This window comes from Leucoraja erinacea, unplaced genomic scaffold (genome assembly GCF_028641065.1).
Source record: "Leucoraja erinacea ecotype New England unplaced genomic scaffold, Leri_hhj_1 Leri_563S, whole genome shotgun sequence".
Taxonomy (NCBI): Eukaryota; Metazoa; Chordata; class Chondrichthyes; order Rajiformes; family Rajidae; genus Leucoraja; species Leucoraja erinaceus.
This window is the reverse complement of record NW_026576469.1, coordinates 23329-94921: the sequence shown is the minus strand read 5'-3', so window position 1 is coordinate 94921 and position 71593 is coordinate 23329. Positions and strand designations below refer to the sequence as shown.

Sequence of the window (71593 nt, the reverse complement as noted above, 5' to 3'; positions counted from 1 at the left end):
TATCAGCAATACTGACGCCATATCTAGATTACCTTTGGAATCGGAGGTTACCCCAAACAGAGAGAACGTGTTTTATTTCTCTCATGTAGATGAGTTACCTATCACTTCAGGGGACATTGGGAAGGCTACTCGCACTGACAGACTTTTGTCAAGAGTGCAGGAGTATGTTACAAATGGATGGTCAAACAAATCGCCGGATTCAGAGGCAGAACTGAAACCATTTTTTTGTACGTAGGAATGAACTCTCAGTAGACAAAGGGTGTGTCACGTGGGAAGCGAGAGTTGTAATCCCTGAAAGATACAGAGTGAAATTGCTAGGAGATCCTCCTGATCAGCATTTGGGAATGTGTCTAACAAAGAGTCTAGCTAGAAAAACTATCTATGATGGCCTGGTGCAGAGTTAGATGGACAACAATTGTTCATTGTGATTAATAGTCACTCCAAGTGGGTTGAGATGTTTCCAATGAACAAAACGACATCCAGCAAAACAATAGACATTTTGCGAGGACTGTTTGCGTCCGATGGATTTCCAGAGGAAATTGTGTCTGATAACGGACCTCAATTCTGTTCACAAGAGTTTGCACAATTCATGAAAGGGAATGGTGTAAAACACACTAGAGTCGCTCCATACCATTCCGCTTCAAATGGAGCAGCAGAACGCACAGTGCAAATTTTGAAGTGTACATTAGTCAAACAACTGCTGGATCCAAGTCCAAAGAAAAGCCAGTTGGCTCTGTTTCACAGACTGGCTAACTTGAGATGATGAACTAAGGAGAGGTTCTGCAGAGGAAGCATTGCTTGTAGTTGAATTGAGTCACCGAGTTGAATGTAGGTGCTTGTTTGCTAACATGGTAATAAAATGGCACATCCATTTCGCCCATCACTTTTAGCAACCTTGGAAAAATAAGATGTCATTAGTCTTTGGACGCACTAATGACATCTTATTCTTCCAAGGTTGTTAAAAGAAACACGTTAGTTACTTTAGACTTTAGAGATACAGCGTGGAAACGGGCCCTTCGTCCTACTGAGTCTGCGCCGACCAGCAATCATCCCGTACACTAGCGCAATCCTACACACGAGGGACAAATTACAATTTTAACCAATCCAAATAGCCTATAAACCCTTACGTCTTTGGGATGTGGGAGGAAACCAGAATACCCGGAGGAAACCTACGCAGTAACAGGGAGAAGTTGCAAACTCCACACAAACAGCACCTACAGTCAGGATTGAACCTGGGTCTCTGGCGCTGTAAGGCAGCAATTCTGCCCCCACTGTTACTTGATAGAATCTGACGAACCATGTGGAATTACAGAATTCTGCTTGTACTAGCATTGAATGATTTATCCACTTAATGCCCTTTCCTCTGACATGCGCCTTTGAATTGTTTTAAAAAATATATATTTTCATTGAGTCATTTTTACCACCTTTTTCAGGGAATATAACCTAGGTCATAATTTGCAGAGTGAAAAATAATTTCTCCTCCTCTTCCCCTGGCATTTTTGCTAGTTTCTATACCCTTGCTTCCTCCAATTCAAGAAATGGTCTTTCCTGTTCTGCTCCATTAAACCACTTGTAGAGGAATCCACTGACTGCAGAAAGCAGCTGCTTCAAAGTCCTTGGAGAAAATTCCTTGAAAGCCGTGTGTTATCAGCCCTCGGTATCTATAACATTTCATTGAGAAGGTGGGGTTACTGTGTTACCGTTTATAATGCTGTTTTCTTTCCAAACATCGACCTCTTCCTGTCAGACCAGCGCCCAGGAAGTACAGCATCAGTCTGGCGTCATTCGAGGAATGCGAGGAGGATTTGGAGATAGACCCCAGTGAAGAGGTGGTGGTGGTACGGAAGGTGTGTATTGCCCATCAATTCTTCCTTTTCTAGTTGTAATCTAATTTCTAGACATTTTACACTCTATCTTGCACCCACCCCCACCCCAGTGAACTGGGCAACTCTGGAAAACCTGCTTCTATGTACTTACTAACTAATAAATAGGATACATAGTACATCGGTTTGGAGTGGGTGATTCAGGCATCAACACAGAAAACCTGGCCTGGTTTCTTTGTCCAGCCTCGATGTCTGCACGTGGTGTCCCTCCCCTCACCCAGCAACTCCTCCTCTCCTGCGAGACATGAGGTGTTTGAGTTACTCTCATGTCGCACTCACGCGAATCGGTTTTCAAATGCATATCTCCAATCTCTCTGTTTCAGTATGAAAGAGCGCATTGAATACAAGCCAAGGTGTAAGCCAAATCTCGAAATGAATGCAATAAATTTAGTTATCTCATCTTAACCAAAAGAAATTCTTAAATGTAGAGACACCTTTCTAGGAATACAGAGAGCAGGAAAAAACAGCTGATGAAGGTTCATCTTTCCCCACCTTCAGCTTGCTGTATAGTGTAAGAATGGATACGTCACCCATCACCAAGGAATCCAAGACTAACCATGGAAGCACTGTCATTTTCTGATTGACTGCGACAGAGGATTGTTTAGAATCTAGACCTCCTGTCCAATAGTTCACCAAGGAATCCACATTGCTTGTTTGCTCATAGAATAGTGCATTCATTTGGACCATAGTATTGAAACCGCTGCCACCCATTCGTACATTATAATACAGATCTTTATAACATGATAATAAATACAAATCTTCACATCTGTACCTTGGTATTTTACTAGCTTAATTCTGAAAGAACTGATTAGTTGAGGTTCATAAGTGATAGGATAAGAATTAGGTCGTTTGGCCCATCAAGTCAACTCCTTGATTGAATCATGGCTGATCTATCTCTCCTTTGTAACCCCATTCTCCTACCTTCTCCGCATAAACTCTGAAACCTGTATTGGGTTGATGTTAGTTAGCTATTGACATCTGTTTCTGTTTTGCAGGCGAAGAGGCGAGTGAATTTTTTCAAGCGCCTATTTACGGCTAGAAAATGAAGACTTCACGGACCAGGTCACGCTACTTGGTCTTGGCGTACTTTGCGACACCACATTTGCCTAGTTTACGTGTGCCTGGCGAGACGTTTGTAGATGCACTACAGATGGGAATGACACCAATGTATTTATCAAAGTTGTTAATGTGTTAAACACTGACCTCGGGTGTATAAATGAATACTGTATTGTTCATGTATGAAAAGTATGAACGCAGCTCCCAGCGATGCATGTTGGTGTTGAACCGGCCGACCCCTGTACGGAGCCGATTCAGGGCGACCCACTCTTTGCAGGGCATGTCCGAGCCAGGTGGGGCTGTGGTGTTTGGTGCAACAGTGAATTGAAGAGGTCGGGAAGTCTGTTCCCAGCTGGTTCTCCAAGCTCCTAGTGTGTTGAAACCGGAGCCACAGAGGGTGGCTGCGTGACGGGAGAAGTGGCGACGAGATGACAGGCGTTGAGGTCCCAGTTGCTGTGAGTCCTGGGCGAGGTGGTGCAAAGGATGTTTGGTGTCCGATGGGGCCTTGCACACCAGCCTGTTGGTGAAGTACTCTCTGCGAAGCTTGGCGGGTGTGATACCTGCGAGCACTGGCAGAAGATCCGGAGTAGGACGTAGGCAGCCGGTGATGATCCGCATGGTGTCGTTGAGGATGGCGTCTAGTTTGCTTGTATGAGCGCTGCGGCATCGTGCTGGGGCGGTGTACTCAGCGGCACTGTCAAGTCTTCTAATGTTTTTGCAGATTCCCCGCGTGAAAGGGATTTGATTTATCTACCCCGAAATGATGAACTGGATTCACTCAGACCAAACACTTCTTTTCCACCTTTTATTTTCTCTTCCTTTTATTTTGGAAGATTAGTCTTTAACAGTTTTAAGTCTTTACCAGGTGAAAAACCTTTAGACACAAAGGTAAAAAATATACACATTACTGTAACCAAATATAAATAACAGAAAATTACATGTATCTAACATTCCAACTCATAGCAGCCATTTTGTTTTTTAAATAATTTTCACATTTCATTAAATGAAAAATACAGATAATGCCCACTACTGTTACCAATTTTTTAGCTTAATATCATGTGAATCTTTACTGTTTTTTAACACATTTTATCATATTTTTTAAAATGCAATTATTTAAACTAACACCACACATAGCATATAAGTATTAGAAATGAGCTCACATTAGCCCTTAACCCCACAATGAAGCAGGATGCACTTTACATAGACAACAAACACTATCATCACCCTGTCATCTTGGTTAACAAACACCACCAATATTTCAAACTTTCTCAATCAACACGTTAGTCAGACAAGTTTCTCAGATATTAAAGGGTTAAACAGAGTCTCTGGGGCTGCAGTCTTCGGCTCAGTTCATTTAGAGTTCAGTCCTGCTTGCCTTTTCTGGCTATCGCGACATTTAGAGTTCAGTCCTTACCGGCTGCCAATCGGGTCTGTAGAAAATCAGTCCTGCTTGCCTTTTCTGGCTATCGCGACAGTCTTTTCGGACAGTCTTTTTGATTTACTGTTCAAGTTTTGCTGCCCGCAAGTCTTTTCTGTCTTCACTGGCTTCTGGTGCTGTGTGCCCTTTTGAAAGCCCCGGGCAGAACTCGGCAGGCTGGGGTTCCGCCCACTTTAATCTCTGTCTCGTGATTTCAATGTAGCATTTTTCTGCACCTGTTCTTTCATTTCAGTTTGACTTGACACCTCCCACTCGATCTTCCAATGGAACCACTTGGGAGATCGACGCTTTAAAGTCAAACTTTGAAGTCTAGGTTTGAACTTGGTCTTTATAGGCTACCAGTCGATCTGTTGTGGTGCTTGGGAAAGTTGTGCCCAATTGCGCAGCACAAAAAATGTCGTTTAGAGCATTTTCTCGTTCTCTTATTGTAATGACTCCTGTCAAAGAGATGGCCTCCCACTTTGGATTGTTTAGGGCTTTGTTCTTGCCAAGAAACCTCTTCGCTGCTCTCCAAATCCATGCAACTGTCTTGATCAGTCGAGTTAGAATGCTGAACCGCTTGACATCAACAAGGTTCTGAATAGCTGACCCTGCAGGTGGTCTCTTTGGGTTTGTTGGTTCCGGTTCTTGTTTCTCTACTTTGGCTCTTGATAGTGCTGCAACAAAAGCTTTCTTCTGTAACTTGTTGATGTTCTCTCTGGCAGTGGCAGCCAGTTCTTTAGCTGATTTTATTGGCCACTCACTCACAGGCAATACCAGGAACTTCAGTCCATTTTGCCACTCCGAATACTGATCAAGGTCTTGAGGGCTGGCACCTCTGGTGATTACATCAGCGATGTTTTGTGGGCCAGGAATCCACCGCCAGTCCTGAATGTTGGTGCTTGTTTGAATCTCTCCAATCCGATTGGCGAAGAATGTCTGAAATCCGTAGCTTTCTCGCTGTATTGCACCAAGGATTGTTTGGCTATCCACAAGATGATACCACTTCTCCACTTGAATTTGACTGTGTAGCTCAAAATACTTCTTTAAGCGTGAGGCGAACACTGCTCCGCACATCTCTGCTTTAACAGCGTCTCCTCTATGGTCCAAGGGAGTTAACTTGGCCTTGGATTCCACAAGTCTGACAATTGGGCCATGGTCTGAATCCCATCTCAGGTACATCATAAGGTAGGTGTGCTCACTTCCGTCAGAAAAGGTGATCCCCAAGGGTTCAGTTGCGGAGCAAGAGGGAGTCAGTGCCCTGACGAACTTGACTTTTCCAAGTTGTACGTACTCTTCAAAGAGCTTAATTGCATCCTCCCTGAGCCCATCTGAGAGTGCCATGTCCCATGTGTCTCTGACCGAACAGCTTCCCTCTTTTGCTTCTTGGAAAGCTCTGCGTACTAAAATCGCTCCCTTTTGCTTAACAGGAGCCACTATGCCGATGGGGTCATATAGCCCTGCTACCTGGCTGAGAAGCTCTCTTCTTGTTAGGGGATTTGGCGTCTGAGTTTTGATTTGCTCTTGTAGAAGGCCTTGACCAAGCCGCATCTTTTTCTTTCTCTTGGAGAAATTGATTCCCACCATAACGTGGAGCATGTCCTCTTCAACAATGTAGCCCAGACCAAGTGCCTTGTTATCATCATCATGCATTTGGTTTGGTAGGATCATGGTCTTTGTTTTGCTTTTCTTTGCTATCACTGTCCTCCTTCCTCCCACTTTGGCCAGACAGAACCCAAGGCTTGAGCTCAAACCCACCAGCTTTCAGGATTCGTTCCACATTTGCTGTGATGATTCTCAACTGGTCGAGGCTGTTGTGAGATGTGAGGATGTCGTCAACATAGCTGTCTTTCTGGAGTACTTGCTGCTCATCCTTGAGGTGGGTAAAAGAAGGAAGATTAGCAGTCTCACGCATTGCCAACTGTGCAATGCACCCCGCAGGTTTGTCTCCGATGTTCACTCTTGTGATAGCATACTCTCCCAGCTCCTCATCCTCGGAATCTCGCCAGAGGAATCTGTGTAAGTGTACTTCACGGTCCTCCAACCAGACTGAGTTATACATCTTCTTTATGTCTCCCAGAGCAGCATAGATTCTGCCTCTGAATCTGAGGAGGACGGTGCGAATTTGGTTGAGGACGTCTGGACCTTTCATCAGCAAATCATTTAAGCTGACGCCATTGCACTTTTGGCTGCTGTTCCACACTAGTCTCACTGGGGTCGTGACAGAGTGGGGGTTTGGAGCAATAAGGTGACTCACATACCACACTGGTCCCTTCCAGTTTGCAATCATGTCTTCGGACAATTTGATTGCAGCCTTTCGGTCCACCATGTCGTGCACCTGAGCTGTGTAGGCACTTTTCCATTCAGGTTCTCTGGATAGCTGCCTCTCCGTCCTGAGAAATGTGGCTTCCACTGTCCTTTTATTATTTGGTAGAGAAGCTGGGTCTTCCAACCAAGGATAGCTAGCATGCCAATGTGGGTCTTTACTGTGACGGTCTCCTGTTACGTAGGTGAGGCCTTCCCTTACCACTTTGAGCTCTCTCTCTTCAGCAAGAGTCATTTCTTTTCCGCCTGGCTGGCAGTTTCCACAGCGGCAACCCCCGCACTTTGGCTCGCATGCTGCTCCAATGCTATCCCACTTCCACCAATCCAAGAAGTCCCGATTTGCGGTTGATGTACGTGACTTCTGGACTTTGACGGCGACCTGTCCGTTTGGTGAAAGTTCCTCAGGGACTGGGGCAGTGAGCTCCTCATACTTTAAAGCAGCTGCTCTCATTGATCTTGCGAAGTGTGTTTTGGACATGTGGGCTGACATGGTAAGCTTCTCAAACAGCTCAGGATGACAACCTCCAACAGTCTTTCCCAGTGGTCCATCCCACAGAATGAGATCTCCAACAGTTCTAATCCTCTGAGGCGCTAGCTGACCTTCTCTATGGCTTATGAGCAAATGTATCTCTTTTGGTCTCACAAGTTCCTCAAGTGGGACGTCTGGAAAGAACTTTTGCAGCTGCTGTGGTGTCACATGTTTGTGAACATCTGCAATGCTGTCCAATCCATAACAAACTAACTGGTGCGACTTGAGTGTGCCCTTGGGAGTCTTCACTCGGATCTTTAGAAGGTAGCGCCTCGTCTCTACGTGGACCTTCATCCCCCCCCCCAACTCCATGGACGATAAGCGTGATGTCTTCACTCCTAAGGTTCAGTCTACTCGCAGCCTTGTGAGTTATGTAGTTGGTATCTGAAGCCAAGTCAATTAATGTCCCAACCTTTTGTCCAGTATTTGCTACAACCTCCAGAAGCATCATAATCACTGGATGCTCTTGCAGTCCACCTTCCTTTAGGAGGCTTGGCTGATGCTTTGCAGTGTTGAAGGCTCTTGATGCAGTGTTGGAGAACACATCCCTGCATTGTTTTGCCAACTCTGGTGGAAGTTTGCTGAAAAACTCCTCTTGGTCCACTGTATATTTCTTCTTGCCTTTATCTTCCTCTGGACCAAATTTACTCCTTCTCTGATCCACACTGCTTTTCCTCATCTCATAATTGGGGCACAGATAAAAATGATGCTCAGGAGTCTGTTCATCCTTGCAGATTTGATTTTTACACAGATATGCAGGTTTGCAGTATGAACCATCATCATGAACTTCAAGACACTTTTTGCATGCTCCCAACTTCTTTACTGCAGCTCTTTTCTCTGTCAGCTTTAGCCCTCGAAACTGCTTGCAGAAGTACAGCTTCCTTTTATGCTTTTCGTCCCCACAGACTACACAACTTGTGTGGTCATTTCCTGACTTGGTAGACTTGGTTCTGGCATGTCTTGGTTCAGTCCGAGTTTCCTTTCTACTCGGCTCCTCGTCCCTCAGTTGCTCGAGCTGTTCGTATATGCTCTCCTGCTCTTTGAGAAATGACAAGAGACTGTCAAACCGTTTCTCTGGTGCCACAGCATTCCTCTTGTCAGCTACATAAACCAGCCATTCCTTCTTGAGGGTTTCTGGAAGTTTGGTTTCAATTGATTTTGTCATCAGTGGATTTTTAATAGCGCCTGTGTCTCCGAGATCACTCAAGTCCTTAAGCGCCTTTTCCACAGCTTGAATTAATTCCACTATTTTACGTGGCTGATGTCCTCTGACAGGTGGGATTCTCTGAAGCTCCTCCACTATCTCAATAGCAATAGCTGTTTGATTTCCAAACCGGTTCTTTAGGACACGAAAGATATCATCTGCAGTGTTATAACTTGTGAGGTGGAGGTCTCTTGTAATTTTGTCCTCCAGACTGTCCAGCAATTGAACCTTCTTCACCTCATTTGATCCAGTGGGTTCACCTTGCTTTTGCAGTGCTTCCCAACCCTTCCTCCATCTATAAAAGTCACGCTTGTTTCCAGTAAACTTAGGAAGGGCCGTGGGTTGAACGGCAGTAGCTGAGGCCCAGTCTTCTATTGCAGCGGCAACTGAGTTAGTTGAACGGTAGCCCCAGGTGGTGCTGTGGCAGTTAGTCTCCGGTGAAGACGCAGGGCGAACCAAAGGTGGGGATGGAGTCTTTGTGGAGCTTGGTAGAAGGTGGCTTGTATACATTGATGACCGTGACACCTTCGACTTGCGTTGTTGCCCATTCCACGTCGGAGGGGAAACTGCAATCGCTTTCCATTTTGCTGTGTTCCTTACAAAAGTGGCAATCCCGTGGGTGTCGCTCTTGGTGTTGGCTGCTCGGGTATAACCAGGGATCTTCGGATGGGAGCTATCACTTTTGTCAATCTCTTGGAGCAGAATTGCAATGACTTTGTGGGTCTGTAGCAGATGTTCATTGATGGTGGCCTTGGCTTTGGTGAGGTCTTCTGCATTCGGCTGCAGCAGGGTGATGCCATCCGGTTCGACACCTGTAGATGCTCGCCATAAAAAGGACGCACGCTCCTGGTTGGCGCTAAGCTGCGGCGACTGAGCTCAGTTGACAGTGTTCACCACAGGGAGGTCGACAACATGATTCCTATGTGTTATATAAAACAGTTATATAAAAGCTCTAAATGCAAAATGATGTATATTTTTGAAGTGTTAAAGAAGGTTATTTAACTGTTCCTCGGGAGTTAGGATATCAGAGAAAGATTATATTGAGAGATTATATTTCTACTTGGAAATGCGTCTGTACATTTAAAGTGGTGCTGCAGATTTGAGGAAAGCACTGAGTGCATTAGAATATAATCTATTACTCTCATGTTCGTTATGTTGCCATTAGGGTACAATTTAGAAATGCACTTTTGTTAATTATTTTGTTTGACAAAGTTTTTATTAAAAGTTACAATTCGTTTTGACTGTTTTATCACCTGTATTTATATTTGAGTGAAAATCGCGACCAAAAGATGTCCTTAAATTGTGTTACTTGTTTACTGCCATAATGTCACTGCCATAGTGGCTACCAGGGGTATTTAGCTGCACCTTGACCCACTGCACTTCTATGGTAGCACAAGTATACTGGCCACCAGCATTAAGGATGTCACACCCCAGCCACTCCGCCCCTCTCCCATCAGGCACGAGGTATTGAAGTTTGTAAACACACACCTCCAGATTGAGAGACAGTTTCTTTCCAGCTGTTATCAGGCAACTGAACCATCCCACCAACAATTAGAGAGCAGTCCTGAGATACTATCTACCTCATTGGAGACTCTCAGACTATCTTTAATCGGACTACATCTTGCACTAAAGATTATTGTTGTGTATTGCTTTTCCCCAGAGATGCTGCCTAACCTGCTGAGTTACTCCAGCTTTTTGAGTTTGACTCCAAATGCAGCAAAACCAAAGTCCTATAAAGCTGCATCATGACTTCCAGACTCATATTCCCACTGCCTGGGGTAGGAGATTGCAAACTTCATGAGGTCCACCCTGTTTCGACGAATGCAATGCACCTGGCGTGCACAAACATAAGATCAAACATAACAAGTTGTCTAACAACTTTGGGCTGTGCACACCCACCATACGAACGAAGAAGATACTCAATGCCCTGACCTATGAAAACAAGCATACCATATGCCTTCATTTACTACACTGACCCATTGTAATGCCACTTGCAAGTTATAGACTTGGAACACAAAATCCCTCTGTACATCAATGCTGTTAAGGCAGTCATGCCATTGATTGTAGAAACAAAGAACTGCAGCTGCTGGTTAATGCACAAAAGGACAAAGTGCCTGGACCATTGAAAGAACGAGGTAATACTTAAAAATGGCAAGATTTTTTGGATTACGAAATAAAAGCTTCACGATTAAAGAAAAATGTTGCATCATCTGATGGGTGTGGCCATTTTAACTTTTATTGGAAATTTTGAATAATTGTTTAATTGGAATCGGGTTTCAAGGGTTTAATCAATGGTTAATTAGTTTCATTTGCAGCTATCAGCAGAGATGCTGGCTGTAAACCCGTTACATTTTGTGAGAAGGTTCAGCTTTCAATAGCTAATGAGGTCTACTTTTTGTAGGAATTTAGGAAAAACGAGTATGATTGGGGACATTCTCCCTGATGTCCTGCCTAATTCTGGGAGACATTACCTGTTTTTTCTCTCATTGCCATTTTTGAACATTCCTACACAAAAAGTTAATATTTCAGAAGTATTTCATTAGCTGTAACTATTTCTGTGAAAGGGAAATGCTTTATAACTAGAGTCATCGAGTCTTCTAGCGGAGAAACGGCCTCTTCGGTCCAACCTGCTCACACCGGCCAACATGCCGCATTTGCACTGGTCCCACCTGCCTGCATTTTGCCCATATCCCTCTAAACTTGTCCTATCCATGAACCTGTCTAAATGTTTCTTCAATGTTGTGATAGCAGTGACAACTACCTCTTCCGGCAACTAGTTCTATACACCCACCTCCCTTGGTGTGAAAAGGTTACACTACAAACAATTTAAAAAAAAAATTATTTTAGAAACTTGAACATTATAATATTGTAAAATCATGAACAGCACTGTAGTGCAGCAGGTAGAGAGCTACAGAAATAAACCCTTGGATTAATCAAAACCCAGACGCTGTTTCAGCTGAGATAAGGGCAGTTGTGCGCTCCAAAGCAATATCTGGACATGGCTGTCTGATGGATAAGGTTTCTACACATTACGAATAATAGCATCTGTTTATGATCACTTGTGTTTTAAGTTCACAACACTTCAGACAGATGCCACCAACTATTTCATCCCATGGTTTTGTAAAGGCTGTGGATGTTCACAGTCAGTTCCTGCAGACATCCACAACTGTTGGACTCTCTCTTTTCTCTCTTGCTTGAGTTCGGTCCTGATTGTACAGAGAGAGGGTTGAACAATTAAATATCTGTAGTACACAAAATGCTGGAGAAACTCAGCGGGTGCAGCAGCATCTATGGAGCGAAGGAAATAGGCGACGTTTCGGGATCTGTAGTTTGATTGAGGTTTCCTTCGCTTTACTCAATGTACTGCTGATGAAAGACATCTTTTTGCAAGCTTTTGCATCATGTGAACAAGAGAAAGGTACCGAGCACCTCAAACCTGTTTGGTCCTTCGGCAAGCTGATGCTTGGTCTCTAATCCATTTCCCTGAGTTTGATGGAGACACATGAGGCTGCAGATACTGCAATCGTGGAGTCACAGAGTCATGCAGTGTGGAAACAGGCCCTTCGGCCCAACTTGCCCATACCGACCAACATGTCCCATCTACAATAGTCCCACCTGCCTGCGTTTGGCCCATAGCCCTTTAAACCTGTCCTATCCATGCAACAGTCAGGAGCAGCGATCAATCTGCTGGAGGGACTCAGTTGGTCAGGCAGCAACCCTGGAGAACATGAAGAAGGTTCCTGACCTGAAACGTCCCCTATGCATGTTCGCCAGGTATGCTGCTGCCTGACCCACTGAGTTGAACTGATGATCAGCCTCATATGAGTAGGAGGGGTGGTGGTGTCGGCGGTAAGCGAAGGTCCGAAGGTCGGACAGCTGGCCAGGCTGCCGACCGACGGGGCCACAGGCGAGGCACTGCTGCTGCACTCCATGGGCTGCACTACGTCGGGATGGGTGAGGTGGGGCGGGATGCGGCGCTCCGACCCGACAGTCCCCTCTTTTTTTCTACATATCTATGGGGGAAATGGACTGGTCAGTGCTCCTCATCTGCTCGAGAACAGTACAGCACAGAAACAGGCCCTTTGGCCCACAATGTCCATGATGAATATGATGCCAGGTTAAGCTTATCTCTAGTCTGAAGGAGGGTCCTGACCAGAATCATCCTCCACAGATGCTGCCTGCCGCATTCAGTTACACCAGCACTTTGTGTTGTGTTCAAGATTCCAGCATCTGCAGTTCCTTGTGTCTCCACTATGCTAGTATTCTCTGCTTGCTCCTGATCCTTATATATCCTTTCTTTCTTCCACTTCCCTCTAACGATGCTCTCAGCTCTTTTTTACATTTACTATCTGTTTCCCCATGATTTATTCCTTTCTTTGGTTCCTTCCTCTGCGATCGAGATCTGGTTTCTGTGACAGCAACAGGCTAAAGGGAAAGAGAGACTTGAATGCCAATCATACTTTGCACAGTGCCGCAGCTGGTAGAGCTGCTGCCTCGAAGCACCGGAGACCCAGGTTCGATCCTGTCCTTGGGTGCCGTCATTGTGGAGTTTGCAGGTTTACTCCACGTTTCCTCCCACGTCCCAAAGACGTTCAAGTTTGTAGGTTAATTGGGTCTGTAAAATTGCTCCTAATGTGTGGGGAGTGGATGGGAACTTGGGTGGGATAACATGGAACTAATGTGAACGGGTGATCGATGGTTGGCGTGACTCGGTGGGATGAAGGGTCTCTCTCCATGCTGTATTGTTCAATTAATCAAACCTCCCAATAGACAATAGATGCAGGAGTAGGCCATTCGGCCCTTCGAGCCTGCACCGTCATTCAATGTGGTCATGGCTGATCGTTGTCCCCAAACATTTCACAATCAATGACGTACTCTTGCACTGGTGCAGAGCAGGAGCCGATCGAACACACAGTAAGCTCCCACGGAACGGAAGACACTGGTGATGTGATTGGGAAATGGCTGAAGGTTGAACAGGGAAATCTTTGCCTCTTCATCTCAGTTCCACGCCATTGGTGACATCCCCCTGCATATCTCCAACACAGCAGCTCTGGAGATAGACATGCTGGAGTCACTCAGCAGGGCAGGCAGCTTTTCTGGAGAGAACAAACGTCTCGGGTCGAGACCCTTCTTCAGACCCTCCATCCGTCCCTCAGTCCCTCCAGAGATGCTGCATGACCCGCTGAGTTACTCCCCCATCTTGTGTCTACCTTTGATGTAAACCAGCACCTGCAGTTCCTTCCTACACAGCAGCTCTGGAACGGCTTGGCCTGTGGGTCAGGTGCTCTATCACAGACCACCAGACCCAGGAAATGATTCTTCCCCATTGTTTTCTGATGACTGAGCGGGCCGGTCCTCCCATAAGTTAGAGTGTCCCGATCTTCCAACCTACCTCATTGTGGACTTAGACTTTATCTCTGCAACTATAATGAGCAAAACTGTAAAACTATATTCTGCACTCTGGTTTTTATCTCTTTACATTGCCTGTTGTACCTCTATATAAAGATAGACACAAAGTGCTGGAGCAACTCAGCGTTCCAGGCAGCATCTCTGGAGTAAAAGGATGGGTGACGTTTTGGGTCGGATTGTACTCGGGTATAGTATGATTTGGTCGGATAACATGTAAAATCTTTTTTCACTGTATCTCAGTGTAATGACAATAATGAACCAAACCAATACCTAACCCACTGTGATATTACAAGTTGAGTGGTAACTGAATGCATCAACTTCTGGCTCTATGGTGCTATCAATGAGCTGTAACTAAATGCCATAATGAGGAGGGAGGGGAAACCACCCGGCAGTGAATTGTTCCTGTACTCAGCCTCTGGAGAAAAGAAAAGCAGGTATGTTGTGAAAGAACTTTATAGCGATAGAGCACCTGACCCTTGACTTTCAGCCTTGATGTTGGCCACATAGTGACCCTTGACCTCTGGACCTGGCGTTGTCCACACAGTGACCCTTGACCTTCACCCCTGCCATTGGCCACACAGTGACCCCTGACCTTCAGCAGTGCTGTTGTCCACACGGTGACCTGTGACTTTCAGATCTGATCTTGTCCACACAATCATGGCACTGACCTGACACATCAACTGTCCAGATCTGTAGTTGAAGTGACCCATGGCCTACAAATCTGTAGTTGCCACACAGTGACCCTTGACCTCCAGGCCTGATGCTGTCCACTGAGTGGCCACTGGATGGCCTTGCCCGTTAGGCCTGATGTCAGGCCGACCTCTACAGTGAGCAGCCTCCCCCAACTCTCCACCCTCATGGAGACTGCATCAGAGAGGTAAGGGCAGGTTCAGCCATGAAAATGGGGTGGGGGCAGATGTCCCACCGCGCCCGACATGTCCCTCCCACACATGTCCCATGAGTCACCCTGTCTACCTCACTGGCCTCAGCTGAGTCACAAGGTCCACCTCCACAGGCCAAGCCGTTCCAGAGCTGCTGTGTAGGAAGGAACTGCAGGTGCTGGTTTACATCAAAGGTAGACACAAGATGGGGGAGTAACTCAGCGGGTCATGCAGCATCTCTGGAGGGACTGAGGGACGGATGGAGGGTCTGAAGAAGGGTCTCGACCCGAGACGTTCGTTCTCTCCAGAAAAGCTGCCTGCCCTGCTGAGTGACTCCAGCATGTCTATCTCCAGAGCTGCTGTGTTGGAGATATGCAGGGGGATGTCACCAATGGCGTGGAACTGAGATGAAGAGGCAAAGATTTCCCTGTTCAACCTTCAGCCATTTCCCAATCACATCACCAGTGTCTTCCGTTCCGTGGGAGCTTACTGTGTGTTCGATCGGCTCCTGCTCTGCACCAGTGCAAGAGTACGTCATTGATTGTGAAATGTTTGGGGACAACGATCAGCCATGACCACATTGAATGGCGGTGCAGGCTCGAAGGGCCGAATGGCCTACTCCTGCATCTATTGTCTATTGGGAGGTTTGATTAATTGAACAATACAGCATGGAGAGAGACCCTTCATCCCACCGAGTCACGCCAACCATCGATCACCCGTTCACATTAGTTCCATGTTATCCCACCCAAGTTCCCATCCACTCCCCACACATTAGGAGCAATTTTACAGACCCAATTAACCTACAAACTTGCACGTCTTTGGGACGTGGGAGGAAACGTGGAGTAAACCTGCAAACTCCACAATGACGGCACCCGAGGACAGGATCGAACCTGGGTCTCCGGTGCTTCGAGGCAGCAGCTCTACCAGCTGCGGCACTGTGCAAAGTATGATTGGCATTCAAGTCTCTCTTTCCCTTTAGCCTGTTGCTGTCACAGAAACCAGATCTCGATCGCAGAGGAAGGAACCAAAGAAAGGAATAAATCATGGGGAAACAGATAGTAAATGTAAAAAAGAGCTGAGAGCATCGTTAGAGGGAAGTGGAAGAAAGAAAGGATATATAAGGATCAGGAGCAAGCAGAGAATACTAGCATAGTGGAGACACAAGGAACTGCAGTTGCTGGAATCTTGAACACAACACAAAGTGCTGGTGTAACTGAATGCGGCAGGCAGCATCTGTGGAGGATGATTCTGGTCAGGACCCTCCTTCAGACTAGAGATAAGCTTAACCTGGCATCATATTCATCATGGACATTGTGGGCCAAAGGGCCTGTTTCTGTGCTGTACTGTTCTCGAGCAGATGAGGAGCACTGACCAGTCCATTTCCCCCATAGATATGTAGAAAAAAAGTGGGGACTGTCGGGTCGGAGCGCCTGCATCCCGCCCCACCTCACCCATCCCGACGTAGTGCAGCCCATGGAGTGCAGCAGCAGTGCCTCGCCTGTGGCCCCGTCGGTCGGCAGCCTGGCCAGCTGTCCGACCTTCGGACCTTCGCTTACCGCCGACACCACCACCCCTCCTACTCATATGAGGCTGATCATCAGTTCAACTCAGTGGGTCAGGCAGCAGCATACCTGGCGAACATGCATAGGGGACGTTTCAGGTCAGGAACCTTCTTCATGTTCTCCAGGGTTGCTGCCTGACCAACTGAGTCCCTCCAGCAGATTGATCGCTGCTCCTGACTGTTGCATGGATAGGACAGGTTTAAAGGGCTATGGGCCAAACGCAGGCAGGTGGGACTATTGTAGATGGGACATGTTGGTCGGTATGGGCAAGTTGGGCCGAAGGGCCTGTTTCCACACTGCATGACTCTGTGACTCCACGATTGCAGTATCTGCAGACTCATGTGTCTCCATCAAACTCAGGGAAATGGATTAGAGACCAAGCATCAGCTTGCCGAAGGACCAAACAGGTTTGAGGTGCTCGGTACCTTTCTCTTGTTCACATGATGCAAAAGCTTGCAAAAAGATGTCTTTCATCAGCAGTACATTGAGTAAAGCGAAGGAAACCTCAATCAAACTACAGATCCCGAAACGTCGCCTATTTCCTTCGCTCCATAGATGCTGCTGCACCCGCTGAGTTTCTCCAGCATTTTGTGTACTACAGATATTTAATTGTTCAACCCTCTCTCTGTACAATCAGGACCGAACTCAAGCAAGAGAGAAAAGAGAGAGTCCAACAGTTGTGGATGTCTGCAGGAACTGACTGTGAACATCCACAGCCTTTACAAAACCATGGGATGAAATAGTTGGTACTAAACTGATTCCAGCCTGTACGTGGGAATGGTGGGTGTATGGAACAGCTCATCAGCTCAGCTTGGTATTAGCATTGTTTGTCATCGTCTCGTGAACCGTGGTTTGTTTGCATGTTATCCAATCAAACCGGATAATGCTGTACATTGACACAAATTCAAGTACAAGTGGATTGAAGAGTTTCTCAGCATTGATGCATGATGGTTCTGGAGCTAAAGCCCAATGTCCACAATGAGACAGGGTGGAGAATCCGACAGTGACATAGCGTAAGGAAGTGTAAGAATAAGGGGTAAGCCATTTAGAACAGAGATGAGGGAAAACATAGAACATAGGAAACAGGAGCAGGAGTAGGCCATTCGGCCATTCGGCCCTGCACCGCCATTCAATATGATCATGGCTGATCATCCAACTCAGTATCCTGTACCTGCCTTCTCTCCATACCCCCTAATCCGTTTAGCCACAAGGGCCATATCGAACTCCCTCTTAAATATAGCCAATGAACTGGCCTCAACTACCTTCTGTGGCAGAGAGTTCCAGAGACTCACCACTCTGTGTGTGAAAAATGTTTTTCTCATCTCGGTCCTAAAAGATTTCCCCCTTATCCTTAAACTGTGACCCCTTGTTCTGGACTTCCCCAACATCGGGAACAATCTTCCTGCATCTAGCCTGTCCAACCGCTTAAGAATTTTGTAAGTTTCTATAAGATCCCCCCTCAATCTTCTAAATTCTAGCGAGTACAACCCTTTTCACACAGAGGGTTGTGAAGCTGTGGAATTCTCAGTGGAGGCCAATTCTCTCAATTCTTTCAAAAGAGAGTTAGATAGAGCACTTAAAGATAGCGCAGTCAGGGGGTATGGGGAGAAGGCAGGAACGGGGTACTGATTGTTGATGATCAGCCATGATCACAGTGAAAGGTGGTGCTGGCTCGAAGGGCTGAATGGCCTCTTCTTGCATTTATTGTCTATTGTCTATTGACTTCCTAGAAACCTGATAACAGAGAGGAAGAAGTTATTCCTGAGTCTAGTGTTGCGTACATTTAAGCTTCTGTACCTTTAGCCCAATGGGAGCGGGAGGTCAAAAGATGACCCGTCTAGTTTAAACCGAAGATAGGCACAAAAAGCTGGAGCACCTCAGCGGGTCAGACAGCATCTCTGGAAAAAAGGAATAGGTGACTTTTGGGTCGACCCACTGAGTTACTCCTGCTATAAAAGTCTTTGATGATGTTGGCTGCTTTCCCAAGGCAGCATGAATTGTAGATGGAGTCGATGACGGGGGTCTGTGTGATGGACTGGGCTACATCTACAACTTTCTGCAATTTCCTGTGGTCTTGGGAAGAGCAGTTTCCAGACCAAGATGTGTCTGCTTCCCATGGGGATTTTGTAACAGTCTCTGCAGACAGGCGGAGTCTGATGTGACAGGAGAAGGATAAGGCCATTCGGCCCATCAAGGTAGGGAATTGAAGAATAGGTGAACAGAGGGATCTGGGAATAACTGTGCACAGTTCCCTGAAAGTGGAATCTCATGTAGATAGGGTGGTAAAGAAAGCTTTTGGTGTGCTGGCCTTTATAAATCAGAGCATTGAGTATAGACGTTGGGATGTAATGTTAAAATTGTACAAGGCATTGGTGAGGCCAATTCTGGAGTATGGTGTACAATTTTGGTCGCCTAATTATAGGAAGGATGTCAACAAAATAGAGAGAGTACAGAGGAGATTTACTAGAATGTTGCCTGGGTTTCAGCAACTAAGTTACAGAGAAAGGTTGAACAAGTTAGGGCTTTATTCTTTGGAGCGCAGAAGGTTAAGGGGGGAATTGATAGAGGTGTTTAAAATGATGAGAGGGATAGACAGAGTTGACGTGGAAAAGCTTTTCCCACTGAGAGTAGGGAAGATTCAAACAAGGGGACATGACATGAGAATTAAGGGACTGAAGTTTAGGGGTAATATAAGGGGGAACTTCTTTACTCAGAGAGTGGTAGCTGTGTGGAATGAGCTTCCAGTGAAGGTGGTGGAGGCAGGTTCGTTTTTATCATTTAAAAATAAATTGGATAGTTATATGGATGGGAAGGGAATGGAGGGTTATGGTCTGAGCGTAGGTATATGGGACTAGGGGAGATTATGTGTTCGGCACGGACCAGAAGGGTCGAGATGGCCTGTTTCCGTGCTGTAATTGTTATATGGTTATATGATTTATTTTGATTTAAGTCAGCTCTGCCCTTCAATCATGGCTGATCCATCTCTCCCTCCTAACCGCATTCACCTGCCCTCTTCTCATAGCCCCGACACCCGTACTAAGCAAGAATCTACACACTCCAGCTACAGTTTGGAGATGGGTTTGTGTGGGATGATGGTGTTGAAGATGAGGATGGCTGAATGAAGATGGTCCAGGGGCCATTGGATGAGCGTGGAGGTGGAGATAGTGGGGGTTCAGGAGCACGAGTACAGGGGGCAACAGGGTGAAACCACAAACCACACAGCACTGTACAACAGAACAGCAGAGACCGTTACATTCGGAGATTGTTGACACCAACATGCCCTTGATCCTAACCGCTTTAGTTCCTCATTTCAGGAACATATTTTGTAAATATTGAAGGGAAATGTGAGCAGTGTAGTGGTACAGCGGGTAGAGCTGCTGCCTCATCGCACCAGAGACACGGCTTCCATCCTGACCGTGGGTGCTGTCTGTGCAGGGTTTGCACGTTCTCCCCGTGACCACGTGGGTTACCGCCAGTTGCTCCAGTTTCCTCCCACATCCCCAAAGAGGTGTGGGTTTTTTGTAGAATAGAATAGTTTCTTTATTGTCATTGTAACATGAACCATGTACAACGAAATTTAAAATGTCAGCCAGTCAGTGCACCATTCAAACATTTCTAAAAGCTAACGATACATACAAGATAAAATATTAAAAGATAAACAACTAAAATAAATATCATGAAAATAGCACGCATAAACACCCAACCCTCCATCCTTCTGTCGATTTCACAGTGTACCACAGTCCCTTAGTATGTATCGCCCCTGCGTTCCTTGGCGGCTACATTTAGTGCTTTTATAGCAGTGGGGTAAACACTGTTTTTTAGTCTGTTTGTCCTTGTCCTTGTAGATCTGTACCGTCTGCCTGACGGCAACAGTTCAAACAGGGAGTGTCCGGGGTGGGAAATGTCTTTTATAATACTCTGGGATTTTTTGATGCAGCGGGAACTGTGTAAGTCCTCCAAGGTAGGGAGAGGGCAGCCGACAATCCTCTGGGCGTTGTCAATGGCCCTCTGGAGCGCTTTCCTCTGAGCCGCTGTGCAGCTGGTGTACCACACGCATACACAGTATGTTAGTATGCTCTCAATGGAGCACTGATAAAAGGACAGCAGCAGTCTCTGAGTGATGTTATTCTTCCTGAGCACCCTCAGGAAGTGCAGTCTCTGCTGGACCTTTATCAGCAGCGCAGAGGTGTTCACGCTCCACGTCAGGTCCTCCTCAATATGGATTCCCAGGAAGCGGAAATCCACCACCCTCTCCACACAGTCCCCTCTGATAATCAATGGTACCATGTCCGTTTTATTCTTCCTAAAGTCTATTATTAATTACTTTGTCTTTAAGGTGTTGAGGAGCAGGTTATTTTCTTCACACCACACTGTCAGCTGCTCCGCCTCATCCCGGTAGGCGTACTCATCCCCCCCGGAGATGAGTCCCACCACCGTAGTGTCATCCGCAAATTTGACAATGGTGTTGCTGTGGTGGGCGGGGGTGCAGTCATGTGTGTAGATGGTGTAGAGCAGGGGGCTCAGTACGCAGCCCTGTGGAGAGCCGGTACTGAGGCTGAGGGCCGTGGATGTTTGATGGCCCACTCTGACTCTCTGGCTGCGACCTGACAGGAAGCTATTTATCCACGTACAGGTGGAGTGTGGAAGTCCCAAGTCCCCCAGTTTGTCCACCAGTTTGTGGGGAAGGATGGTATTAAAAGCAGAGCTGTAGTCCACAAAGAGCATCCGCACGTAGCTCCCCCGCTGCTCCAGGTGAGACAGTGCAGCATGGAGAGCTGTGGCTACAGCGTCCTCTGTAGATCTATTTGCTCTGTACGCAAACTGGTGGGGGTCAAAGCTTCGGGGCAGGAGTGATGTGATATGACCCCGGACCAGTTTTTCAAAACACTTCATCACCACTGGTGTGAGTGCGACTGGCCGGTAGTCGTTGAGGCTGGAGATGTTGTTTTTTTTGGGCAAGGGGACTATGGTGGAGGACTTCAGGCAGGGTGGAACAGTGGACTGGGCCAGAGACTGGTTAAAAATCCTCGTACAGACTCCAGCCAGCTGGTCTGCGCAGTCCTTCAACACGCGTCCAGAGACGCCATCAGGTCCAGTAGCCTTCCTTGGATTGATGGCCCGCAGCGTGCGCCTCACCTCATGCTCCTCTATCTTGAGGGTTAGGCTGCTGTGGACCATGTGCTGTGATGTGGCTGTCTCGGGTGGCTCCACTTCAAAGCGAGCAAAGAAGAGGTTCAGCTCCTCTGCCAACGAGGCGTCACCTTCAACAGCTCCAAGGTTGGTCTTATAGTTGGTGAGATACTGGATCCCCTGCCACACCTGCCTGCTGTTGTTACTGTCTAGGTGGTCCTCTATCTTCCTCCTGTAGTTTGATTTGGTCTCTCTGATGCCTCTCTTCAGGTTAGCTCGGGCCATGCTGTATAAAGCCCTATCGCCAGACCTAAAAGCGGTGTTCCTCTCTTTCAACAGCCGCTGGACCTCCCGGGTCATCCAGGGCTTCTGGTTGGGGTAGACCCGGATGCGTTTGTCCACTGTGACAGTGTCCATGCAGTTTTTAATGCAACACAGTACACTGTCTGTAGGTTAGTTGGCCCTCTGTAAATTGTCCCCAGTATGTTCAGTCTCATCCTCCAGTGGGTCCCAGTGTGACAGGTGCCAATCCCATCCAGAGACAGTGCGGGCTTGGGATACAGCATGTGGTCGGGGCTCCGTGGTACTGAGGGAACACCACCAGTCACATCCACCCATCTCCACCCTCTTCTGTTTTACACAGAGGTCGCTCCCTCCACAACTCTATGCTTCACTCATCCCTTCCCACAGATACGACTGTCAACTCCAAGGTAATTCCATGTCGTGATGTTCACGAACCAGAGGAGATCCCTGGCACTGATTACAGGCTGCCTGGGGCACCAGGCTATGGGCAGCAGGGTCAGAGCAGGAAGCCCCCTCGCTTGGTGGAGGTGTGGGGGTGGGGGTGGGGTGGGGTGGGGATGGGGTGGGGTGAGGGTGGACAGACAGGGGGGTGGGGTGGGTGATGGACGGGGGGGTGTGGGGGGTGGAAGGTTTGGGGCCCAGACCGTGCCCCGGACGGGTGAGGGACGAGACCAGAGGGTCCCACATGGGGGTCTCTGTCGGAGTGGGCTGCCGAGCACCCTGATCCTGTGACCCCCAGGGTCAGGTCGGGGCGAGGGTGCAGCGGTTGCTAAGGCCGCCTGTGGTCTGGCAGAGGAATGTTATCTTTGTGAAGATCGATGCCTGGGGCAGGGCACGGGGGAATGGTGTGTTTACAAACCGCTCTGTGACAGGAACCCAGCAATGTGGAAGTGATTATGGCTGGTGTCGTGGAATGTACGTAGGCCTTCTCTCACTCCAGCTCAGTGTTGCCCCAGGCAGGAGGTGGGCAGAGCCACCGACTGTAAAACACTCCCTGTAATCACTGCCAGCTCTTACACCAGCCCTTACACACCAGCCCCGTTACACCAGCCCCGTTACACCAGCCCCGTTACACCAGACACCAGCCCCGTTACACCAGCCCCGTTACACCAGCCCTTACACACCAGCCCTTACACACCAGCCCCGTTGCACCAGCCCTACACACCAGCCCACACCAGCCCCGACACACCAGCCCTGTTACACCAGCCCCGACACACCAGCCCCGTTGCACCAGCCCCGTTACACCAGCCCCGTTGCACCAGCCCCGACACACCAGCTCTACCACACCAGCTAGCTCCCTGTGCATGAGGGGGGATTATAAATGTGTTTGTCCGTGAGGCAAGCGGGGCTGGTTAGGGAATGAAGGAGATACAGAGCTCCCCTGGCCCATGTACCCCAGAGTTCCTGCTACACTAGCCCCACCTGCCTGTGTCTGGCCCATATCCCTATAAACCTGCCATACACAAACCACTCGATCCATCCCTCTAAACCATTCCTATCCACCCTTTCCCATCCACCCATACATGTTTATTCAAACATGTTTATTCGAGTCTGAAGCAGGGTTTCGGCCCGAAACGTCGCCTATTTCCTTCGCTCCATAGATGCTGCTGCACCCGCTGAGTTTCTCCAGCAATTTTGTGTACCCATGTTTATTCAAAGTTGTGATAGTCCCTGCTTCAACTACATCCACTGGCAGTTCGTTCCATTTCCCCACCACCCTCTGTATGAAAATGTTGCCCCTCGGGTTCCTATTAAATCTCTTCCCTCTCACCTTCAACCAGTGTCCTCTGGTTCTTGATTCTTTACTCTGGGTAAAAGACTGTGCATTCTCCCAATCTATTCCCAGCATGATTTTATACAAGATCACCCCTCATCCTCCTGCGCGCCACTGAATGAAGTCCTAGCCTGCCCTATCTCTCCCTACAGCTCAGGCCCTCGAGTCCCGGCAACATTCTCGTAAACATTCTCTGCTCTCTTTGCAGCTGTTACAGATATAGCCGTTGTCCTCAACGTTTGTCCCCCCCCCCCCCCCCCCCCCCCCCCCCCCCCCCCCCCCACCCGCGGCCTCCACAGTGCAGTGCTCCCTCAGTAAGAGCTGACAGATTGTATCTCCACACTGAGAGCAGCAGTTTCCCAGCACTGACCCTCTCACATCGACCTTGGCTCATGTCATGGGAGTGTTTTAGACTGGAGATGCAGCGTAGAAACAGGCCCTTCGGCCCACCGAGTCTGTGCTGACCAGACATCACCCCATGCACTAATATTATCCTGCACACTAGGGGAAAATGTTATACTTACTGAAGCCAATTAACCAACAAACCTGTACATCTTTGGAGTGTGGGAGGAAATCGGAGCACTCGGAGAAAGCCCACGCTGGTCACGGGGAGGATGTATAACCTCCATACAGATAGCACCCGTAGTCAGGATCGAACCTGGGTCTCTGATGCTGGAAGGCAGCAACTCTGGTGGCCGGCTCACACCGGGACAGCTCCATCGTCGGATCAGCTACAGGGAGATGTCAGACAGACTCGGAATGTTTTCGCTTGAACGCGAAAGGTTTCAGGGACTCTTGATGGAAGTATAATACATTCTGGGAGGCATAAAATGAAATGTTAGAGGGCATAGCTTTAAGGTGAGAGCAGCAAAGTTTAAAGGAGTTTATGCGAGGCAAGTTTTGTACGTAGAGGGTGGTGGGTGCTTGGAACAGGGGTGGTGGTGGTGGTGATGGAGGCAGATACGATAGTGGCGTTTAAAACATTGTTGGGTCAGTGATGGATATGCAGGGAATAGAAGGATATTGGTTATGTACAGGCAGAGAAGTGATGATCTTGGCATCAATTTCCCTCAATTTGATCAATTTCCCTCCTGAGATGAATAAAGTTCTATCGTATCGCATGGTATGTTGGGCACAGACATTGTGGGCTGGAGGATGTGTTCTCGTGCTGCACTCAGTGGAGGAGTTCATCTCCACGATTTACAATTTCCTTTTCATGCACAAACACAAGGAGATGCTGCCGTTATCGGCCACAACAAGGGAGGGCTTTGTGGGGGCTGCAGAGAGATGTAGTGTTGATGAACTGCAGCGACTGTGCCTGGAGCCAGACAGCGTTCCTCCTCTGTCAGGGAGGCAGGCGGGCGCAGCACATTCACTGTCACACAGCCCTCCCTTCAAGCAGGGAATGAATGGAACAAGACGCACTCTGTCCCTCCCCATCACAGCGACAGTGTCTAGTGTCAGTGTCCACCTGCACAACACTCTCACCCCACCCCCCTCACTCGCTCTCCTCGACACGAGTAACTGCAGATGCTGGAATCTGGAGCAAAGCACAAAGTGCTGGAGGAACTCAGTGTGTCAGGCAGCATCCGTGGAGGGAATGGACAGATGATGTTTCCGGTCAGGACCCTCCTTCAGACTGCCCATTCCCTCCACAGATGTTGCCTGATCAGGCAACTGAACCATTCTCTCACCAGCTAGACAGCGGTCCTGCCCGACTATCTATCTCCTTGGAGACCATCGGACCATCTTGAATTGGATTTTACTAGACTTTACCTTGTACTAAACGTGGCTCCCTTAATCCTGTATCTGTACACTGTGGTTGGCTTGACGGTAATCATGTATTGTCTTTCCTCTGACTGGATAGCACGCAACAAAAACACTTTTCACTAGACCTTGGTACACGTGACAATGAACTAAATTAAACTAAATACGGACTTTAGCGAGACCTTTGACAAAGTGTCAGATGTAGGGTGGGATCCAGGGAGAGCTAGCCAACTAAATACACACTGGAGACAGACACAAAATGCTGGAGTAACTCAGCGGGCCAGGCAGCATCTCTGGAGAGAAAGAATGGGTGACGTTTTGGGTTGAGACCCTTCTTCAGACGTCTCGACCTGAAACGTCACCCATTCCTTCTTGTCAGAAATGCTGCCTGTCCCGCTGAGTTACTCCAGCATTTTGTGTCTAACTCCGATTTAAACCAGCATCTGCAGTTTCTTCCTAAATACAAATTGGCCTGGTTGACGTAACAGGAGACCTACAAACGATCTTTGATTAGATGTTACTGGACTTAACCTTGCACTAAATGTTATTCCCTTTATCCTGTATCTGTACACTGTGGACGGCTTGATTGTAATCATGTACAGTCTTTCTGCTGACTGGATAGCATACAATAAAAAGCTTTTTGCTGTACCTCGGTACATGTGACAATAATGGAGTAAGCTGAGCTGAACCGCTGTGTTCTTCTAGCGCGTTGTCCCACTTTCCCAGCCGGTTCCTCCCTGCCGATGCCACGCAGCCTTGCGGGGAGCTCCGGCACACCGGCCATTGTGTCGGAGCAGGTCTGCACCACACGGTGACCCGGGCAAGGACCTCTCTCCAGCAGCTCTCTCTCCCGTCGTGCAGCGGGTAAAGCTGCGGCCTCACGACGCTGGAGAGCCGGGCTCCATCCTGACACTGGAGGGGAGGTGCTGTCTGTGTGGAGTTTGCACGTTCTCCCTGCGATGGGGTGGGTTTCCTCCGGCTGCTCCGCTTTCCTCCCAAATCCCAATGCGGGTTTGTAGGTTATTCGGTTTTGGTAAAATGGCCCCTATTGTGGAGGGAAATGGGGTAGAATCTGGAACAAGTTGACAAGGATGTGGGGCTGAACTTAGCACTAGTATAATCGGTGGCCAGTGTGGACTCGCCGGGCCAAAGGGCCTGCTGTACTCCACGCTGTATTTCTCGATGATTATGGCTCTATGCTGAACTCCACCATCCTAACCCTCCCCAAAATGTCCCAAACTGACTGCGCAACTGAGCATGTGATCAGAGAAGCGATGGGGGGAGGTAATTCTGAAGCAAGAGAGAGGTGGGGGAGTGTAGGTGAGGGTCTCAGGGCTCAGTACAGGGGGTCGTTGAAGGACACAGTGTACAGAGGGTGGGGATGGGAGCTATGGGGGCAGAAAGGTAGAGAGGCAGACTCAAGGGTTCAAGTCCTGACTCTGCCCCATCTCGGTTCTGTTTGAACTTTGAACAATATGCCACTTCTATGAACGCTTCTCAAATTTTGACAGTCAGCTGGGCCGAGGAATGGCATAGAGTCATAGAGTGATACAGTGTAGAAACAGGCCCTTCGGCCCAACTTGCCCACACCGGCCAACATGTCCCAGCTGCACTAGTCCCACCTGCCTGCGTTTGGTCCAAATCCCTCCAAACCTGTCCGATCCATGGCTAATGCTGGGATAGCCCCAGCCTCAACTACCTCCTCTGGCAGCTTGTTCCATACACCCACCACCCTTTGTGTGAATAATTAGCCCCTCAATTCCTATTAAATCTTTTCCCCTTCACCCAGGGCCGGATTTAGATGAAGAGAGGCCCTAAGCTATTTCACTTGTGAGCAACCCCCCCCCCCCCCAAACCCCACCCCCATGACTAGAGGACCATGACTACCTGACAGTGTGACACTTTTAGATCCTACTGTATGTTGTCATTAAACAGTTGGGTTTAAAATACATATTGGATTCACCGCGGTGCGGGCGATGCGTTACCTGGATCGCCGTTTGAAGCTCTGGGGTGTTGTGCCTGCTGCTTCAACATCATGGAGCTGTGGTTTGCGGAGCCCCCAGCCTCGGGCTGCCCTGATTTCAACATCGCGGAGCCCTGGGATCCCTTTGCCGAGGGCCGCCAGCATGAATCTCCGCCCTGCTCAGCCTGTGGACCGGGTGGTGTGGGAGGGAAGGGAAGAATCGACCAGGGAGTTGCGGAGGGAGCGGTCTTTGTAAAAAGCAGACGGGGGGGGAGGGGGGGGGGAGATGTGACGAGTGGTGGGGTCACGTTGGAGGTGGCGAAAATGATGGAGGACTATTTGTTGTATGTGACGGCTAGTGGGGTGAAAGGTGAAGACTAGGGGGACTCCGCCCTTGTAACAAGATGAAGTCAGTGAGTTGTGTGTGGGTACAGGAGGTAGCACCAATGCAATCGTCGATGTAGCGGGGGTAGAGGTCGGGGATGGGACCCTGATATGCCTCGAACAAGGATTCCAGGACAAGGGGTCAGAGCTTAAGGATAAGGGGGAAATCCTTTAAAACCGAGATGAGAAGAACTTTTTTCACACAGAGAGTAGTGAATCTCTGGAACTCTCTGCCACAGAGGGTAGTCGAGGCCAGTTCATTGGCTATATTTAAGAGGGAGTTAGATGTGGCCCTTGTGGCTAAGGGGATCAGAGGGTATTGAGAGAAGGCAGGTACGGGATACTGAGTTGGATGATCAGCCATGATCATATTGAATGGCGGTGCAGGCTCGAAGGGCCGAATGGCCTACTCCTGCACCTAATTTCTATGTTTCTATGTTTACCCGACAAAGAGGCAGGCATAGCTGGGGCCCATGCGTGTGCCCATAGCTACGCCTTGTGTTTGGAGGAAATGGGAGGAGTCAAACGTGAAGTTATTGAGGGTAAGGACGAACTCCACTAGGCGGGGGAGAGTATCAGTGGCTGGGTACAGGTGGCTCCTCCGGTCGAGCAGGAACCGGAGGGCTTTAGACCATTCTGGTGGGGGATGTAGGTGTAGAGTGACTGGACGTCCATGGTGAAGATGAGGGGTTGGGGGCCTATAGAATGTAATGCCTGGAGACGACGGAGAGTGCCTGAGGTGTCTTGAACATAGGTAGGGAGGGATTTAACCAGGGCTAGTCTGGTGGGGGGGGGGGGGGGGTGGTCAGGGAGGAGGGGGCATGAAGACTGTAGTGTGGGTGGGGAAGAGCTGAGGTCACATAGTTTGAGGGGGATGGGGACCACTGAGGTTACCACGGTTGGGGTGACTAGCACTAGGACCCAGTGCAGTCAAACCCAGGGGAGTGGGAATGTGCATCGTGGAGGCTTCAGGCCCAGTGCAGAGTCCAGTTTGCAGGTGAGGCGACGGCTGTGGGTTGCTGGAGGGCAGTGGAGTGGCGCGGGTCACTGAGTCCGCGCGCGGGAAGTAGAGTCGGGGTCGGCGGGCGGGCGGGCGATGCGTGGGAGGTCCCGGTGGGCGGATGGTCGGTGGGGGCGGCGCGGTTCGGCCAGCGCGGTGAGGTCACGAGGTGAGTAGGGTGCGGCGGCGGCCATGTTAGATGGGCCGGGTGCGAGGTGGGTCGGCCAGGGCAGCGACGTTCGACGGGGGGAAGGGTTCAATTAACTACATACCTTATTCTTTGTCCTGCACTTCCAAGGATCTGTGGAGCAAATTCCTCTCCACAATGAATAGAAATCTCACCTGCATTTTAATACCTCCCTCCCCCACCCCACCCCACACTCCCACACCCCCCCCCCTTCCCTCCCCTCCCCCTGCCCCGCCTCCACCTTGAACCTATGTCCTCTGGTCCTCGATTCTCCCACTCTGGGCAAGAGGCTCTGTGCATCTACCCGATTTAATCCTCTAATGATTTTATACACCTCTATAAGATCACCCCTCATCCTCCTGCGCTCCAAGGAATAGAGACCCAGCCTACTCAACCTCTCCCCTATAGCTCACACCCTCCAGTCCTGGCAACATCCTCTTGTATTTTGAGAAGTCAAATCGGGGCAGGATGTTCACAATGATGTACAGGCATCATCCAGAGATACAGGCATCATCCAGAGGTACAGGCATCATCCAGAGGTACAGGCATCATCCAGAGGTACAGGCATCATCCAGAGGTACAGGCATCATCCAGAGGTACAGGCATCATCCAGAGGTACAGGCATCATCCAGAGGTACAGGCATCATCCAGAGGTACAGGCATCATCCAGAGGTACAGGCATCATCCAGAGGTACAGGCATCATCCAGAGATACAGGCATCATCCAGAGGTACAGGCATCATCCAGAGATACAGGCAGATAATTCCCTGAATGTCACAAGTAGATGTGCTGGCAAAGAATGCTATTGACACAATGGCTTTCATTAGGCATAGAAGTGAGGAGGTTATGTTGAAGTATTGTGTTCAGCTTTGGTCATCATGTTATACTGTGGGAAGGATGTCACCAAGAGGGTGCAGGCCCTTTGTAACTCTGCTGCACCATTACACTGGCTGGGATTCTGCTTCTCAATAGCAGGACAAAGGTTAGACATTGATGCAGCAGGGACAATGTACAGCCCTGACTGCCCACTGCAGTAGACAGGGACAATGCTGGCGTGGGTGCCCACTGCAGTTACATGGTGACACAGTAAATAGGTGCAGGAGTAGGCCATTCAGCCCTTTGAGTCAGCACCGCCATTGAATATGATCATGGCTGATCATCCAAAATCAGTACCGGCTACCCTGCTTTCTCCCCATATCCCTTGATTCCGTGGAGGCAGGTACGGTTCCATTTATGACACTGGGGCAAATACGTCGATAGGCTGGGTTCAGTGGGGTGTGGGTAAGTGGCATGGTTATCGATGGGGCGTGTTTGTGGGTGAGGGTTAGTTGGGTGGAGGAGTCTGTGGTGTGCGGTGTGGGTGTGACGGGTTGGTGCAGGGAGGGAGGGAGTGATGGAGGGAGGGAGAGAGGGAGGAGGGAGGGAGGGAAGGAGGAGAGAGAGAGGGAGGGAGGGAGGGAGGAGGGAGAGAGAGAGAGGCAGGGAGGGAGAGAGAGGAAGGGAGGGGAGGGAGGGAGGGAGAGGGGGAGAGAGGGAGGGATGGAGAGAGGGATGGAGAGAGGGAGGGAGAGAGGGATGGAGGGAGGGAGAGTGGTAAATCTCTGGAATTCTCTGCCACAGAAGGTAGTTGAGTCCAGTTCATTGGCTATATTTAAGAGGGAGTTAGATGTGGCCGTTGTGGCTATAGGGATCAGGGGGTATGGAGAGAAGGCAGGTACAGCATACTGAGTTGGATGATCAGCCATGATCATATTGAATGGCGGTGCAGGCTCGAAGGGCCGAATGGCCTACTCCTGCACCTATTTTCTATGTTTCTATGTTTTCTAAGAGAGGGATGGAGGGCGGGAGAGAGGGACGAGGGATGGAGGGATGCAGGGAGCGAGGGAGGGGAGTGTTCTGGTGGGGGTCTGATGCCTCTGTTCCCCCCAGAGGTGTCGCTGCTGTTGCTGGAGCTGCAGACGCTGCTGCTGGTGCTGGACACTGAGAGTCTCAGCCCTACGGCCCGGTTGAAGAAGGAGCGGGTGGCCGAACTACTACAGGAGCTCGACACCAGCCTGCGTACGGAACCTTCCGGAGTCAGTACGTATTGCCCACGGGCCCTTCATTCCTGTCCCTCGTCCCAACGTTCCCGACACTCTTTCTCCGCGGTTTCAGAAAGATGCATTTCACGAGTTCACAAGGTATAGGGGTACAATTAGGCCGTTCGGCCCATCAGGTGTAATTCAATCATGGTTGATCTTTGCCTCCTCATCCCATTTTCCCGCCTCTCCCCATAACCCTTGACACCCAAGAATTTGTCCATCTCTGCCTTAACAATATCCACAGCCACCGTGTCCTAGCTCCGTGTAACTGCAGTCACATCCTCTGGAGAGGGGAAGCAGATCCATGGCCCGTCCCTGGGAACCCTGACTGTCCCGCGTGCTAGAACACCTTGCGGTTCCACCAGGGGATCATTGAAACATCATAAATACGGCCATGAGCAGGCCATTCAGCCCACACTAATCCTAACCCAAACCCCAGCTTCCACAATGACAAGCCTGCACGTTCTCCCCATGACGGCGTGGGTTTCCTCCCACATCCCAAAGACGTATGGGTTGGTGGGTTAATCAGCCCGCTGTCAGATCCCCCTAGTGTGTAGGGAGTGGATGAGAAAGTGGAACCAGTGTGAATGGGTGATCAATGGTCAGAATGGACTCAATGGGCTGAAGGGCCTGTTTCTGTACTGCATCACAACACTGAAGGACGGAAATGACTGAAACACGGAAATGACGAGGGAGGAACTGCATTTAATTACTGTATATAAGAGGGATATAGAATTGGTAATAGACACAAAAAGCTGGAGTTACTCAGCTGGTCAGAGCATCTTTGGAGAAAATGGACTGGTGATGTTTCGGGTGAAGATCCTTCTTCAAACTAAAATGAGCATCAAGGTGTCCAGTCACTAAACTTACGTCTTTCTATAAAACAATGTAATCCACTCATGGCAGAATGGAATGACGTGTGTATTTCTGCAGCGGCAGGGTATGCAATCTGTCTCCCCCCCCCCCCCCACGTCTATTAAGTAGTTGCCCTCCTGCTGAAGGAACCATTTATGGGCAAGGCTGAGATTTTGGAATAAAAGCCCAGGATGTTTCAGCACGGACTCGATGGGCTGAAGAGCCTGTGTCCATGCTGCATCTCTAAACGAAGCTCAACATCAAGTCCAGACACAAAAAGCTGGAGTAACTCAGCGGGACTGGCAGCATCTCTGGAGAGAAGGAATGGGTGACGTTTCAGATCGAGACCTTCTTCAGACGGAGAGTCTGGGGAGGGGGAGATACAGAGATAAGGAAGTGGAAGGTGTGAGAACGAAACATCAAAGGGGATGGAGCTTAAGGAAAATGTAGAATAGATCATTGTAAGCGGGGAGAAGGTGACAACAAAACAAACAGATAAAATGTAATCAGGAACAGTCAGACTGGTGAGAGAACTGGGAAGGGGGAGGGGATGGAGAGAGAGGGAAAGCGAGGGCTATTTGGAGAAGTCAGTGTTCATACCGCTGGGGTGTAATCTGCCCAAGCGAAATATGAGCTGCTGTTCCTCCAATTTGTGCTGGGAATGGAGGAGGCCCAAGACAGAAATGGGAGGGGGAATTAAAGTGCTGTCACCGGGAGATCAAGCGGACTGAACGTAGGTGTTCAGCGGAACGATCACCGAGCCTGCGCTTGGTCTCGCCAACGTACAGGAGTCCACACATGTAACAACAGATGCAGTCGATGAGGTTGGAGGAGGTGCTAGTGAACCTCTGCCTCACCTGAAAAGAATGTCGGGGTCCTTGGAGGGAGTCGAGGGGGACAGGTGTTGCATCTCCTGCTGTTGATGGGGAGAGTACCTGGGGAGGGGGTGGTTTGGGTGGGAAGGGACGAGTAAGAAAGGTCTCGACACGAATCATAACCCATTGCTTCTCTCCAGAGATGCTGCCTGTCCAGCTGAGTTACTCCAGCATTTTGTGTCTATCTTCGGTTTAAACCAGCATCTGCAGTTCCTTCCGACACTAAGCATCAAGGCTGATTGCTTCACCCCAATGCTACATCCTGGCATGATATGTGTGCCCACTGATCTGCCCTTGCCCCTGCCAGTGGCAGGATGTAAACAAGTTCAGTGAGTGCAGACTCCCGCCCCTTGCCCTCTTCGAGTGTAGGAGGATGAGGGGTGACCTTATAGAGGTGAATAAGATCATGAGAGGAATAGATTGGGTAGATGCACTGTCTCTTGCCCAGAGTAGGTGAATCGAGGACCAGAGGACATAGGTTCAAGGTGAAGGGGAAAAGATTTAATAGGAATCTGAGGGGTAACATTTTCACATGGTGGTGGGTGTATGGAACAAGCTACAAGGTAGTTGAGGCTGGGACTATCCCAACGTTAAAGAAACAGTTAGATAGGCACAAGGATGCACTACCTTCCCTGATTTATTCTTTTGCCAAACTGGGATGAACAATTTTTGTACATGGATTTGTGCCTGGAAAGTCATGTTTGACTAATCTTCTTTAAATTTTTGAAGTGGTTACTCGGTAAATTGATGAGGGTAAAGCAGTGGATGTTGTATATATAATGACTTCAGTAAGGCCTTTGACATGGTTCCTCATGGAAGGTTGGTTAAGAAGGTTCAATTGTTGGGTATTAATGGTGGAGTAGCAAGCTGGATTCAACAGTGGCTGAATTGGAGATACCAGAGAGTAATGGTGGGTGGCTGTCTGTAGGGTTGGAGGCCAGTGACTAGTGGGGTGCCACAGGGATCTGTGTTGGGTCCACTGTTGTTTGTCATGTACATCAATGATCTTTATGATGGTGTGGTAAATTGGATTAGTAAGTATGCAGATGATACTAAGATAGGTGGTGTTGTGGATAATGAAGTGGATTTTCAAAGTCTACAGAGAGATTTAGGCAATTTGGAAGAGTGGGCTCAAGGATGGCAGATGGAGTTTAATGCTGATAAGTGTGAGGTGCTACATCTTGGCAGGACAAATCAAAATAGGACGTACATGGTAAATGGTAGTGAATTGAGGAATGCAGTTGAACAGAGGGATCTAGGAATAACTGCACAGTTCCCTGAAAGTGGAATCTGATGTAGATAGGGTGGTAAAGAAAGCTTTTGGTGTGCTGGCCTTTATAAATCAGAGCATTGAGTATAGAAGTTGGGATGTAATGTTCAAGTTGTACAAGGCATTGGTGAGGCCAATTCTGGAGTATGGTGTACAATTTTGGTCGCCTAATTATAGGAAGGATGTCAACAAAATAGAGAGAGTACAGAGGAGATTTACCAGAATGTTTCCTGGGTTTCAGCAACTAAGTTACAGAGAAAGGTTGAACAAGTTAGGTCTTTATTCTTTGGAACGCATAAGGTTAAGGGGGGACTTGATAGAGGTCTTTAAAATGATGAGAGGGATAGACAGAGTTGACGTGGATAAGCTTTTCCCACTGAGAGTAGGGAAGATTCAAACAAGGGGACATGACTTGAGAATTAAGGGACAGAAGTTTAGGGGTAACATGAGGGGGGACTTCTTTACTCCGAGTGGTATCTGTGTGGAATGAGCTTCCAGTGGAAGTGGTGGAGGCAGGTTCGATTTTATAATTTAAAAATAAATTGGATAGTTATATGGACGGGAAAGGAATGGAGGGTTATGGTCTGAGTGCAGGTATATGGGACTAGGGGAGAATACGTGTTCGGCACGGACTAGAAGGGCCGAGATGGCCTGTTTCCGTGCTGTAATTGTTATATGGTTATATGGAGTACTTTGGTTCTGTCTTCACTAAGGAAGACATAAACAATCATTCGGAAATACTCGGGGACCGAGGATCTAGTGGGAGGGAGGAACTGAAGGGAACCCACATTAGACAGAAAATGGTGTTGGGTAAACAGTTGGGACTGCAGGCAGATAAATCCCCAGGGCCTGATGGTCTGCATCCCAGTGTATTCAATGAGGTGGCCCTAGAAATCATGGATGGATTGGTGATCATTGGAGGCTCTAGATCAGTTCCTGTGGACTAGAGGGTAGCCAATGTAACCCCACTTTTTAAGAGAGGAGGGAGAGAGAAAATGGGGAATTATAGACCAGTTAGCCTTACATCGATGGTGGGGAAGATCAGCATCGATGATTAAAGATGTTATAGCAGCGCATTGGGAAAGCAGTAACGGGATTGGTGTAGACTCCATTGATGTTGGACTCACCGGCCTGGATTCCCAGGCTTTTCCTTGTATCCTTCCAGAAAGCGAATGGTATGTTAGCTTTCATAGCAAAAGGATTTGAGTATAGGAGCAGGGAGGTTCTACTGCAGTTGTACAGGGTCTTGGTGAGACCACACCTGGAGTATTGCGTACAGTTTTGGTCTCCAAATCTGAGGAAGGACATTATTGCCATAGAGGGAGTACAGAGAAGGTTCACCAGACTGATTCCTGGGATGTCAGGACTGTCTTATGAAGAAAGACTGGATAGACTTGGTTTATACTCTCTAGAATTTAGGAGATTGAGAGGGGATCTTATAGAAACTTACAAAAATTCTTAAGGGGTTGGTCAGGCTAGATGCAGGAAGATTGTTCCCGACGTTGGGGAAGTCCAGGACACGGGGTCACAGCTTAAGGATAAGGGGGAAATCCTTTAAAACTGAGATGAGAATAACTTTTTTCACACAGAGAGTGGTGAATCTCTGGAACTCTCTGCCACAGAGGGTAGTCGAGGCCAGTTGGCTATATTTAAGAGGGAGTTAGATGTGGCCCTTGTGGCTAAGGGGATCAGAGGGTATGGAGAGAAGGCAGGTACGGGATACTGAGTTGGATGATCAGCCATGATCATATTTAATGGCGGTGCATGCTCAAAGGGCCGAATGGCCTACTCCTGCACCTAATTTCTATGTTTCTATGTTAACCAGAGGCCCATCATTAGCCCCTCCAGTCTGCGGCACCTCACCCGTGGCTACCCCACCCCATGCTTGCCACCATGTCCTAGGAGCGATGGCCCCGGGGAGGTGGTGAGAGTCGTTGGCGTTGGTGGCAGTTTTGCCGAGCCGGGCCTGGGATGGGCTGGGAAGGGGGAGAGGGTCGGAGAGGCAGTGGGTGTTGGTGCTGCTCCTCGTGGCGGCGATGGTGTCCACAGTTGCTCGGCCCCCCGGGGGTCTGTCTATCCACCTCTGTGCCTGTCCCCTCTTCTGTAGCGTGGACCCTCCTCCACACGTCACCCTCACCCCGAAGCTGGAGTAACTCAGCGGGACAGGCAGCATCTCTGGAGAGAAGGAATGGGTGATGTTTCTGGTTGAGGCCCTCCTTCAGACCCAAAACATCACCCATTCCTTCTCTCCAGAGATGCTGCCTGTCCCGCTGAGTTACTCCAGCATTTGTGTCTATCTTCGATTTAAACCAGCATCTGCAGTTCCTTCCTACACATCACCCTTATCCCCTCCAGAGCTCCCTCACACCCATGCCTTTTTCCACGGTAAACAGTGCCCTGCATCATCTATTTGACACTTCACCCATCACTTGAATGTCCACACACAATCAACCCGAACGAGCTTTGCCGGGCCAGCCGCTATCTCTGGAGAACATGAGGAGGTGATGTTATGGTCCGTGACATGGTGGCACAGCGCTAGAGTTGCTGCCTCACAGCACCAGGGATACGGGTTTTCTCCAGTTTCCTTCCACACTACATAAACATGCAGTTTTGTAGGTTAGTTGGCTTCCATAAAGTGTCCCTAGTGTATAGAATAGAACTAGTGTGTGGGTGGGCACGGACTCAGGTGGCCAAAGGGCCTGTTTCCATGCTGTATATCCAAAGTAAACCTCGATCCCCTACTGTCCCTCCACTAACACTTTCCTGTCCCTGGCAGAATCTGTCCACACCCTCAACAACTGAAGTGATTCCTAGTAAGGAATCTGATCTATAGTAAGGATTCAGTCCTGACGATGGGTGCTGTCTTTACGGAGTTTGCACGTTTTCCCCGTGACCTGTGTGGGGTTTTTTTTTTTTTCCGGTGCTCCGGTTTCCCCTCACACTTCAAAGACGTGCAGGTTTGTAGGTTAATTTGGCTTTGGTAAAAAAAAAATTGTAAATTGTCCCCAGTGTGTGTAGATAGTGTTAATATGCGGGGATTGCAGGGCGGTGCAGACTCGATGGGCCGAAGGGCCTGTTCTCGTGGTGTTTCTCCAAATTAAACTAAACTGTACTGTTCTCTCCGGAGTTCCTCTTGCCCGTCATTTATGTAGAATCTCTAGATTCCCCTCGACCCTCTCAGCCCCAGTTATATCGATCCCCTTCCTGCCCCCCTGATCGCCCTCTCCCTTACCTCCGCACCCCTGCAGTCCACATCTCAACCTGTCATAAACTGTGTGATGATCGATGAAGACAGCACCGTAACTCTCCTACTCTCCCCAGCCAGTGAGGCCCGGAACATTCTGGAGATCGTGGAGGATCGGGACGACAGTTCACCCAGATTCCCACTGACGGAGGAATTCCAAACACACACACACGTACACACACATACGTACACACACGTACACACACTTATACGTACACACACACACACACACACACGTACACAGACTTACAGACACAAACACACACACTTGCATACACACTTACATACACGTACACACACACACACGCGTACACAGACTTACACACACACACACACACGTACACATGCACCATCGGGTATGTTTAGGTATATTGTTGTCACGTGCACTGCATCAGGTCCAGAGACAAAGTCCAATGTCCCCAATGGGGTCGAGGTGAATCGGGCAGTACCCGGGCGTATGGAAGGACCGTTCAGAAGGCTGATAACAGAGGGGAAGAAGCTGTTCCTGAGCCTGGTGGTGCGGGCAGAGATGTCCAAGGTTCTCCCCAGTCAAAATGGGGAGTGAGGGGTCGCTGGGCGGTGGTGCTGGGCTGAGGATGAGCAGTCAGTTTGCTGCACCCCTTGTGTCCGGTACGCACACAGCGGCACGACTGATCTTCAAAGAGGGGTGGTGTTCCCGTGGGTACGGGCATCCGCCCTGTCTTGCTCGGCCTCCTCTGATGCTATCAGGAGCAGGAAGTCAATCATACTTAACGTCTGGCCCAATTACAGCAGGCGAGGAACACCCACGTAAACAGAGACAGCACAAGGGGTCGGCCCTGTCCCCACACTGGGGGGGGGTGCGATAACCCCGCCTGTAGGTCCACTATCACCACCCCCCCCTCCCCCCGCAGCCCAGTCACCCCCACAGGGGACAGGGGGGCAATGATACTCACCCACAACAGAATGGAATGGGGGGGGCAATGATACTCACCCACAACCAGTACCCCCCTCCCCCACACTGACTGCCCTGCCTCCCCCACACTGTACCCCCCCCCCCACACTGTACCCCCCCCCCCCACACTGTGCCCCCCCCCCCCCCACACTGTACCCCCCCCCCCCACCCTCCCCCACACTGTACCCCCCCCCCCACCCCCCCACACTGTACCCCCCCCCCCCACACTGTACTGTGCCCTCCCCCACACTGTAGGAACCTCCCCCACACTGTACCCCCCTCCCCCACACTGTGCCCCCCTCCCCCACACTGTCCCCCACACCCCCCTCCCCCACACTGTACCCCCCCTCCCCCACACCCCCCCCCCACACTGTACCCCCTCCCCCACACTGTACCCCCCTCCCCCACACTGTACTCCCCCTCCCCCACACTGTGTCCCCCCCTGTGCCCCCCCCCCACACTGTACCCCCTCCCCCACACTGTACCCCCCCCCCCCCCACACTGTACCCCCCTCCCCCACACTGTACCCCCTCCCCCACACTGTACCCCCCCCCCCCACACTGTACCCCCTCCCCCACACTGTGCCCCCTCCCCCACACTGTACCCCCCCCCCACACCCCCCCCTCCCCCACACTGTACCCCCTGTCCCCCACACTGTACCCCCTCCCCCACACTCCCCCACCACACTGTACCCCCTCCCCCACACTGTACCCCCCCCCCCCACACTGTGCCCCCCTACCCCCCCCCACACTGTACCCCCCTCCCCCACACTGTACCCCCCTCCCCCACACCCCCCCCCTCCCCCACACTGCCCCCCCCCCCCCCCCACACTGTACCCCCCTCCCCCACACTGTACCCCCCCCCACACCCCCCCTCCCCCACACTGTACCCCCCCCCCCCACACTGTGCCACTGAGGGTAGGTATTTATGAGGCACTTCCTGCGATGAGCTGCAGGACTGCCCTCTGCGGACAGACGATGGATATTTCCGTCCACGACTGGCGGTGTGTGGACCCTGCTTCTCCCCCCCCACAGCGCTGATGCACGTCACGACTGGGCTGCACAGTCCACAGCACACCCTGATTCGTCACATGGATGGCCAGGCAGGGTCCATGCTGCCCTGTGTGGAGCTCAGGGTGAATGAAGCCTTGCCTCCACTCGCTCACACCCCCCACTGCTGGAGTCATCTCCCCGCGAGAGAGGGGGAGGATTTAATAACAACCTGAGCAGCAACTTTTTCACACAGAGAGTGGTGGGTGTGTGGAACGAGGCAGACAGGAAGAACTGCAGATGCTGGTTTACAATAAAAGATAAAGTGCTGGAATAACTCATCGGGCCAGGCAGCATCTCTGGAGAACTCACCTTGGTTTTGTCCCTCCCCCACCTCACATCTGGCTTTTTATATAAAATCTTGAGAGGAATAGATCGAGTTGATGCACACTCTTGCCCAGAGTACGGGAATCGGGAACCAGGGGAAAAGATTTCATAGGAATCTGAGGGGTAACTTTTTCACAGAGAGTGGTGGGTGTATGGAACAAGCTGCCAGAGGAGGTAGTTGAGGCGGAGACTATCTAACGTTTAAGAAACAGTTGGACAGGTACATGGATAGGACAAATTTGGAGGGATATGGACCAAATGCGGGCAGGTGGGACTAGTGTAGATGGGACATGTTGGCTGGTGTGGACAAGTTGGGCGGAAGGGCCTGTTTCCACACTGTGTCACTCCGTGACTCCACCCTCCCCCCTTCAACTACAATCAGTCCGAAGAAGCTTCCCGACCCGAAACATCACCTATCCATATATTCCAGGGATGCTGCCTTGCCCGCTGAGCTGCTCCAGCATTTTGTGTTCTTTTTAACATAGGAGGTAGTTCAGGCAGGTGCAATAACACACCTTAAAGGACACCTGGACAGGTACATGGATAGGAAATGTTTGGAGATGGACGAGTTGGTCAGTATGGACGAGATGGGCCGATGGGCCTGTGTGACTCAGGGCCGCTGAGGCACTGTAAAGTGTGCAGTTGAACCCTGTGCTTGTGCTGGCTATTGAGAGTCTGTGACCAGAACAGCGCGGAAACAGGCCCTTCGGCCCATCAAGTCCGCACCGACCAGCGATCCTCGCACACTAACCCACTAACTCCTACACAAACTAAGAACAATTTACAATTTTTACCAAAGCCAATTAACCTACAAACCTGCACGTCTTTGGAGAGTGGAAGGAAACCAGAGCTCCTGGAGAAAACCCACGCAGGTCACAGGGAGGAACTGCAAACTCCACACAGACAGCACCAGAGCTCAGTATTGACCCTGGGTCTCTGGCACTGGAAGCCAACAGCTCTACCCGCTGCGCCACCGTGCCGTGACCCACCACACTGCCTCGCCCTAGAACCTCTGCCTTGCTTTGATTCCTGTCTTTTTCCTCGCAGGCCCCATGTGGTGCTACCCCACCGCTGCCGGCCCGCCCACTGCCCCCGCTGGGGGACCAGTCGTACGAGGAGGGGGAGCCCTGCGGCCCCATGGCCCCCTGCCCCACGGGTGAGTCACCCCAGACCCAAGGGGGCAGAGAGGGGCTGATCAGTGGGGTGGGGGTGGGGGTCATCTATTTACAAGGGGTAAGATGGTATTTCCAGGTGCTTCATGGGGAGGGAGTCAGTGTTTTATGGGGGTGTGTATCTGGGGTGGTGTGTACCTGGGGCGGTGTGTACCAGGGGCGGTGTGTACCTGGGGCGGTGTGTGTGTACCCTGGGGCTGGGGGTGTGTACCTGGGGCGGTGTGTACCTGGGGCGGTGTGGGGGCGGTGTGTACCTGGGGCGGTGTGTACCTGGGGCGGTGTGTACCTGGGGCGGTGTGTACCCGGTGTACCTGGGGGGCGGTGTGTACCTGGGGGCGGTGTGTACCTGGGGCGGTGTGTACCTGGGGCGGTGTGTACCTGGGGCGGTGTGTACCTGGGGCCGGTGTACCTGGGGCGGCGTGTGTACCTGGGGCGGTGTGTACCTGGGGCGGTGTGTACCTGGGCGGTGTGTGGGGGCGGTGTGTACCTGGGGCGGTGTGTACCTGGGGCGGTGTGTGTACTGGGGCGGTGTGTACCTGGGGCGGTGTGTACCTGGGGCGGTGTGTGTACCTGGGGCGGGTGTGTACCTGGGGCGGTGTGTGTACCTGGGGCTGGTACCTGGGGCGGTGGCTGGGGTGTGTACGGTGTGGGGGGCGGTGTGTACCTGGGGCGGTGTGTACCTGGGGCGGTGTGTACCTGGGGCGGTGTGTACCTGGGGCGGTGTGTACCTGGGGCGGTGGTGTACCTGGGGCGCGTGTGTACCTGGGGCGGTGTGTACCTGGGGCGGTGTGTGTGTACCTGGGGCGGTGTGTACCTGGGGGGCGGTGTGTACCTGGGGCTACCTGTGTTTCCGTGTCTGATGGTCGGGTGTGTTTCCAGACGGCCTGGACTCGGACGAGAGCCTGTACGAGTCGTACGGGGATGAGGAGGGCGTGTGCGGCGCGTGGCACGGACTCTCTGCAGGCACTGCCCGCCCCCCTCCCTCACCCACATCTGTGGCCTCCTCTGGCGCAAACAGTGGCTGGGACGATGGAGCAGGCAGCTCGTGCTCATCAAAGGCCAGCTGCTGTTGGTGGGTATCCCCCCCTCCCCCCTCATCCCCCCCCCCCCCCCCCCCCCCCCTCCCCCTCCCCCCCCCCCCCCCCCCCCCCCCCCCCCCCCCCCCCTCCCTCCCCTCTCCCCTCCCCTCCCCCTCACCTCCCCTCACCCCTCCACCCCTCACCCCGTTGGCAGGACAGGATTTACCCTCAACCTCCCCTCGCCCCTCACTACATCATCGGAGGCTCGTCACGTCTCTACTGTCCCGCAGTGCTGCAGGTGCCTCGTGAACGGGGTCTAACTTGTTGTGCAGGAAGTTTGAGGAGGTTCCTGACCCAAAACGTCACCTATCCATATTCTCCAGAGATGCTGCCTGTCCCGCTGAGTCTCTCCAGCTTTCTGTGTGGATCTTGGGTCTAACTCTCTCCCCTCTGTCCCCGCAGTGCTACAAGTGCCTTGCGGACGGGCTGCCGCTGCTGGAGATGAGCCTGGCAGGGGCCCGCGCTGCCTACAAGTTCAAGCGGGGCCGCAGGGTGGAGCACGAGCTGAAGGTGACGGGCACGGCCCATGCCAGCCTGGTGCTGGGGCTACACACACAGCGACAGGCCCACGACTGGATGAAGGTTTGGAGGTGTTAGCACCAGAGAGATCACAGTTAGATATCGCCGGTTCACTGGTGCACGAACCAGCCACAGACTAGTTACCGGTAGATTGTTACCTGGTATAATAATCACTCACCTGTGGGGTTAACTGCAGCAGGCCATTGCATGGGAAGCAGGTTCCCATCTCCACTGACTCTGCCTGTAACTGGGAAACACACAGAGGTCAGTGCTGCACAGACCGTCTGGCCACCGTCTGGAACTGAGGGTCTTCAACAGGGAGACTGCGGAGAGAGACCTGTGGGTGGAGGGGGAGAGAGGCAGTAGTTGTGAACTGGGTGAGTGTGTGCACTGGGTGATGTGGGAGGAATCAGTGTACGTGGGTGTGTGTAGGTGGGCGTGTGTAGGTGTGGTGGGCGTGTGTAGGTGTGGTGGGCGTGTGTAGGTGTGGTGGGCGTGTGTAGGTGTGGTGGGCGTGTGTAGGTGTGGTGGGCGTGTGTAGGTGTGGTGGGCGTGTGTAGGTGTGGGGCGTGTGTAGGTGTGGTGGGCGTGTGTGTGGTGGGCGTGTGTAGGTGTGTGTGTGTGTGTAGGTGTGGGGGTGTGTGTGGGTGTGTGTAGGTGGGGGCGTGTGTAGGTGTGTGGGTGTGTGTAGGTGGGTGTGTAGGTGTGTGTGGGCGTGTGTAGGTGTGGTGGGTGTGTGTAGGTGGTGGGCGTGTGTAGGTGTGGTGGGCGTGTGTAGGTGTGTGGTGGGTGTGTGTGTGGGTGGGCGTGTGTAGGTGTGGTGGGCGTGTGTAGTGGTGTGTGTGGGGGTGTGTAGGTGTGGTGGGCGTGTGTAGTGTGTGGTGTGGTGGGGGGTGTGTGTGGGTGTGTAGGTGTGGTGGGCGTGTGTAGGTGTGGTGGGTGGTGTGTGTGTGGTGGTGTGGAGGTGTGGGTGTGGTGGGTGTGGTGTGTGTGTGGGCGTGTGTAGGTGTGTGTGGTGTGTAGGTGTGGTGGGCGTGTGTAGTGTGGTGGGCGTGTGTAGTGTGTGGTGGGGTGGGCGTGTGTAGGTGTGGTGGGCGTGTGTGTAGGTGTGGTGGGCGTGTGTAGGTGTGGTGGGTGGGTGGGTGTGTGTAGGTGTGGGTGTGGTAGTGTGTAGGTGTGGTGGGTGTGTAGTGTGGGTGTGTAGGGTGTGGGCGTGTGTGTGGGTGGGTGTGTAGGTGTGTGTAGGTAGTGTGTAGGTGTGGTGGGCGTGTGTAGTGTGTAGGTGTGGTGGGCGTGTGTAGGTGTAGGTGTGGTGGGCGTGTGTAGGTGTGGTGGGCGTGTGTAGGTGTGGTGGGCGTGTGTAGGTGTGGTGGGTGGTGGGCGTGTGTAGGTGTGGTGGGCGTGTGTAGGTGTGGTGGGCGTGTGTAGGTGTGGTGGGCGTGTGTAGGTGTGGTAGGGTGGGGGTAGGGTGTTGACATGGACAGAAAATTGGTTGGCAGACCGGAAGCAAAGAGTAGGAGTCCTTTTCAGAATGGCAGACAGTGGCGAGTGGAGTGCCGCAAGGCTCGGTGTTGGGGCCGCAACTGTTTACCATATCTATTAATGATTTGGAAGAGGGAATTAGGAGCAACACTAGCAGGTTTGCGTATGACACAAAGCTGGGTGGCAGTGTGAACTGTGAAGAGGATGTTAGGAGGTTGCAGGGTGACCTGGACAGGTTGACCATATAACCATATAACAATTACAGCACGGAAACAGGCCATCTCAACCCTTCTAGTCCGTGCCAAACACATATTCTCCCCTAGTCCCATATACCTGCACTCAGACCATAACCCTCCATTCCTTTCCCGTCCATATAACTATCCAATTTATTTTTAAATGATAAAAACGAACCTGCCTCCACCACCTTCACTGCAAGCTCATTCCACACAGCCACCACTCTCTGAGGAAAGATGTTCCCCCTCATGTTACCCCTAAACTTCTGTCCCTTAATTCTCAAGTCATGTCCCCTTGTTTGAATCTTCCCTACTCTCAGTGGGAAAAGCTTTTCCACGTCAACTCTGTCTATCCCTCTCATCATTTTAAAGACCTCTATCGTCCCCCCTTAACCTTCTGCGCTCCAAAGAATAAAACCCTAACTTGTTCAACCTTTCTCTGTAACTTAGTTGCTGAAACCCAGGCAACATTCTAGTAAATCTCTGTACGCTCCCTATTTTGTTGACATCCTTCCTATAATTAGGCGACCAAAATTGTACACCATACTCCAGAATTGGCCTCACCAATGCCTTGTACAATTTTAACATTACATCCCAACTTCTATACTCAATGCTCTGAAACAACCATCCACCATTACTCTCTGGCATCTCCCATTCAGCCACTGTTGAATCCATCTTGCTACAAACAACCATCCACCATTAATACCCAACCATTGAACCTTCTTAACCAACCTTCCGTGAGGAACCTTGTCAAAGGCCTTACTAAAGTCCATATATACAACATCCACTGCTTTACCCTCATCAATTTCCCGAGTAACCTCTTCAAAAAATTCAAGAAGATTAGTCAAACATGACCTTCCAGGCACAAATCCATGTTGACTGTTACTAATCAGACCCTGTTTATCCAGATGCTTATATATATTATCTCTAAGTATCCTTTCCATTAATTTGCCCACCACTGACGTCAAACTAACTGGTCTATAATTGCTAGGTTTACTCTTAGACCCCTTTTTAAACAATGGAACAACATGTGTGCAGTACGCCAATCCTCCGGCACTATTCCCGTTTCTAATGACATTTGAAATATTTCTGTCATAGCCCCTGCTATTTCTACACTAACTTCCCTCAATGTCCTAGGGAATCTCCCGTCCGGACCTGGAGACTTATCCACTTTTATATTTCTCAAAAGTGTCAGTACTTCCTCTTCTTTGAGTGAGTGGGCAGATGCGTGGCAGTTGCAGTATAGTAGAGATAAATGTGAGGTTATCCACTTTGGCGGCAAAAACAAGTGGGCAGATTATTATCTCAATGCGGTTAGGTTAGGTAAGGGGTAGATGCAGCGAGACCTGGGTGTCCTTGTACACCAGTCACTGAAAGTTGGCTTACATGTACAGCTGGCAGTGAAGAAAGCTAATGGAATGTTGGCCTTCATAACAAGCGGATTTCAGTATAGGAGTAAAGAGGTTCTTCTGCAGTTGTATATGGCTCTGGTGAGACCACATCTAGAGTATTGTGTACAGTTTTCGTCTCCTAATTTGATGAAGGGCCGAATGGCCGCCTCCTGCGCCTATTTTCTATGTTTCTAGCTAGATAGCTAGCTAGATGTCTATATACTGGATACCTAAGTAGTTAGCTGGACAGCTATGTATTGGATGGCTAGATAGCTCGCTAGACTGAGCTACGTACTGGATAGCTAGACAGATAGCTACTGGATAGCTGGGTCGCTAGCTATGAGCTATATGCTGGATAGCTAGATTGTTAGCTAGATGGCTACATACTTGATAGCGAGTTACATACTGGATAGCTAACTAGATGGCTACATATGGGGGTGCCTAGAAATAGGGCGGATTTAGAGGAGGGCATGTAAATGGGAGTGGGATTTAGGGGAGGACACCTTTAAATGGTGAATTAGGAGGGCACCTATAAATAGTGAATTAGGGGAGGGCACCTGTAAATAGTGAATTAGGGGAGGGCACCTTTAAAAGGTGCAGTAGGGAAGGCATCTGTAAATGTAGGTTTAGGGGAGAGCACATGTAAAGGAGCAATACAATATGAGCAACAGCAACAACTTTAGTAGTGTGCTAACCAGTTAGCAGAAAGACAAAACATAATCACAACTAAACAGGCTAGATGGCTGCATCCTGTATAACTAGGTAGCTAGCTAGATGGCTATATACTGGAAAGATTGAAAAGACTAGGCTTGTATTCAATGGAGTTTAGAAGGATGAGGATGGATCTTATAGACTTATAAAATTATAAAAGGACTGGACAAGCTAGATGCAGGAAAAATGTTCTCAATATTGGTCGAGTCCAGAACCAGGGGCCACAGTCTAAGAATAAAGGGGAGGTCATTTAAGACTGAGGTGAGAAAAAACTGTTTCTCCCAGAGAGTTGTGAATTTATGGAATTCCTTGCCACAGCGGGCAGTGGAGGCCAAGTCACTGGATGGATTTCAGAGAGTGTTAGATAGAGCTCTAGGGGCTAGTGGAATTAAGGGATATTGGGAGAAGGCAGGCACGCGTTAATGATAGGGGACGATCATCCATGATCACAATGAATGGCGGTGCTGGCTCGAAGGGCCGAATGGCCTTCTCCTGCACCTATTTTCTATTCTATATGGTGGGCGTTGTGTAGGGTGGGTGTGTGTAGGTGTGGTGGGTGTGTGTGTAGGTGTGGTGGGGTGGGTGTGTAGGTGTGGTGGGGGGTGTGTAGGTGTGGTGGGGGGTGTGTAGGTGTGGTGGGGTGTGTAGGTGTGGTGGGGTGTGTGTGGGTGTAGGTGTGGTGGGCGTGTGTAGGTGTGTGGGCGTGTGTAGGTGTGGTGGGGGTGTGTAGGTGTGGTGGGGGTGTGTAGATGGTTGGGTGTAGGTGTAGTGGGTGTGTGGTGGTGGGTGGGTGTGGTGGGTGTGTGTGGGTGTGTGTGGGGGTGTGGGGGTGTGTGGGGGGTGTGTGTGTGTGGTGGGCGTGTGTAGGTGTGGCGTGTGTGGGCGGTGGGTGTGTGTAGGTGTGTGGGCGGTGTGTAGGTGTGGGGGCGTGTGTAGGTGTGTGGGCGTGTGTAGGGTGGGCGTGTGTGTGTGTGTGTGGTAGGTGTGGGGGGTGTGTGTAGGGTGGGTGGGGTGTGTAGGTGTGGTGGGTAGGTGTGGTGTGTGTAGGTATGTGTGTGGTGTAGGTGTGTGGGGTGTGTAGGTGCGGTGGTAGGTGTGTGTAGGTGTGGTGGGCGTGTGTAGTGTGGTGGGTGTGTGTGGGTGTGGGGGTGTGTAGTGTGTAGGGTGGGCGTGTGTGTAGGTGTGGTGTGTGTGGTGTGGTGTGTGTAGTGTGGGTGTGTGTGTGTGTAGTGTGTAGTAGGTGGGCGTGTGTAGGTGTGGGCGGGTGTAGGTGTGTGCGGGTGTAGGTGTGGGGGGGTGTAGGTGTGGGGGTGTGTAGGTGTGTGGGCGTGTGTAGGTGTAGGGTGGGCGTGTGTAGGGTGTGGGGGTGTGGTGGGCGTGTGTAGGTGGGTGGGCGTGTGTGGTGTGTAGGGTGGGGGTGTGTGTGTGCGGTGGGGGTGTGTGTAGGTGTAGGTGGTGTGTGTGTGTGTAGTGTGTGTGGTAGGGGGGTAGGTGTGTAGGTGTGCGTGGTAGGGTGGTGGGCATGTGTAGTGTGTAGGTGGGAGTGGCGTGGGGCACTGCCAACGTGTACTGTGCCCGGGGGACTGGTCATTGTGACCCTCCTTGTTTTACCCGTTTACAGGTTATTGAGGATGTGAGCAGCTGCGGACACTACAGATCCACACCCTGGCACTGCCCATTAGCAGCGAGCAAAGGCACAGAACCTGCCCTCAACAAGGTACGTGTCCCCCTGGCCCACTCACCCAGGCTGGGGGTGTGATATGTGGTGTCACTAGCAACAGCGGGGGGGGGGCATATTGTGCTCACAGGGGGTGGGGGTCAGATGGGGGTGTGTAACCACTGGGCAGGGGAGGTACTTGGTGGGGGGGGGGGTGAGCAGGGATCTCGCTTAACTTTTTTTCCCTGTTGCCAGCCGGGCAACCTTGGCAGCTTTTTAAGTTGCCAAATGACAGTTTAGGTGGTCATTTAAGACGGTGTGCTTGAAGCGTGCGATAATGTGTTCACCCATAGTGCGTAGTTACCAGTCGGAATTATCCTCAATGAAACATTCACATATTATGTCGGCTTCAAATAAAGTAACAAACTAAACATTCACCAATCAAGACATGATATATCCCACAATGATATGCAGCAAAATTATAAGACAGTATCTCAACTCTTTTTACACATTGCAATTAATGTTCTTTAGTTCTTTCCACTTCCAAACAAAAATGTAGTTGGATTATTCAGCGTATGATCAACCTGTGTCAATAAACCTTGACCATGGTAATATACAGTGGCTTGCAAAAGTATTCATTCCCCTTGAACTTTTCCACATTTTGTCACGTTACAACCACAAACGTAAATGTATTTTATTGGGATTTTATGTGATAGACCAACACAAAGTGGTGCATAATTGTGAAGTGGAAGGAAAATGATACATGTTCAAATTTTTTTACAAATAAAAAACTGAAAAGTGTGGCGTGCAAAGGTATTCAGCCCCCTTTACTCTGATACCCCTAAATAAAATCCAGTGCAACCAATTGCCTTCAGAAGTCACTTAATTAGTAAATAGAGTCCACTTGTGTGTAATCTAATCTCAGTATAAATAAATTGTTCTGTGAAGGCCTCAGAGGTTTGTTAGAGAACATTAGTGAACAAACAGCATCATGAAGCCCAAGGAACACACCAGACAGGTCAGGGATAAAGTTGTGGAGAAGTTTAAAGCAGGGTTAGGTTATAAAAAAAATATCCCAAGCTTTGAACATCTCACGGAGCACTGTTCAATCCATCATCCAAAAATGGAACGAGTATGGCACAACTGCAAACCTACCAAGACATGGCCGTCCACCTAAACTGACAGGCCGGGCAAGGAGAGCATTGATCAGAGAAGCAGCCAAGAGGCCCATGGTAACTCTGGAGGAGCTGTAGAGATCCACAGCTCAGGTGGGGGAATCTGTCCACAGGACAACTATTAGTCGTGCACTCCACAAATCGGGCCTTTATGGAGGAGTGGCAAGAAGAAAGCCATTGTTGAAAAAAAGCCATAAGAAGTCCCATTTGCAGTTTGCCACAAGCCATGTGGGGGGCACAGCAAACATGTGGAGGAAGGTGCTCTGGTCAGATGAGACCAAAATTGAAGTTTTTGGCCTAAATGCAAAACGCTATGTGTGGCGGAAAACTAACACTGCACATCACCCTGAACACACCATCCCCACTGTGAAACATGGTGGTGGCAGCATCATGCTGTGGGGATGCTTTTCTTCAGCAGGGACAGGGAAGCTGGTCATAGTTGATGGGAAGATGGATGGAGCCAAATACAGGGCAATCTTGGAAGAAAACCTGTTAGAGTCTACGAAAGACTTGAGACTGGGGCGGAGGTTCACCTTCCAGCAGGACAACGACCCTAAACATACAGCCAGAGCTACAATGGAATGGTTTAGATCAAAGCATATTCATGTGTTAGAATGGCCCAGTCAAAGTCCAGACCTAAATCCAATTGAGAATCTCTGGCAAGACTTAAAATTTGCTGTTCACAGATGCTCTCCATCCAATCTGACTGAGCTTGAGCTATTTTGCAAAGAAGAATGGGCAAAAATTTCAGTCTCTAGATGTGCAAAGCTGGTAGAGACATACCCCAAAAGACTTGCAGCTGTAATTACAGCAAAAGGTGGTTCTACAAAGAATTGACTCGGGGGGGCTGAATACTTTTGCACGCCACACTTTTCAGTTTTTTATTTGTAAAAAAATTTGAAAACCATGTATCATTTTCCTTCCACTTCACAATTATGCACCACTTTGTGTTGGTCTATCACATAAAATCCCAATAAAATAAATTTACATTTGTGGTTGTAACGTGACTAAATGTGGAAAAGTTCAAGGGGTATGAAAACTTTTGCAAGCCACTGTATATGCGTACGTATAGTTGTGAATGTTGCTCATTAAATAACTACAGTTATACTCCATATTATGAGCATTGATTTGCGGTTAAAATGAATTCTGTAATAACGTGTCAACGGTAGCAGTGACAATCGAACACTGCGGTTTTAATGTTCCACGTGTTCACAGATGGATTAAAACAAATAATAACATTGCGAATGAAAACACATTTGATTGCATTCCGTTATCAAACATAGTCAATATTCGCTCTGAAGACATTTCCAGGACAATAGGGTCAGGGAAGGGTGTGTGTGAATCAGTTCGGGGTGGATAGATGGCAGGGTGGGGGGGGGTTAGAAGGCAGTCGGTGCAGAATGGATGGATTGAGGCAGGTGAATTAGTACGTGTTGGTTGGAGTAGGTAAAATTGTGAGGGGAGAGCACGGGGGATGTCAGTGGTGTTGAATGGGGGGAGGGGTTCAGTACGGGATGGATGGGGGTAGACAAAAGTGCTGGTGAAACTCAGCGGGTGAGGCAGCATCTTTGGAGCGAAGGAAATAGGCAACGTTTCCGGTCGAGACCCTTCTTCAGATTGTTCCCCCCATTCTTCTTGAATGGGAGGATCAGTACAGGATGGATGTGGGGGGAGAGATCAGCGCAGGATGAATTGGGGGGGGGGAGGGTCAGTACAGCGTGGAACGGAGGTCTGTGCAGGATGAATGGAGATCACTACAGGATGAATGAGAGGAAGGTGCAGGGTAAATGGAGGGTATGTCAGTATGGGATAATGCGTGGATTAGTACAGGATGGATGGGGGATCAGTACAGGATGGATGGAGGTGAAGTGCAGGACGGATAAGGAAAGGAGTGAGTACAGGGTGAATTGGGGAACCAGTGTAGGATGGATGGGGGGGGGGGGGGGGGGGGGGGGTATGGCGGCAGGAGTATTAATGCACGGTAGGTAGGGCGATCATCGCGCAGGATGAATAGATGGGGAGGGGAGCACACGGGATGTCAGTGAATAGAGGTGGGAATGGGGATCAGTGCAGGATGGAGAGGGGGTCCCACAATATGGGGGGGGGGGGGGGGGGTGGAGGGAGCATACCAGTGAGAGAGAGAGAGGAGGGGGGTGAGGTGGGAAGGAAGGAAGGTCAGCGCTCCTCAGACAACATCGCCCCGCTGCCTTGGCCCTTGGGAACATCTCGCCACCGCATCCCTCCTCCGCCAGCCAACAGCAAGGTGCGGGGCCGAGCGGTGCAGCTCAAAGATCCCATAGTTATAGTATCTTTGGTGCAGCTGCTTCAGAAGGGTTGGAGCAAATGACCGGCTGCGACAGCGGCTCCATCGCCTCCGCCTCTCCCGCCCCCCCCCCCCCCCCCCCCCCGCCTTCCGCCCCCCCGCCCGCCCTGATAAGGGCCTCCGCCTGCAAATCCGCTAACGGCGCTTTCAAAACAAATGCTCCCGCATGCCCGGGTCCCGCATATAGGAAGGATGTCAACAAAATAGAGAGAGTACAGAGGAGATTTACTAGAATGTTGCCTGGGTTTCACCAACTAAGTTACAGAGAAAGGTTGAACAAGTTAGGGCTTTATTCTTTGGAGCGCAGAAGGTTAAGGGGGGACTTGATAGAGGTTTTTAAAATGATGAGAGGGATAGACAGAGTTGACGTGGACAAGCTTTTCCCACTGAGAGTAGGGAAGATTCAAACAAGGGGACATGACATGAGAATTAAGGGACTGAAGTTTAGGGGTAACATGAGGGGGAACTTCTTTACTCAGAGAGTGGTAGCTGTGTGGAATGAGCTTCCAGTGAAGGTGGTGGAGGCAGGTTCGTTTTTTATCATTTAAAAAATAAATTGGATAGTTATATGGATGGGAAGGGAATGGAGGGTTATGGTCTGAGCGCAGGTATATGGGACTAGGGGAGATTATGTGTTCGGCACGAACTAGAAGGGTCGAGATGGCCTGTTTCCGTGCTGTAATTGTTATATGGTTATATGGTTATATATACAGTGGTGGTCTATATATACAGTGGTCTATATATACAGTGGTCTATATACAGTAGTGGTCTCTATATACAGTGGTGGTCTATATATACAGTGGTCTATATATACAGTGGTGGTCTATATACAGTGGTCTATATATACAGTGGTCTCTATATACAGTGGTCTATATATACAGTGGTCTCTATATACAGTGGTGGTCTCCATATACAGTGGTCTCTATATACAGTGGTGGTCTCCATATACAGTGGTCTCTATATACAGTGGTCTATATATACAGTGGTCTCTATATACAGTGGTGGTCTATATATACAGTGGTCTCCATATACAGTGGTGGTCTCCATATACAGTGGTCTCTATATACAGTGGTGGTCTCCATATACAGTGGTGGTCTCCATATACAGTGGTCTCCATATACAGTGGTGGTCTTTATACACCATGCGGCCTTTCACGTGGACCATGGGGAGAGATGTTCAGGACACCAGTGCCTTGGTCAACACCATGCAGATGGTTCCAACCCTCAGATGATCACACATGATGAATTGGCTTCTGTAAATTGAAAATTGTCCCCAGTGTGTAGGGTAGTGCTGATGTACGGGGTGATCGTTGGTCAGCGTGGGCTCAGAGGGCCGAAGGGCCTGTTTCCACGCTGCATCTCTAAAGTCTAAAGTGTTATCAAGGGAAAAGTTGATGCAGGGACTCGACCTATAGTCTGAAGGTCCGCTTATAGAAATAGAATCATACAGCACAGAAACAGGACCTACAGCTCAACTCCTCCATGCAAACAGAGATGTGCCATTTACAGTCACAGTCATAGAGTTGTACAGCACGGAAACAGGCCCTTCGGCCCAACTTTCCCAAGCCAACCAAGATGCCCCAACTATGCTAGTACCATATTTGGCCCATATCCGTCTAGACCTTTCCCATTCATCTACCTGTTCAAATGTCTTTTAAATGCTGTTATAGTACCTGCCTCAACTACCTCCTCTAGCAGTCCGTTCCACATAGGTTTTTGTGGTCTTTATATACAGTTGGCTGGTGTGGCTTTTGATGCCCCTACTATAGGTAAAAGACACTGTGGATTTGCCCATGTTCGGCCGATAAAATAGGAGCATTTAAAGAGACTTTTAGATAGGAGCATGAATATGCAGGGAATGGAGAGGCATGGATATACAGTGGTGGTCTTGGCCTTGTCCTGTAAATGTTTAGAGAGATACAGCAGGGGACCCACTGAGTGCACGCTGACCATCCATCACCCCTTCACATTAGGCCTATGTTATCCAACTTTCACATCCACAAGGGGCAGTTTACAGAGGGCCAATCAACTTACAAACCTGCACGTCTTTGAGATGTGGAAGGAAACTGGAGCACCCGGAGGAAACCTACGTTAACGCAGGGAGGACGTGCACACTCCACACAGACAGCAGTTGTGGTTGGGATCGAGCCCGGGACACTGGCGCTGTGAGGCAGCGGCTCTACCCGCTGAGACACTGTGCCGCAATAACATGCCACAGTCTTGCAGCTGCTGCTTGAGTGGGTTGTGTTTTAACCAGAGAAGGTTATTGGCTGCAACCTTCCCTCCATTGATGAACTGTACACTGCAAGGGCCAGGAAGCGAGCGGGCAAGATCATCTCTGACCCCTCTCACCATGGCCATAAACTCTTTGAATCACTTCCCTCTGGAAGGCGACTCCGGACTGTCAAAGCTGCCACAGCCAGTCATAAAAACAGTTTTTATCCATGAGTAGTTGCTCTACTCAACAGCCAAAAATCTGTAGCCTTCCTTTGATCTGGTATTTTGTTGGTTCACATGCTTGATCAATGGTGTTTTATCATTAATGTTTTATTATTATGAATGTTTAGTGTTTTCTGAGTCATTCGTTCCAGTCACTGTATGTCATGTTGTTACTTGCGGGCGGAGCACCAAGGCAAATTCCTTGTATGTGAATACTTGGTCAATAAACCTACTTACTTACTTTACAAACATAAAACATAGAACAGTACAGCACAGGAGAAGGCCCTTCGGCCCACAATGTCTGTGCCGAATATGATGTCAGGACCAGCTCTAATCTGTCTGCACGGGATCCATATCCCTCCACTCCCTGTATATCCATGTGCCTCTTCATAAGGTCATGAATTCCACCATGGTCTATTCCACCATTCAAATCATGGCTAATCTATCTCTCCCTCCTAACCCCATTCTCCTGCTTTCTCCCCATAACCCCTGACACCCGTACTAATCAATAATCTATCTATCTCTGCCTTAAAAAATATCCATTGACTTGGCCTCCACAGCCTTCTGTGGCAAAGAATTCCACAGACTTGTTCTGCACGTTTGCTCTGAGCATCAGCTAGGTGTGCTGTTTTCATTCATGCATTACTTTCCAAACTGCATTTCCTGAGGCCAGATTTCTAACATCTTGGGGTGAATTGGAAAGGAAAGCACCTGAAGGTGAAAGGGCAGCTGCCCGGGACCAATCCACACAGACAGACAAGAAAGACTTCAAAGCAGCGATGGATCCATTGCCTGGTAAGTGGGGTGTTCACCAGGAACATCGTCAAACAACATTTAACACCAAGCTGGAAAGGGTGTGGAGATTATTGACCAGGATGTTGCCAGGACTCGATGGCCTGAGCTGTAGGATGACTATTATCTAAATGGCAGCCAATTAGGAAATGGGGAGATGCAACGAGACCTGGGTGTCATGGTACACCAGTCATTGAAAGTAGGCATGCAGGTGCAGCAGGCAGTGAAGAAAGCGAATGGTATGTTAGCATTCATAGTAAAAGGATTTGAGTATAGGAGCAGGGAGGTTCTACTGCAGTTGTACAGGGTCTTGGTGAGACCACACCTGGAGTATTGCGTACAGTTTTGGTCTCCTAATCTGAGGAAATACATTCTTGCCATAGAGGGAGTACAGAGAAGGTTCACCACACCGATTCCTGGGACGTCAGGACTTTCATATGAAGAAAGACTGGATAGACTCGGCTTGTACTCAGTAGAATTTAGAAGATTGAGGGGGGATCTTATGGAAACTTACAAAATTCTTAAAGGGGTTGGACAGGCTAGATGCAGGAAGATTGTTCCCGATGTTGGGGAAGTCCAGGACAAGGGGTCACAGCTTAAGGATAGAGGGGAAATCCTTTAGGACCGAGAGAGGAGGAAAACATTTTTCACACAGAGAGTGGTGAATCTCTGGAACTCTCTGCCACAGAGGGTAGTTGAGGCCAGTTCATTGGCTATATTTAAGAGGGAGTTAGATGTGGCCCTTGTGGCTAAAGGGATCAGGGGGTATGGAGAGAAGGCAGGTACGGGATACTGAGTTGGATGATCAGCCATGATCATGTTGAATGGCGGCGCAGGCTTGAAGGGCCGAATGGCCTACTCCTGCACCTATTTTCTATGTTTCTATGTTAGATAGGCTCGAACCCTGTAACCCTGGAGGATGAGGGGTGATGTTATAGAGGCGTATAAAATCATGAGAGGAATAGATCGGGTAGATGCACAGAGTCTCTGCCCAGAGTAGGTGAATCGGGAACCAGAGGACATACTCTAGGTTTAAGATGAGGGGTGAAAGATTTAATGGGAACTTGAGGGGTAACTTTTTTTCACAATGAGTGGTAGGCGTATGGAGCAAGCTGTCAGAGGGGGTCATTGAAGCAGGTACGTTTAAGTAACATTTGGACAGGATCGTGGATGGGACAGGTTTAGAGGCTATGGGCCAAACGCAAGCAGGTGCGAGTAGTGTAGATGGGATATGGTGGTCAGTATTGGCAAGTTGGGCCGAAGGGCCTGTTTCCACACTGTATGATCAGATGAAATAAGGTGTGAGAGAGGACACACGGAGGTTTGGTCTAAGAGGGATGTTAATCAGAGGAGGAAAGAAAGATGCAGAGGTGGGGAAGTTCAAGGAGGGAGTCCCAGAGCGGAGGAATAGACAAGGGAGGACAGGGGTGTGAATGTCCATGACTCGGAGTGGGGTCGCGGTGAAGGGGATTGTAGAGGCAGGTGGAGCGAGAACTTGAAGGATTTAAAAGCAAAGGTGGCCTGTAAACGGCAATATACAAATGTAAATAGGGAGGCAGAGTTTTGAATGTCCAGAGGGGAGGGGAGTGTGGGGGGGAGGGGAGGGATGAGGGGGGTGGGGAGGGAGAGGGATGGGGGTGGGGGGGGTGGGGGGGGGGGGGGGTAGTAGTGGGGAGAAGGAGGAGAAAAACAGTACAGCACAGGAACAGGCCCTTCGGCCCACAATGCTTATGCCCAACATGAGGCTGTTAAACTGATCACCTCTGCCTGCACGTGACCCCCGTCCCTCCACTTGCTGCTGCGTTCCCGTGTGTTGACTTCAGCAAGAGTTACTGTGACTCCTTGCTCCAGTCCTCACTCTTGGCCAACAGCCCTGCTCCCCGACTATAGTCCCAGCGCAGTCACCCCCCCTCTCCCACCCCCCCCCCATCCCCTTCCACTTCCCCTTCCCTCTCCCCTTCATATCCCCCTCCCCCTCCCCCTCCCCATCCCCTTCCTCCTTCCCTTCCCTCTCCTCCTCTCCATCCCTCTCCCCCTCCCCTTCCCTCTCCCCCTCACATCCCCTCCTCCTCCTCCCGTCCCTCTCTCACCCCATGACCCAGCGACCATGTGTGTGTGCGCGCGTATGTCATGCCCCACTGTGTGTGTGTGTGTGTGTGTGTGTGTGTGTGTGTGTGTGTGCAGAACGGAAGGCGTTGCCACGTCTGGAGGAGAAGATGCGTCGCCTGGAGCAGGCGGTGCTCCGTGCCAAGGAGAGGGTGAAGTCCGGCTCCGAGCTCAACCTGCTCTCGCTCAGCAAGACCTTCAAACGCGCCTCCTGTGGGCACAGCCTGGCGCTGTTCTCCTCCAGCTCTGAGACGGCCGACCCAGAGGTTGGTGCCCGGTGAGGTGAAGTTTGGTCATCCCCGGTGTGGTGAGGTACCAAGTGAGGTGCCAGTGTGGTGAGGATGTGCCCAGTGTGGAGAGTGCCACACGGTGCCCGTGTCGATACAAGTCTGCACCGCACCACTCACTCACTGGTCCATGTCACTCACTGATCCTTTACCTCAGTGCCAATGCCTTGCATCGCCCCCCTGCACCACTGCCCTGCACCCTTCCCCTGCACCACTGCCCTGCATCCCTCCCTTGTGCCGCTCCCCTGCAGGACCCCTTGCACTGGGGGAGCTGTGCTGGACCAACGTGGGGTGTCTGGCATCGGAGGGTGCTGTGGGTGGTATACATGGTGAGCGGAGGCTCCAGAAACCTGGGATCATCTGTGTGGAGTTTGCACGTTCTCCCCGTGACCGCGTGGGTTTCCTCCGGGTGCCCCGGTTTCCTCCCACATCCCTGTAGGTTCAGCGGCTTCTGTAAAATGCCCCCTAGTGTGATCAGTCTCAGCCTCGAGGCACGGAGGCGCAGAGCGTAAAGGTCATACATCACAGATGCAGGCCCTTCGGCCCACCCTGCTCATGCTGACCATCAGTACATCTACGCTGAACCTTTTTACCAACATGTGGTCGGTGGCCTGCTCTGCCTCAGTGAGTTGCTGCTGTCCACACCCCGATTAAACATTGTGAGAGTCTCTGCCTCCACCCAGACTGAACATTACAACCACCCTCCGTCCTAAAATAATCTTCCTTAGATCCCCTCGAAACCTTTCCCATTGCCCACCCTCTGATTATAACGCCTCTTTCACGAGCAAGGAGCCTTACTATCTACTCCACGGTGCTTTATATAGTTTTGTACTCTCTGTCAGGCCCCACCGCTCCTCGGAGCACAGACCCAGCCAATCTCTCATTAGGGAAGTCCCATCCCTGTCAACATCCTGGTGAAAACAGGACACGGAGTGCTGGGGGAACTCAGCGAGCCAGGCCACATCGCTGGAGAACATTGAGAGGTGACGTTTCAGGTTGGGACCATTCTTCACACTGATTGTGCTGGAGGAAGAAAACTGGATGTGGGGTGAAGGTGTGACAGCACCTGGTGAGTGATAGGTGGATACAGGTGAGGGGGGATATTGATTGGCAGACGTTTGGACAAAGGGCACAGATGGAAAGATAAAACGTGTGAGGTAAGGATGAAAGAGTGGATTGTGAAGCCAGAGGAAGGAATGTGGATGAAAAAGGATAAAACTGTCCAGTCCTTCTCCGCTCTCTTCCCTATTACCCCCCCCCCCCCCCTCCCCTTCCGCCTCCCCCCCCCCCCCCCTCCCCACCGATATGACTTCATCTGGCCACAATTCCCACCTCTTCCACCCTGACCTCACACCTTTTGTCTTTTCATCTCTGCCTATCAACCCCACCTCCTTCCCCATCACCTTCATCCACCTATCACTTGCCAGGCTTTGTCCTGCCCACCCCCTCATCCAGCTTTCTCCCCTCTACTGCAATCAGTCCAAAGTAGGGTCCCAAACTGAAACACTGCCTATCCATGTTCTCCACAGATGCTGCCTGACCAGTTACTCCAGGACTAGGTGTCATTTGTTTCTTAGCAAACCAGCATCTGCAGTTCCTTGTGTCACCATCCTGGTGAATCTCCCCTGCACCCTCCCTCCTGCACCATGGACCAGGCCTGAACATCATATTTCAGCTATGTTCTAGCCAAAGGTTTATAACAGCATACTTCCATCCTAAACACTTTAACTGCCCCTCCCATTCCTAATCTGACCTTTCTCCTGGGCCTCCTCCATTGTCAGAGTGAGGCCCAGCGCAAATTGTAGGAACAGCACCTCATATTTTGCTTGGGCACTTTACACCCCAGCGGTATGAACATTGACTTCTCTAACTTCAAGTAGCCTTTGCTTTCCCTCTCTCTCCATCCTTCCCCCTTCTCAGTTCTCCTACCAGTCTTACGACCATATTTTATCTCTATTTGCTGTGTTGTTACCTTCTCCCAGCTAACATAGAAACATACAAAATAGGTGCAGTAGTAGGCCATTCGGCCCTGCACCGCCATGCAATATGATCATGGCTGATCATCCAACTCAGTATCCCGTATCTGCCTTCTCTCCATACCCCCTAATCCCTTTTGCCACAAGGGCCACATCTAACTCCCTCTTAAATATAGTCAATGGACTGGCCTCAACTACCTTCTGTGGCAGAGAATTCCAGAGATTCACCACTCTCTGTGTGAAAAATGATTTTCTCATCTCAGTCCTAAAGGAATTCCGCCTTATCCTTAAACTGTGACCCCTTGTTCTGGACTTCCCCAACATCGGGAACAATCTTCCTGCATCTAGCCTGACCAACTCCTTAAGAATTTTGTAAGTTTCTATACGATCCCCTCTCAATCTTCTAAATTCTAGCGAGTACAAGCCAAGTCTATCCAGTCTTTCTTCATATGAAAGTCCTGACATCCCAGGAATCAGTCTGGTGAACCTTCTCTGTACCCCCTCTATGGCAAGAATGTCTTTCCTCAGATTTGGAGACCAAAACTGTACGCAATACTCCAGGTGTGGTCTCGCCAAAACCCTGTACAACTGCAGTGGAACCTCCCTGCTCCTATACTCAAATCCTTTTGCTGTGAATGCTAACATACCATTCGATTTCTCCACTGCCTGCTGTACCTGCATGCCTACTTTCAATGACTGGTGTACCATGACGCCCAGGTCTCGTTGCATCTCCACTTTTCCTAATTGGCCACCATTCCGATCATAGTCTACTCTCCTGTTTTTGCCACCAAAGTGGATAACCTCACATTTATCCACATTATACTGCATCTGCCATGCATTTGCCCACTCACCCAGCCTATCCAAGTCACATTGCAGCCTCCTAGCATCCTCCTCACAGCTAACACTGCCCCCCAGCTTCGTGTCATCCGCAAACTTGGAAATGTTGCATTCAATTCCCTCGTCCAAATCATTAATATATATTGTAAATAGCTGGGGTCCCAGCACTGAGCCTTGTGGTACCCCACTAGTCACTGCCATTGTGAAAAGGACCTATTTACTCCTACTCTTTGCTTCCTGTTTGCCAGCCAGATCTCTATCCACATCAATACTGAACCCCCAATACCGTGTGCTTTAAGTTTGTATACTAATCTCTTATGTGGGACCTTGTCGAAAGCCCTCTGAAAGTCCAGATATAACACACCCACTGGTTCTCCCCTATCTACTCTACTAGTTACATCCTCGAAAAATTCTATAATTCTATAATGTAATGGGACAAAGATGTAGCAGGATAATTAAATTAAACCAATACGTCGCTTCTGACTTCATGTAAGCGGAAACAAGTATGTTCCCAGAAATGATCGGCAACCAGAGTTCAATTAAAGGGAAGTTTCAGTTCAGTTTATTGTCACGTGTACCGAGATACAGTGAAATGCTTTTGTTGTGTGCTAACCAGTTAGCAGAAAGACAATACATGATTATAATCGAGCCGTACTGTGTCCATTTACAGACTAGTAGAAGGGAATAATGTTTCGTGCCAGGTAACGCCACCAAATTCTGTTCAGGGAAACTGCGAGGGTCACCAAAGAGGTAGATAGTAGTTCAGCACTGCTCTCTGGTTGTGGTGGGATGATTCAGTTGCCTGATAACAGCTGGGAAGAAACTGTCTCTGAATCAAGAGATGTGTGTTTTTCACACTTTGACACCTTTTGCCGATGGGAGAGGGGAGAAGAGGGAGTGGCCAGGGGTGATTATGCTGCTGGCCTTGCCGAGGGAGCATGAGATATAAGTGGAGTCAATGGAAGGGAGGTTGGTTTGTGTGATGGTCTGGGCTGTGTTCACAATTCTCTGCAATTTCTTGCGGTCTTGGATGGAGGTAATTAGTATTGGTAAAAAATAAACCAATGATGGACTGGAAGCCAGTTTATTTTCAGTGCCTGATGCTGAAGGAGATCAGTGGGTGCACTGATGTCGTGTCCTAGGACTCTCCGGATGACGGAACAGTTCCTACAGACTGGAGGCCTGGCAATGTAATCCCACGATGAGAAGGAAGGAGAATGTCGGTACCACGGACCTGTTTACCTCATGTCAGCAAAGTCATCATCGGTTTATAAAAGGGAAATTAATATTTGACAAACCCGTGGGGTTTTTGAGGTTTTAGCTGCTAAAATAAATAGGACATAGAACGGTACAGTACAGGAGCAGGCCCTTCGATACACAATGTCTGTGCTAAACAAGACACCAGTCATAGACCATAGAACAGTACAGCCCATGAACAGACCCTTCGGCCCACAATGTCTGTACCCGACAGAATCACAAATTAAATTAATCTCCTCTTCCTGCACGTGATCCATATCCCTCCATTCCCTGCATATCCATGGGCCTATTACATCTTCTTAAATGTCTATCCTTTCTGCCTCCACTACCATCCCTGGCAGCACATTACAGATATACACCACCACACTCCACTGTGTAAAAGAATCGCCCCATTCATCTTCTTTAAACTTTGTCCCATTCATTGGAAGGTTCTCACTGACTACCTTATTTATGCTTCTCATAATTTTATATACTTCGATCAGGTCTCCTCTCAATCTTCGACATTGCCACCATCCCCTGCAGCTGAAATCCCGTTATTTAATATCCTGCCCATAACATAGAAACATAGAAATTAGGTGCAGGAGTAGGCCATTTGGCCCTTCGAGCCTGCACCGCCATTCAATATGATCATGGCTGATCATCCAACTCAGTATCCCGTACCTGCCTTCTCTCCATACCCTCTGATCCCCTTGGCCACAAGGGCCACATCTAACTCCCTCTTAAATATAGCCAATGAACTGGCCTCAACTACCCTCTGTGGCAGAGAGTTCCAGAGATTCACCACTCTCTGTGTGAAAAAAGTTTTCCTCATCTCGGTTTTAAAGGATTTCCCCCTTATCCTTAAGCTGTGACCCCTTGTCCTGGACTTCCCCAACATCGGAAACAATCTTCCTGCATCTAGCCTGTCCAACCCCTTAAGAATTTTGTAAGTTTCTATAAGATCCCCTCTCAGTCTCCTAAATTCTAGAGAGTATACACCAAGTCTATCCAGTCTTTCTTCATAAGACAGTCCTGACATCCCAGGAATCAGTCTGGTGAACCTTCTCTGCACTCCCTCTATGGCAATAATGTCCTTCCTCAGATTTGGAGACAAAAACTGCACGCAATACTCCAGGTGTGGTCTCACCAAGGCCCTGTACAACTGCAGTAGAACCTCCCTGCTCCTATACTCAAATCCTTTTGCTATGAAAGCCAACATACCATTCGCTTTCTTTACTGCCTGCTGCACCTGCATGCCTACCTTCAATGACTGGTGTACCATGACACCCAGGTCTCGCTGCATCTCCCCCTTTCCCAATCGGCCACCATTTAGATAATAGTCTGCTTTCCCCGTTTTTTTTGCCACCAAAATGGATAACCTCACATTTATCCACATTGTACTGCATCTGCCAAACATTTGCCCACTCACCCAGCCTATCCAAGTCACCTTGCAGTCTCCCAGCATCCTCCTCACAGCTAACACTGCCCCCCAGCTTAGTGTCATCCGCAAACTTGGAGATATTGCCTTCAATTCCCTCATCCAGATCATTAATATACATTGTAAATAGCTGGGGTCCCAGCACTGAGCCTTGCGGTACCCCACTAGTCACTGCCTGCCATTGTGAAAAGGACCCTACTCCTACTCTTTGCTTCCTGTTTGCCAGACAGTTCTCTATCCACATCAATACTGAACCCCCAATGCCGTGTGCTTTAAGTTTGTATACTAATCTCTTATGTGGGACCTTGTCGAAAGCCTTCTGGAAGTAAGACCTGGGTGTAGAAATAGCCGGGGCTATGACAGAAATATTTCAAATGTCATTAGAAACGGGAATAGTCCCCGAGGATTGGCGTACTGCGCATGTTGTTCCATTGTTTAAAAAGGGGTCTAAGAGTAAACCTAGCAATTATAGACCTGTTAGTTTGACTTCAGTGGTGGGCAAATTAATGGAAAAGATACTTAGAGATAATATATATAAGCATCTAGATAAACAGGGTCTGATTAGGAACAGTCAACATGGATTTGTGCCTGGAAGGTCATGTTTGACTAATCTTCTTGAATTTTTTGAAGAGGTTACTAGGGAAATTGACGAGGGTAAAGCAGTGGATGTTGTCTATATGGACTTTAGTAAGGCCTTTGACAAGGTTCCTCATGGAAGGTTGGTTAAGAAGGTTCAACTGTTGGGTATAAATGCAGGAATAGCAAGATGGATTCAACAGTGGCTGAATGGGAGAAGCCAGAGGGTAATGGTGGATGGCTGTTTATCGGGTTGGAGGCAGGTGACTAGTGGGGCGCCTCAGGGATCTGTGTTGGGTCCTTTGTTGTTTGTCATGTACATCAATGATCTGGATGAAGGTGTGGTAAATTGGATTAGTAAGTATGCAGATGATACCAAGATAGGGGGTGTTGTGGATAATGAAGAGGATTTCCAAAGTCTACAGAGTGATTTAGGCCATTTGGAAAAATGGGCTGAATAGATGGCAGATGGAGTTTAATGCTGATAAATGTGAGGTGCTACACCTTGGCAGGACAAATCAAAATAGGACGTACATGGTAAATGGTAGAGAATTGAAGAATATAGTTGAACAGAGGGATCTGGGTATAACCGTGCATAGTTCCTTGAAGGTGGAATCTCATATAGATAGGGTGGTAAAGAAAGCTTTTGGTATGCTAGCCTTTATAAATCAGAGCATTGAGTATAGAAGCTCGGATGTAATGTTAAAATTGTACAAGGCATTGGTGAGACCAAATCTGGAGTATGGTGTACAATTTTGGTCGCCCAATTATAGGAAGGATGTCAACAAAATAGAGAGAGTACAGAGGAGATTTACTAGAATGTTGCCTGGGTTTCAACAACTAAGTTACAGAGATAGGTTGAATAAGTTAGGTCTTTATTCTCTGGAGCGCAGAAGGTTAAGGGGGGACCTGATAGAGGTCTTTAAAATTATGAGAGGGATAGACAGAGTTGATGTGGACAAGCTTTTCCCTTTGAGAATAGGGAAGATTCAAACAAGAGGACATGACTTCAGAATTAAGGGACAGAAGTTTAGGGGTAATATGAGGGGGAACTTCTTTACGCAGAGAGTGGTGGCAGTGTGGAATGAGCTCCCAGTGGAAGTGGTGGAGGCAGGTTCATTGGTATCATTTAAAAATAAATTGGATAGGCATATGGATGAGAAGGGAATGGAGGGTTATGGTATGAGTGCAGGCAGGTGGGACTAAGGGAAAAAAAAAATTGTTCGGCATGGACTTGTAGGGCCGAGATGGCCTGTTTCCGTGCTGTAATTGTTATATGGTTATATGGAAGTCCAGATACACCACATCCACTGGTTCTCCCCTATCCACGCTACTAGTTACATCCTCGAAAAATTCTATAAGATTCGTCAGAAATGATTTACCTTTCGTAAATCCATGCTGACTTTGTCCAATGATTTCATCACTTTCCAAATGTGCTGATATCCCATCTTTAATAACTGACTCTAGCAGTTTACCCACTACCGATGTTAGACTAACTGGTCTGTAATTCCCCGTTTTCTCTCTCCCTCCCTTCTTAAAAAGTGGGGTTACGTTTGCTACCCGCCAATCCTCTGGAACTACTCCAGAATCTAAAGAGTTTTGAAAGATTATTACTAATGCATCCACTATTTCTGGAGCTACTTCCTTAAGTAACGGTGGTGGTGTCTGCAAATTTGTAAATTGGATTGGATTTGTACTTGGCTACAGAGTCGTGGGCGTACAGGGAGTAAAGTGGGTGAGGACACGTATCTGTGGAGCACCAGTGTTGAGGATTATCGTACAGGATGCCCCCTATCTTCAATGGTTGGGGTCTGATAGGGTCTTGCCATTATGTGGGACCTTAGGACAGTCTAAATACACCCATATGCATTAATTTTCTGAGGTACTGCACTTTGGGAGTTCAAATGTATACAGCTACATAAAAGATGTGTGCACAAAATTATAGCATGTGTGCTTGAAAATGGGTTGGTAAACAGTAACCATGGGGAACAGTGTGGGAAGGAACTGCAGATGCTGGTTTAAACGCTGGAGTAACTCAGTGGGACAGGCAGCATCTCTGGAGAGAAGGAATGAGTGACGATTCGGGTCTCAACCCTTCTTCAGACTTCAGTCCTGCTGAGTTACTCCAACATTTTGTGTCTAACCAAAAGGAGTGTATTTAAATATAAATACATTAGATGTATCTGTGCCCATGGCCCAGTGATTCATGATGTGTCAAAGATTCAGATAAGGGAAGCAGAGGTGTTTCTACCTTGGCCGCCAACACAAAGCTAGCTGGAATGATGAGTGGTGTGGACGATGCTGGGACTTCGAGGCAATTTGGACAAAAATGGCAGATGCAGCATGCTGGATGAATGTGAAGTTGTCCGCATGGGTAGGCAAAGTAACGTGTGGGTAGGCAGTGATAACCTGTCGGCTATTGCTGCAGGAGATTTCAAATACAGGAGCAAAGATGTGTGAGTCTAGTGGTGTCAGGGATGACAATCACTTCACCCAAACCCTCGTGGCAGGTGAACACGTGATGTAATCTATATATAGTGAAGGACAATAGTAACGAGAAGGAATCTCTTCTCGCTCTCTCTTTCCCACTTTCTCTCCCCTTCCTTGTCTCTGGTTGGAACTGCCTTGGTGTTTATGGAGTGGGCTGAAGAGGTGCAGGTCGGTAAATCTAATCCCCACATATTGGCCACGACCTTTGCTCCTTTGGCTGTGGCCTCGGCTCAATGCCGAGCGCTGTCCATGGGGCTGGGTGTGTTCAGCTGGACCCTGTCCATGGTGCTGGGTGTGTACTGGTAGCCAGACCCTGTCCATGGTGCCGGTCTTCAGGCCTGTCTGCCGTTAACAAAAAACAAGCTTTGTCAAACTGCATTTAAACATGACCTTGGCCAGGACACCCTGGAGTGTTGGATGTGTTTTGCAGACAGGAAATGCAACTAAAGTTCCTGTTCGAGTGGCGTTCATTGTCATGTGGTTTAGGTTTGAGTTTACTATAGTCACGGTGCAGTGAAAAGTTTCATTCTGCATGTATCCAATCTAATCAGATAATATATATAAACATAATCAATCCAAACTCCAGTACAATATGTGGAGCAAAGTGGCAGATACAGAGTGCAGAATATAGTTCTCAGCATTGTAGCTCACCAGGTCCACAGACAAAGTCCAATGTCTGCAATGGGGTAGAGGTGAATCAGACAGTACCCCCAGCTTATGGAAGGACCGTTCAGAAGCCTGATAACAGAGGGGAAGAAGCTGTTCCTGAGTCTGGTGGTGCGCGCTTTCAAGCTTCTGTATCTTCTGCCGGATGAGAGGGGGGGGGGGGGGGGGGGAACAAAGAATGACCAGGAGTGGGATGTCTTTTTTAGTTTAATTTAGAGATACAGCGTGGAAACAGGCCCTTCGGCCCATCGAGTCCACACCAACCAACCCCACATACTAACACTATCCTACACACACTAGGGACAATTTTTACACTATTCCAAACCATTTAACCTACAAACATGTACGCCTTTGGAGTGTGGGAGGAAACCGAACTTCTTGGAGAGAAAACCCATGCAGGTAACGGGAGAACATACAAACTGTAGGCAGGCAGCACCGGGTAGGCAGGATCAAACCCGGGTCTCTGGCGCTGGAAAGCAGCAACACTACAGCTGCGACACCATAATCTTTGCTAATGTTGGCTGCTTTCCCGAGGCAGGGTGAAGTGTAGATGGAGACAATGGTGGGAAGTCTGGTCTGCCTGATGGACTGGGCTACATCCACAACTTTCTGCAAATTTTCGAGTCTTCTGCAGAGCTGTTGCCAAACCAAGCTGTGATGCAAGCCGACAGTCTGGTTTCTGTGGATGTTTGTAAGTGATTGGAGACATCCAGGGGTTCCTAGACATCCTGAGGAAGTAGAGGCATCGTTGAGTAGAGGCATCAATGTGTCTTCTTGGCTGTGGCGACAATGTTGTTGATCCACAACAGATAATTGATGATATTAACACCATGGAACTTGAAGCTGTCACCCATTTCCACCGGCACCAGTGATGCTCTTTGGGGCAAGTACTCCACCACTCGTCCTGAATTCCATAACTAGCTCCTTCAACTTGCTGACATTGAGGGAGAGGCTGTTGTCTGGACCGTGTAACTAAGTTCTCTGTCCACCAGTACAGTGAGATACAGAAACAATGAAAAGGTCCTTTGTCCCAACTTGCCCACACCGGCCAACATGTCCCAGCTACACTAGTCCCACCTGCCTGGATTTGGTCCATATCCTTCTAAACCTGTCTTATCCATGCACCTGTCAAACTGTTTCTTAAACGTTGGGGTAGCCCCAGCCTCTGGCAGCATATCACCCCTCAGATTCCTAATAAATCATTTCCCCTACACCTGCATCTACCCGATCTATTTCTCTCATGATTTTATACACCTCTATAAGATCACCCCTCATCCTCCTGCGCTCCAGGGAATAGTCCCGCCCTGCCCAACATCTCCTGATAGCTCAGACCCTCTAGTCCTGGCAACATCCTCGTAAACTTTCTCTGTACCCATTCCAGTTTGACAACATATTTCCTATAACACGGTGCCCAGAACTCAACACAATACTCTAAATGCGGTCTCACCAACGTCTTATACAACTGCAACATAACCTCCCAACTTCTATACTCAATATGCTGACTGATGAAGGCCAATGTGCCAAAAGCCTTTTTGACCACCTTATCTACCTGTGACTTCACCTTTAAGAAACCATGCAACTGCACACCTCGATCCCTCTGCTCTACACCCAGACCCCTATCATTCACTGTGTAGGTCTTGCCCATGTTAGACTTCCCAAAATGCAACACCTCCCATTTCTCTGTAAAAAGAAAAAGGACTGTAAAAAAACCGACCACAGTGCAAAATCGTATTCACATTGATTCCTAGAATGAGCAGAGGTGAGAATGGGTCAGGCAAATCTGTATTCACCCGAGTTTAAACGTATGAAAGGAGATCTCTTGATGCACAAAATATCAACATGAGACTTCCTTCTGACTCTGACTACTATGGATAAACTTTAAACCATAATCAAACATGGAACATTACAGGTCGCAGATGCTGATCAATCTGCGGACCGACCTTGGATCCGAGCAGAAGACGGCGACATCGTCCATGTACAGGGAGGTCTTTACTTGAATGCCTCCACTGCCTGGCAATGTCACTCCTCTTATGCTCGCATCCTTCCTGATGGACTCGGCAAAAGGTTCAATACAGCAGACAAACAAGACAGGAGAGAGAGGGCAACCCTGCCTGACTCCAGACCTTACAGGGAAACTGTGATTCCCACCCATTGATTTGGACTGCACTACTGATATTGGTGTAGAGCAGTTTGATCCAATTTCGGATTCCCTCCCCAAACCCCATTTTAGAGAGCACGTCCCTCATGTACGTGTGCGATATCCTGTCGCAGGCCTTCTCCTGGTCCAAGCTGACTAGGCAGGCATCCACCCGTCTGTCCTGCACGTAGGCAATGGTATCTCTCAGCAGCGCTAGGCTGTCTGAGATTTTCCTGCCAGGTACAGCACAGGTTTAGTCCGGGTGGATTACCCGTCCCAAAGCAGACTTGACCCGGTTGGCGATGGCCTTAGACAGGATCTTGTAATCTACATTCAACAATGTTATGGGTCTCCAATTCTTTATATCCTTCCTCTCCCCCTTCTGCTTGTAGATTAGGGTAATGCTGCCTTTCCTCATGGAGTCTGACATGCTGCCTGCTAGAAGCATGTCGTTGTACACTTCCAGCAGGTCCGGGCCCACCCAGTCCCACAGAGCCGAGTACAACTCAGCCGGTAAGCCATCGCTTCCGGGAGTTTTACTCGAGTCAAAGGAGCGGATGGAGCCAGTCAGCTCCTCTAGGGTCAGTGGTTGGTCCAGACTCTCCCGCTTGCTGTCCTCCAAGACCTCCGTGATAGAGGACAGGAAGTTCTGGGAGGCGGTGCTGTCTGTGGCCTTTCTGTCATACAATTCCGTGTAAAAGGATTTGCAGACCCTCAGCATGTCTGTCTGCGAGGATGCTACCGAGCCGTCCTCCTCCCTAAGGCTGTTGATCACAGAGCTCCCCCTGTGAACCTTATGGAAGAAGAAACGTGAGCACGTCTCATCCTGCTCCACATGGCGGACCCTAGATCGGAAGATGATCTTGGAGGATTCAGAGGTAAAGAGCCGAGCTTGCCGGTCCTTCACCTCTCTAAGTTCCTCCCTCACATCCACCCCCCTCGACTGCAGAAGGAGCAGTTGTTGCAAATCTGTCTGGAGTTGACACAATTCCCTCTGACTCTGTCTTGCTTTCTGAACCCCTTTGGCTATGAAGAACCTCTTAATGTTCTCCTTGGTTGCTTCCCACCAGAGTGTCGGGGAGTCAAAGAGGGGCCTCACCGTTCTCCAACATGCGTAGTCCCTCTTTAGCTCCTCAACGTTCTCTGGGGTCAACAGCTTCACGTTTAACTTCCATGTCCCTCTGCCTGCCTTCCGGTCCTCCTGTAGGTGACAGGAAGCCTGAAGGAGGCAGTGGTCAGAGAAGAACACCGGCGTGAGGTCGGTGTGTCTCACCGTGACGGCCTTCGTGGTGAAGACGAAGTCTATCCGGGATCGGGCTGAACCGTCCGATCTCGACCAGGTGAACCGCGGCTGTGACCCGCCTGCAGGGTCGCTGAAGGCGTCGTGCAGCTTTGCGTCTTTTACCGTTTCCATCAGGAACTTGGACGTGATGTCCAGTCTGTTGTCGGCACTGCCGGATCGTCCAGCCGCATCAATGATGCAGTTGAAGTCACCGGCCAGAACGAGCTGCCGGGACGTGGCCAACAGCACTGGGAGCTGCTGGAGAACGGCCAGCCGCTCGCTCCGCACGGGTGGGGCATACACATTTATCAGCCGGAGCGGAGAACCACGGTACATAACATCCACCACGAGGAGACGCCCCGCAACCACCTCCCTGACCTCAGTGATGGCGAAGTTCCCTCCCCGCAGCAAGATCCCCAGGCCGGAAGCACGACAGTCATTGCCCCCCGACCACACCGACAGTCCGTGGGGCCACCATCGCGACCACCTCCGATAGCAGCGGAGGTGTGGCAACCCGCACTCTTGCAGAAAAGTCACATCTGCCTTGACCTTGGCCAGGTACTGTAAGGCATTAACACATCGCGCAGTGCTCTTCACACTGCGCACGTTTAAGGATGCCAGTTTCAGCTCCATTAGAGTCACTGACCACTTTCCTGTTTCCTCATGCCCACCGCTTCAGCGAATTGGCGCATCTGTCCTGGGTTCAGGTACCCGCCCTCCTCAACGAGTTGGGTTTCCTGTGTCGTAACCAGAGGTGTCGTTGGGGGGGGGCTGCTCGTTTTACCCCCTTCTGGGTGCGCCGCTTCCCCCGTCTCTCGTGGTTGGGGCACGGTGACTAACTTACTGCTCCCGGTTGCCCGGAGCTGGGGCCCATCGGCCGCTACAAAGCTCCCAGTTGCCTGGAGCTGGGGCCCATTGGCCTCTACAATGCTCCCGGTTTCCCGGAGCTGGGGCCCAACGGCCACTGCACTGCTCCCGATGCCCTGGAGCTTGGCCCCACCGACTGATGCGATGATCCCGGTCTCCAGGGCCTGGGGCCCATTGGCCGCTGCACTGCTCCCGGTTGCCCGGAGCTGGAGCCCCTCGACCGCTGCTCTGCTCCCGATGTCCTGGGGCTGGGACCCCTCGACCGCTGCTCTGCTCTCGATCTCCTGGTGCAGGTGAACAATCGGCATGGACCTTCTCCTTTCCTCCCCGGTTTTCTTCTTGTGGGGTTTCCCGGTTGCCTCATCCTCCGACGACGAGGAGAGGTTGCTGCCTTCTGTCAGGGAGAGAGACCATTTTTTGGGGGTTTTTTTGCGCTTGCCAACCCCTTCTGGCCTCTGCTCCTTGTGACCCTTCTGGTGTTTTCCATGCCTCACCATCGTCCAATTCTGCTCTCCTCCCTCCTCCTCCTCCATTGACTCTCCCTCCTGGGCTTGGTGCTGGTGTTCTTCTGGCACTTGAGGGCTCGAGGTGGTTGGGCTGTCCTCATCCCTATTTCCCCTTTCTGCTGGGGGCTTGGCAGTGGTAGTGGGTGTCTCACCTGCCCTGGGGGTGCTGGAAACCGCCCCTCTTGTTGCCTGTGCATATGAGCAGGCTCTTTTTGGGCAGGCCCTGTAAAGGTGGCCTCCCTCCCCACACAGGTTGCAGTTCTTGTTGGCCTGGCAGTCTTTGGTCTCGTGGCCCTCCGTTTTACAGTTTTTGCAGACCACTGCAGTGCATTGGGCCACCACATGCCCAGGTTTGTTGCATTTTCTGCATAGTCTGGGCTGCCCCACGTAACTCAGGTAGCCTCTGTTCCCTCCAATTGCGAAAACCGAGGGAGGGTGGAGGAGAGCTCCTTCCTTGTCCATCCTCAGCTTTACTTTTACCTGCCTCTTGCTTGTCCAAATCCCATGCAGGTCCTTCACGTCCATGCAGTTCCCTGCTCCGTCGACGTAGCGAGCAAGGAAGGTGAGGACATCCACTACGGGCACATGTGGGTTGAACATGTGCACCGTGATCGTCCTTTCTTTTTGGTTTGGGAGGGTGAAGAGCGGCTGTACCTTTAGTAAGGACATCGGAGCTTCGTTCCCCTTCTGCAGATCTTTCATAAACTTTTGCCATCCCGTCGGAAGTACAAAGGTGACATCAAAATATCCATTACCCGGGAAGTCCTGGAGGCAGTAGATATTGCGGATACCCTGTCCTCTCGCTCCAA

The 71593-nt window shown here is 49.9% G+C and overlaps 1 protein-coding gene and 2 long non-coding RNA genes across 3 annotated transcripts in view; 2 read left to right on the top strand and 1 right to left on the bottom strand.

The window, feature by feature from the left end:
- The window catches only part of LOC129694164 (uncharacterized), a 6952-nt gene extending 2651 nt beyond the window's left edge, over positions 1-4301 (top strand). The window contains exons 2-3 of the long non-coding RNA XR_008722971.1: positions 1748-1847; positions 2879-4301. This is a non-coding gene — a long non-coding RNA (uncharacterized LOC129694164). The remainder of the gene's footprint in view (positions 1-1747; positions 1848-2878) is intronic.
- A 26743-nt stretch (positions 4302-31044) lies between these two features.
- Positions 31045-36750, bottom strand: LOC129694165 (uncharacterized). The gene is made up of 2 exons (XR_008722972.1): positions 36134-36750; positions 31045-36007 (listed from the first exon to the last, which is right to left on the bottom strand). It is a non-coding gene; the product is annotated as an uncharacterized LOC129694165 (long non-coding RNA).
- A 4798-nt stretch (positions 36751-41548) lies between these two features.
- On the top strand, positions 41549-47754 carry LOC129694166 (actin filament-associated protein 1-like 2). The gene is made up of 3 exons (XM_055630882.1): positions 41549-41652; positions 42062-42241; positions 47617-47754. The coding sequence occupies exons 2-3, from the start codon at positions 42101-42103 to the stop codon at positions 47752-47754; spliced, it is 279 nt and encodes a 92-aa protein (XP_055486857.1). The 5' UTR covers positions 41549-41652; positions 42062-42100.
- Positions 47755-71593: the final 23839 nt, after the last annotated feature.

Bases quoted from the DNA above. Each gene is read 5' to 3' on its own strand.
- LOC129694166 (XM_055630882.1), top strand. From the start codon at position 42,101: ATGAGCCTGGCAGGGGCCCGCGCTGCCTACAAGTTCAAGCGGGGCCGC. The intron at 42,242-47,616 runs GTTTGGAGGTGT...ACCCGTTTACAG, and splicing joins AGGCCCACGACTGGATGAAG to GTTATTGAGGATGTGAGCAG.